We start from the raw sequence: 72,089 nt of genomic DNA, 5'->3' as shown, positions 1-72,089 counted from the left end.
GTATTGGCTAATATGCATATGCAGCTGTTTTTTCTAGCATAAATGACACACCTTTCCATCTACAGTACATGCTTTTTAGGTTTCTATGCTAACACGGAACCCAAAATGGCTGCGTGCGTGCGTGCATACATTTATTTTGTCCCCCTACACCAAACGCGATCACGAAACGCAGGTTAAAATATCAAATCAAACTCAGAACCAATGACATTAATTTGGGTACAGGTCAAAAAGAATTAAACATGTATGGCAATTTAGCTAGTTATCTTGTACTTGCTAGCTAATTTGTCCTATTTAGCTAGCTTGCTGTTGCTAGCTAATTTGTCCTGGGATATAATCATTGAGTTGTTATTTTACCTGAAATGCACAAGGTCCTCTACTCCGACAATTAATTCACACATAAACCAGTCAACCAAATCGTTTCTAGTCATCTCTCCTCCCAGCCTTTTTCATCTTTGAACTTATATGGTGATTGTCATCTACACTTTCATAGTATTACCATGACAACTGGCAAAAAAGTTTGTCTTTCAATCACCCACGTGGGTATAACCAATGAGGAGATGGCAGGTGGGTACCTGCTTCTATAAACCAATGAGATGGGAGAGGCAGGACTTGCAGTGTGATCTGCGTCAGAAATAGGAATGACTTCTATTTCAGCCCTTGGCAACGCAGATGCTCGTTGGCGCAATAATTGAATAACATTTCTAAATGTATTTTGTAACGCTCGCGCACGTGACCGGTCTGGTCAGCATTTAAGTATATGATTTAATGTTTCTTTAAACCTGCAGCTAGTTACTTTAAATTAGATATATTCATGCCAAAACATGATTTCACTGACAGATAACTAATGAAACACTGGCATTTACAGTAGCTGGCTAGGTTAGTCAAACTGTAACAGGGCTGCCAACTTTTGACAAAAGCTTGGAGTGAGATTTGCCATGAGAATTTCATTGTCCCCTGGCACAACCCCTAGATAGCAAATTGTATTGTTGGAAAGCTAATTTCCTACAATTCTATATGTATTTTGACATGGCTTAGTTAGGTGTATGACCAGGGTCAAAAATGATAAAATATAAACCACAGGTTAAATTTAAGTCTCAAAATTCGACGACTTTGTAACTTTTCGATTTTTGGGGGATGACATTTTAAAGGGGAGACTGTGTTCCAAATCGTCCAGGTTTGGCCGTCATTGTAAATAAGGATTTGTTCTTAACTGACTTGCCTTAGTTATAAAGGTTAAATAAAAACAGAAACCTACTTTTGTTGACCACATTGTACACGCTACTGTGCTGCTCATTGAGTTGTATAAACTCAGCAGAAAACGTGCTCTCTCTCCATTCAGCGCCAATATAATCTTGAGGAGTTTAAAACATGCTTCCAATACCCTTGATCCTTTACATAACTAGACCAATCAAATACTTCAAATGTGCCGCTGTTCACAGTGCCGTGGCAAGGCAGGCCAATGACGGGTTCAACTCGTGATGTTAAATTCCAGGCGCAGACGCTCTGATTTTAAACGATTTGAAGCACAGTTGAAAGTTAACGCGCTGACTATACAATGGACTAATTAGACAAATGAAAAAAAGTCATTTTCAATGCGTGAAATGGAAGGTGTCCCGTGAGAGCAGAGGATCAAATCCGTGTGACTCACGGCCAATGCGTGAGTTGCCAGCTCTGCTGTAACATTGGCTAGTTTTCAATAAATTGGCTAAATGGTCAAACGGAATTACCTCTTCATACGATCAAGACTGTTCGTAATTGCATGCTGCATATTTCAAGTGCGCACTCGAACCCATATGTATCTTATTTCAGTTTTAAGAAATTATAAGCCAAATCTATTCCCCTCCATCAGACAGCAGGTCACGTTTTCACAAGAGGCAGTTTTACATTGTAGATAGAAACAGCCCATTGGCTGCCTTCATCACGAGGGGTATGTACGGGAGTTTTGATTGGTTCCAAGTTGCCTGTGCAGAGTGTTCAAATATACTATTTATGAGAAAATGTGCAATAATTGAAGGTGGCAAGAAATGATATAGTCATCATACGGATGTTTTACTGTCGCATACAACAAATATGGTCCTCCATCGACGGGAATAGATAAACTTCGCCCCCACTATGGATTATCCCTCTCGAATCGAGAAGGGGGGTATCTGCGTTCCAATATGGCGAGTGGGTGTATAGGAAAGCAAAACAGCTCATTGGGACGATTTTTAGCCCCCCAAGCCAAGGCCATTTTGCGTGGCAGATTGGGCTACACCACGAGTCGATAAGGCGGTGATGAGTGCTCACTACTCCGGTGTTCTGCCAACCAACTTGAAGTGCTTCCAACTTGGGTATCATGGTCATGTCGCCGGTGGTATCTATGACCATTTTCTCACATGATTTTATTTAAAGTATGATAACAGTCTACATAACTAACTCATATTATTACCCATCTAGGTGTCACTAATTCATATTATAAACTGGGTGGTTCCATCCCTGAATTCTGATTGGCTGACAGCCGTGGTATATGAGACTATATTATGGGTATGACAAAACATTTTTTTTTTTTACATCTCTAATTACTTTAGTAACCAGTTTATAATAGCAATAAAGCACCTCGTGGGTTTGTGGTATATGCCCACGAACAGCCCTTAGTCGTGGTATATTGGCCATATACCACACCCCCTCAAGCCTTATTGCTTAATTAAACCAACTACGGCAACAATCGGGACACAGTGCCCTTCACTCCTGCTTGACAAACACGTTATAACTACATAGGAAGTAGATAACTAGCCAATATCAGGGTGACAGTAAACACACGCATACAACCTATGACGCAACATTAGCCTGCACCTATCATCAATACTTTTAATCAAAAATAAACAATCAGCAGTTTTATAGCTGAAATGTACAATTATTTGTGTAAAAGTATAAGTGAAATACGACTCATCCTATGTTTTAAAAACGGAAGAAGAAAAAAAAACAGCTCAATCAAAAACCGTCTTCCTATAGCAGAGCGCTTTGGTTGCCATATTGGGCTGCAGCTTTTGGCTCTTCCTCGCTCTGTTGAGCAACACACCCATCTTGAGATTCGAGTTCTTATTGGCTGCCACTCCCGGTGGCTGTGAGAGCCTATGGGTTTCCTCTCATACGGGGCAGGAACATTTTCAGCCAATTGGAACCGCAAGGTGGAAGATTGGCATGGGACCTCATGAATATTACAATAGGGCAAATGACGGCTACTTAAATTCAAGTTCACACCTATCGTTCCCTTCTTTTCTGTCCAAAGCCAGGCAGTAACAACCATACAGCGATCACGACTGAACGATCCAAAAGAAGACAACCATGTCCGAGAAACTGCCCTTCAAAGTTGGTCAGTATGAATTTAGATTTATTTATATTCTTTATCATACACGCGAGCTTCAAATCCTTCATTGATTGTGGATTACCGGGTGGCTAGCCGGCTAATGCTGTCGCGTAGCATTGATTTCAGCCTTAATTTGGCTAGCTAGTGGGTAATTTGTCTGACTCTAAAATAACTTTGTTAACTAAATGTCCCAAAGATAAGATGTTTACTAACCAAACATTTGCACTGGTATTTATAAACGTGTATAATCAGGTTGAGGTGGGACACATGGCCAATCTTCCTGCTGCCTTGTGTTATTATTTTATATTTTCTTTTTACAACGCTTTACCCATGCATAACCACTAACAGAAATTGCAGCATGTAAATCACATAATTTGGCAAAATGCAAGTTTTGTTACATTTGGTTACAAAACGAATAGAGTCGGCATAACGAACATAACACTGGCCCGCAAGCATGGTTTCATTCCGAATACTTATTTCTAAGTTATTGGTAGTTGTAGTCCGTTTAGTCGAGCTTGGTGCTTTCGTTCGTATTCGGAACTTTGTAGTAAGACTACATTACCTAAATGTCTTTGGAGCCGCCAGTTTTCATTGATTGACAGGCAGTCTGGCACAGCAGGCAAAGCAGGGCACTATAACAGTGTGCTATTGTTTCTGCACTAAATCCATACAGTTTTTTTTTTAATGTTTCAACTTTGGAGGGAGTTGGGCACAAGTTAAGATTTGTTGAGATAAAAAATGCCCGTCATTGTAAATAAGAATGTGTTCTTAACTGACTTTCCTAATTAAAGGTAAAATAAAACAAATATAAGCTTCTGACTTTGGTGACAATGACTAAATTTGTTTGAAAGTACCCATGTATGAAGAGATCTTCACACTTGCTTGGAAGGGTTCGATAACCGTTTAGTATTTCACCTTTCTACCACTCTGTCTTACTTGGTTATACATAACATTTTAAAATGCCTCACCTAGTATTTTTCAGTCCTCACTTGTCTTTTTTTTTCATATTTTTTTTTTTTTTTAGGAATAGATGAGGGATAGTTAATCAATGGCTTGATGGTTAGTGCTCTAACCATAACCCCTGCATGACCACTTTAAATTGGGTGGGGGGTTCAAGGTAGCAAGGTAAATGGCAAGGTAAACTTTGTTCCACAAGCTTCTGGGTCAGAGCTGCCCAAACAATACTTTTAGCATTGTATCATTCACTCAATGTGTTGGGGTGAACTAGGCCTATTTTTTTTGTATTCCACTTTTTTTTTAAACTCAAACATCCTGGAATAATATCCATGGCTACTTTTGAGCAGTCTGTTTTGCCTCAGTCTTGATAGTTTTGCAGGTTGTGGACATATTTTGGACACTTGACGCAAGCTGGACTGCTCCAGTTCAGGGTGGTTGTTTGCAGTTGGCACAAATTCTGGCTCACCGCATCTGACTGGCGTACAGGAGGAGTAAGGTTCAGTGTAACTCTCAAACCTAGTGGTGTATAGCCAGTTTACAGCTGGCACCCCATGGATTCTCAGTTGATTGTACTGATCACAGCTGGCTCCCCGTGAACAATAAATCCAGATTCTTTGTTTAATCCCAGCGCTTTGTCTTGCGATACGGTTTTGGAAACCTTTAGAACATAACTTTAATAAGCGAGAATCTTTCAAATACAAAATATACATTCGTTGTGCAGTTTAGATACACTTACTATGTGACATCTTATTAGCTAGCGCTAAAATTTATATTGGACCATTAATTTCCTCTTTCTCAAAATACAGCCAGGTGCAACATTTCTAATCTGGGTACAGTAAGTGTCTTGTATTTGAACAATTATTTCTTGCTTAAATGAAAGTTAAATTCCAAATGTTTCCAACTCATGTGCGAGGCATATTTGCGTTTTTATACAGAGCGTTTAGGCAGAGACGGAGAGTCTATTAATCCCTTGTGGCGGCTCAGTGCTTTGTGAATATACAGTAATGTTTAGTAACATTTACCGTCCATTTGAATGGGCTTTGTTCCGTTAGGAGACCTCTGAAGAGCGCAGTGTTGGCTTGCAGCTGTTAAGACCCAGTAGTCGGTGGAAGCTGCAACTGATGTTGACTCCCAAGCAAGTTCAGCCAGTGCAAGGCAGCTGCCAATGTCTAACTTTAAGACCAACTACTCTCACTGCCAGCCTGCTCTCCTAAACCACAGCTTGATCTCAATAGATCATGAGATGACCACTCGCAATGAAAGTTTTGGACAAATTGCAAATTCTTTCAAATCAATGGCCACGAAGTGAAGGAGATGCAAAGGGATGGAGATTATCATGGACGGTTTAGACTTCATCAACCTACACTGAAAAAAATTAGTTGCAACAATTTCAAAGATTTGGCTGAGTTAGTTCATATAAGGAAATCAGTCCAATGAAAGAAAGAAAGAAATTAGAACCTAATGTATGGATTTCACATGACTGGGCAGGGGTGCAGTCATATCCCCGATCCTCTTACGATCCTACAAGTGAAGAAGCCAGATGTGGAAGTCCTGGGCTGGTGTTACATGTGCTCTGCGGTTGGGAGGCCGGTTAGACTACTGCCAAATTCTCTAAAACTGTTGGAGGCGGCTTATGGTAGAGAAATTAACATTAAGTTCTCTGGCAACAGCTCTAGTGGACTTTACTTGCCAATTGCATGCTCCCCAAACTTGACATGTGGCATTGTTGTGACAACTGCACATTTTAGTGGCCTTTTGTCCCCAGCACAAGGTGCTCCTATGTAATGAGCATGCTGTTTAATCATCTACTTGATATGTCACACCTGTCAGGTGAATAGATTATCTTGACAAAGGGTAAAATGTTTACTAACAGGGATGTAAACAGATCTGTGCACAACATTTGAGAGAAATTAGCCTTTTGTGAGTATGGGACATTTCTGTGATCTTCTTTCAGCTCATGAAACATGGGACCAGCACTTTACATTTTGCATTTAGATTTTTGTTCAGTATACATAACCTAATTTATTTAGAAGTAGTGTAACTTGGACTTAAAGTGATAGTTTACTCAAATAAAAGTTCAGAACCCCAAATAATTGAGAAGGTTAAACTCTGGCTAATTTGAGCACTTTAGAAGGTCCATACCCTTTTCGAACTAACATTTTGAGATCTGTGAACCTCTGACACTTTGAACTATTACTTACTCAACATGTAGAACCGGTTTATTAAGTAGCAGTTTATTTGTCTTTTTTTTCCCTTCCATAGCTGACATCAGCCTGGCGGAGTGGGGCCGCAAAGCTATTGACATTGCAGAGAATGAGATGCCCGGCCTGATGAAGATGAGGGAGATGTACGGCCAGTCCAAGCCCCTGAAGGGCGCCCGCATTGCAGGCTGCCTCCACATGACCCTGCAGACCGCCGTGCTGATTGAGACCCTCACTGCCCTCGGAGCCGAGGTGAGAGACACACTTCCATGCAGTCTTCCTCTAAGGTTTGACTAGGTACTTTCCTGCACACTGCATGTAGCATCAAGTGTCACTTGTGTACTTTAAATGCTAACATCTTGGTCTGTTGACCTTAATCACATTATCTGACAAAGGACTGTTCTATTTCAAATAAAAGTTCAACTTTGTGATTGAGCACTGTGCTGGGATGTCTTGTATTGGTGTTGGCTGGGCTCCCTGCCTGTGCCATTAAACCCCTACAACTCATCCAGAACGCCGCAGCCCGTCTGGTGTTCAACCTTCCCAAGTTCTCTCACGTCACCCCGCTCCTCCGCTCTCTCCACTGGCTTCCAGTTGAAGCTCGCATCCGCTACAAGACCATGGTGCTTGCCTACGGAGCTGTGAGGGGAACGGCACCTCAGTACCTCCAGGCTCTGATCAGGCCCTACACCCAAACAAGGGCACTGCGTTCATCCACCTCTGACCTGCTCGCCTCCCTACCACTGAGGAAGTACAGTTCCCGCTCAGCCCAGTCAAAACTGTTCGCTGCTCTGGCCCCCCAATGGTGGAACAAACTCCCTCACGACGCCAGGACAGCGGAGTCAATCACCACCTTCCGGAGACACCTGAAACCCCACCTCTTTAAGGAATACCTAGGATAAAGTAATCCTTCTCACCCCCCTTAAAAGATTTAGATGCACTATTGTAAAGTGGCTGTTCCACTGGATGTCATAAGGTGAATGCACCAATTTATAAGTCGCTCTGGATAAGAGCGTCTGCTAAATGACTTAAATGTGAAATGTAAATGTATTGGGTCAGGACTCTGGTCAGGTGTAATTAGTTCATCCTGGGTTCTGAGTTGTCTCAAACAGATTATTTGCGTTGGTCATATTAGAATTGGAAAGCAGGTCTCAATCTTGCAGGTTTGAAAACCACTGCAAGAAGGACAATGAAAAACATATTTGAATAAGACCTTTTGGCGTAGATCAGGCTAAACCTTAGTAAAAACAAGCTATGGCATCATGACCGTGGGAATGGAGAAGTCCACAAGGGTTTCGGTTGACCGTGTACTCTAAATGTAAGTCACTGTTGATTTGCCCCTGTGGTAGCCATCCACCACAACATTGGTCAGCCCAAACTCCAACTCATTCACTTGTATTAAGCAGATGCTAATTTGATCTCAATAAATGTGAATTGTTAGTTGAACCTTGGTGTACATTACATTTCCATTTCTTTTTTTATTGCCGAAACTGTCAAGTGTCATCGATTTGAGTGACGTATGAAAATGTCCAGGCCTACAGTGCATTCGGAAAGTATTCAGACCCCTATTCCACATTTTTTTTATCTTACAGCCTTATTCTAAAATGGATTAAATAGTTTTCCTCAATCTGCACACAATAACCCATTTTTGCTTTGTCATTACAGGGTAAGACATTTCTTAATTTAGCCTCAAATAAATAATGAAACATGTTCAATTTGGTTTAAATAATGCAAAAACAGTGTTGGAGGAGAAAGTAAAAGTTCCATGTAAAAAAAGCTAACGTTTAAGTTCCTTGCCCAGAACATGAGAACATATGACAGCTGGCGGTTCCTTTTAATACGAGTCTTCGATATTCTCAGGTAAGAAGTGTTAGGTTGTGGTTATTATAGGACTATTTCTCTCTATACCATTTGGATTTCATATACCTTTTGACTATTGGATGTTCTTATAGGCACTTCAGTATTGCCAGTGTACCCGTATAGCTTCCGTCCCTCTCCTCGCCCCTACCTGGGTTCGAAACAGGAACCGAATCGAAAACAGCCACCCTTGAAGCATCGTTATCCATTGCTCTGCAAATGGCGCGGCCCTTGCAGAGCAAGGGGAACAACCACTCCAAGTCTCAAAGCGAGTGCCGTCACCAATTGAAACACTATTAGCGCGGACCCCCACTAACTAGCTTGCCATTCCACATCGGTTACACCAGCCTAATCTCGGGAGTTGATAGGCTTGAAGTCATAAACAGCCCAATGCATCTTTGTTAGGAAGAAATGGTCTTCTTCACACAGTTGGCAATGAGCCAGGCGAGCCAAACTGCTGCGTATACCCTGACTGCTTGCACGGAACGCAAGAAGTGACACAATTTCCCTAGTTAACAGAAAGTAATGTTAGCAGGCAATATTAACTAAATATGCAGGTTTAAAAATATATACTTGTGTATTGATTTTAAAGAAAGGCATTGATGTTTATGGTTAGGTGCAACGACGGTGCTTTCTTCGCGAATGCGCTCGTTAAATCATCACCTGTTTGGCGAAGTAGGCTGGGATTCAATGATAAATTAACAGGTACCGCATCGATTATATGCAACGCAGGACACACTAGATAAACTAGAAATAACATCTACCATGTGGTGTTAACTAGTGATTATGTTGAGATTGCTTGTATTTTATAAGGTAAGTTTAACACAGAGGAACTCTAGTGCTCTTGTCAGTGACCATTTGGGTTCTTGGTCATCTCCCTGACCAAGGCCCTTCTCCACCGATTGTTCAGTTTCTCTGGGTGGCCAGCTCTGGGAATGGTTCCAAACTTCTTCCATTTAAGAATGATAGTGGCCACTGTTATTGGGGACGTTCAATGCTGCATACACACTTTTTTTTTTTTTGTACCCTTCCCCCAGATCTGTTCCCCGACACAATCCTCTCTCGGAGGTCTACTGACAATTCCTTTGACCGCATGGCTTCGTTTCCGCTTTGACATGCACTGTCAACTGTGGGACCTTTAAATAGACAGGTGTGCCTTTCCAAATCATGTCCGGTCAATTGCATTTACCACAAGTGGACTGCAAGTTGTGGAAACATCTCAAGGATGGTCAATGGAAACAAGATTCACCTGAGCTTTTTTTTTATATAAATCTGCAAAAATGTCAACCTGTATTCTTTGTCCTTGTGTGTAGTTTGAGGACAAAGTACTTAATTTTATAATAAAGCTATAATGGGGACCGGGTCTGATTTTTAATTTCCAAATGCACTACATGCATGCACTTCCTACCGGTCAAATGTTTTAGAACACATACTCATTCGAGGGTTATTTATTTATTTGTACTATTTTCTACATTGAAGAATAATAGTGAAGACTATGAAATAACACATGGAATCCTGTAGTAACCAAAAGTGTTAAACAAATCAAAATATATTTTAGATTCTTCAAAGTAGCCAAACGTTGCCTTGACAGCTTTGCGCTCTTTTGGCATTCTCTCAACCAGTTTCATCAGGTAGTTACTTGGAATGCATTTCAATTAACTGGTGTGCGTTAAGTTAATTTTTGTGTTGTGACAAGATGGTCAATCTTCTGTATTACCCCCCCCCCCTTTCTATTTGGACCAAAAGACCAAGTCCACATTAAAAGGATGAGAACAGCTCAAATACTTTAAGACATTAAGGTTTCAAGAACTTTAACAGTTTCTTCAAGTGCAGTCGCAAAAACCATCAGGCGCTATGATAACTCTCATGAGGATTGGAAGACTCAGTTACCTCTGCTGCAAAGGAAAAGTTCATTAGTTACCAGCCTCAGAATTGCAGCCCAAATAAATTCTTCAGTGTTCAAGTAAGACTTCTCAACATCAACTGTTCAGAGGAGACTGCATGGAACAGGCCTCTTTCTGCAAAGAAACCACTACTAAAGGACATCAATAAGAGACTTGCTTGGGCCAAGAAACACATGCAATGAACATGAGACCATTGGAATTTTGTCCTTTGGTCTGGAGTCCAAATTCTAGTTTTTCGGTCCCAACTGTTGTCTTTGTGAGACGTGGTCTGGGTGAACTGATCTCTGCATGTGTATTTCCCACCATAAAGCATGGAGGTTTTATGGTGTGTGGGTGATTTGCTGGTGAAACAGTCTTTGATTCTAACCAGCATGGGTACCGCAGCATTCTGCAGCGACACGCCATCACATCTGGTTTAGGCTTAGTCCCACTATCATTTGTTTTTAGCAGGATAATGACCCAACACCCCTCTAGGCGGTGTAAGGGCTATTTTACCAAAAAGGAGAGTGGAGTGCTGCATTAGATTACCTGGCCTCCACAATCCCCTGACCTAAACCAAATTGAGATGGTTTGGGATGAGTTGGGCAGCAGAGTGAAGGAAAAGCAGTCAATGACTGCTCAGCATATGTGGGAACTGTTGGAAAAGCATTCCAGGTGAAGCTGGTTGAGAGAATGCCTTGACAGCATTCCACAATCTTGGCAAAGGTTGGCTATTTTGAAGTGTCTCAAATATAAAATATATTGATTTAACACTGTTTTGGTTACTACATGATTCCATGTGTTTCTTATCTTTGTCTTCACTATTCTACAATGTAGAATATAGTACAAATTAAATGAACAAACCCTTGAATGTGTATATGTTCTAAAACTTTTGACCGTGTATGTATATCTAACAGACGTCTAGCCTGTGTTAACAGTAGCAACCTCCTCCCCCACTCACTGCACCAAGTGAGCACAATTTAAATGGACCCGTTATCTGTCAGTAAGCAATGTTCTGAGAATTACAAAAGGACTTGTTTGTGTACTGAGTGAGAGTGTCCTAGTCAACCTGTGACCGTTTTTCTCGTTTGTAGGTTCAATGGTCCAGCTGCAATATCTTCTCCACTCAGGACCACGCCGCTTCAGCCATTGCCAAAACTGGGGTTCCAGGTACACACAACTGTTTGTTTATATGCCTCAAGACCTGCTCTGTGTTTAGCACTGGTTCCTGCCAGCTCTCACTTGGCCCTTGTGCAACAGTAAGAGATAAGGCAGACCAGATGTACACAAGGGTCCTCAATTGATCTTTTAAGGCCTAAGGGGCAGTGTTCTGCTAAATAAGCCTGTTGTTCACCTTCTATAGCCTGGTATCATGTGATATGTCAATATATAGAACTGTCATTCTCGATAAACTAGAACATACATTTTTCCTATATTCCTTGCCTAACATTCATCCTAGGATGTCTCTGAGATGTCACCATTGCTTAGCGCAACATTACCCTTGCAGTATCATGAGGATATTTTCTGTGTGGTTTTCCTCGTGTAATGACAACACTTGAGTGGTGTTCTGGGTGAGAAGTTACGAGGCAGAGAAGTATCAGTGTCTGCATCAGTGGGGTGCTTAATTGGTTTGAGCTATAGGCAGGCTTCAGCCACTTGCTGTTCAAAGCCTCGAATGGCATAGGTTGACGTGATTCCTGAGTAACACTTTTCCGGGTGTGATCCGTAGCCCGGTTTGACTGTGGGGGGTGGGACCTGGAATGCAGCCATTATGTGTCAAATAATGACACACTTAATGACAGTTGAATTTGATCATAAGCCAAGAATGTATTACTTTTTTCACAAAAAATAACAAATGTTAGATGAAAATGAATGATCCAATTGGTCGTGCCTTTTTAAAAAGTATTCTTCTGCTTCATGCTTATAGACCACAAACCTTGTCTCTGCCATTGCAAAGCAGTCTCTCCTCAATCCTGATTCTCAAGCTTCTTTCATTGCAGTGTATGCCTGGAAGGGCATGACCGATGAGGAGTATGTGTGGTGCATTGAGCAGACCATCTACTGGAAGGATGGCCAGCCCCTCAACATGATCCTGGACGATGGCGGTGACCTCACCAACATGGTCCACAAGAAGTACCCCAAGCTGCTGTCAGGTACGGGAGCTAGCTACCTCTGACAACCGTCAGGGCCTCACAGATGGGACAGCTTAATTAAACAAGGCACTGTATTGTTACTCCTTACAGATCTCTAAACATTGAAAGTATAGGGAGGAACATAGGATTTACTGCTCCCAATTTGTTCCACCAGATCAGGGTAGGTTTAATAAAGTAGTGTAGTGGTTCAGTGCCCATTTTGCTTTCAGCGTAATTGAGTCCACAGACTCACTAGTCCGGCATCCCATTGTGACATAGCTAGGCTTGCTCTGAGACCACCGTCCATGGGATGCACATCCCAAAATCCCCAACCAACAGGCTTCCACGTCTATTCATTTGAATGTGGTGACTGTTGGAGAAGTGGCCCGAGCAGTGCTGAGAATACCAGAAGAATGACAACCAACAGGTCCAATATTCTAGGACACTGCTGTGCATACATGTTTTGGACTCTGATGTTTACAGGTCTGTAATGTGTCTGGGGGTTAGTTGGGACTTGCCTTGGCTTATGGGTGGGGCCAGGAATTCAGGCACTGTGCTTTCACTGGTATTTCCTGCGTTGTCCACTAGTTTTGCTGCAGGTAGGAACTATCAAAGATCTATTATATTGACAAGGTAGTAGTGACTGCTCTACCAATGGAAATGCATGTCCTCAAAGATGAAAGGTGAGATCAGATGAGACCCTTCTAGCCAATGAGAGGTCAGATACGAGCAAGTGAGCATGATACCCTACGAGCAAGTGAACAGGTACAACAACTAGTTTTTTGTCTGAAGTTGCTGGAAAGCGATGTGCAATTCTTCGTTGCTGCGACTTGCTTGTTGAGATTTCTGCTCTTCTCTCCGTTGTCAGTTTAGCCTACATTTCACTGATCTTAGTAGCAGAAAGCATGTTTTATTTGTGTCCCTCCTCAGCCTGGCTTAAGCTGGAAGCCACTATGGAACACCACACACTTTCCCCCTTCTCACTTTTTTAATACAGTGGATTAAAAGGGGTATCCCAGGTCTACTCTGCCTGAAAGAGATCAATTGTGCCAACAAAGGGTATCATGCTCAGCTGGCACACATACATGGATGGATGGATGGATGGATGGATGGATAGATATATATTATATGTCCATAAGCAGAAAGTGTAAATAAACACTCCATGTATATATACATACATGCTCGGAGAGTGTTTATTTTTCCACACATGTAGCCTTGTGCACGTCAACAATAGAATGCCTGTTTCACTTGAATGTTTTTTTCACAAGTGCAATATTTAGGCGTTTGGTCACAAGCGTTCTATTATAAGGGCTATCACGGCTAACTGCGATATTAGTGTATTATTCTCAAGACTTGAGTGTCGTTTGCGGTAAAGTCTAGGCAACAAATAACATTGCTGTCTTTAAATTATTTTTTACTGTGAGTTAGGTTCACATAAACCACTTTATTTTACACAGACTGATCATGTAGATGGTATTTGTTTAATTAGTTAAAACCTGCATTTCCCCCTAGCACCTTTGTCCCTCACCAGTTTTGATCTTTTTAAAACATTCTCACAAAGCAACAGTCTCTGAGTTTGATTCTGCTCACTACAAGTCTTTGTCACAGTCCTGAGCGAAACACTAGAGCCTACATTAACATAACACTGGCTGCCCACTAATGTGGGTTGTCTTAATGGAAATGAACTGTAAGATCAGTGATTTTTACACCTTGATTTTCTCAAGCTGATCCCTTCCAAAGGACTTAAAGTGTAGCTCAAAATAAGTAAATTAGGGGAGAGTCAATTAAATCAATCGTAAAAATATATTGTAGTGAATTTGGGGAATTATCTGGTTGGAAGTGAGCTGGCAACCAGTGGGTTGTTGGGATCAAATCCTAGATGCCGTTGCCTGCCGGTGTCCCCTTGACCATGAGACTTAACCCCCCCCCATAACAACAGCTCCCTGGGCACCCAGTGTGGCAGCCCCTGCACCTCTCAAACTTGTACATTGTATTTGGAAAGCATTCTCCTTCACTCTTTCTACATTTTGTTACTTTATTCTAAAATGGATTAAATCTCTTTTTTCCCCCCCTCAATCTACACACAATACCCCGAAATGACAAAGCAAAAGCAGGTTTGTATAAAATAAAAAGACATTTGCATAAATATTCAGACCTTTTATTCAGTATTTGGTTGAAGCACCTTTGGCTGCGATTACGGCTTCGAGTCTTCTTGGGTATGACGCTACAAGCTTGGCACACCCGTATTTGCGGGGCGTCCCATTTATTTTCTGCAGATCCTCACACGCTTTGTCATGTTGGATGGGGAATGTCGCTGCACAGCTATTTTCAGATCTCTCCAGGGATGTTCGATCAGGTTCAAGACCGGGCTCTGGCTTGGCCCCTCAAAGACTTGTCCCAAAACCACTCCTGCTCTGTCTTTGCTATGTGCTTAGGGTCGTTGTCCTGTTGGAAGGTGAACCTTCGCCCCCAGTCTGAGGTCCTGCTCTGGAGCGGGTTTTCATCAAGGAGCACTCTGTACTTTGCTCCTTTCATCTTTCCCTCGACCCCGACTAGTCTCTCAGTCCCCGTCACTGAAAAACATCCCCACAGCATGATGCTGCCACCCCCATGCTTCACCGTAGGGATGGTGCCAGGGTTCCTTCAGACGTGTTGCTTGGCATTCAGCTCAGAGATCAACCTTGGTTTCATCAGACCAGAGAATCTTGTTCCTCATGGTCTGAGTCCTTTAGGTATGTTTTGGCAAACTCCAAGTGGGCTGTCATGTGCCTTTTTTACTGAGGAATGGCTTCCATCTGACCACTCTACCATAAATGCCTGATTGGTGGAGTGATGCAGAGATGGGAGAACCTTCCAGAAGGAAGATTATTTCCACAGGGGAGCTCTAGAGCTGTCAGTGAACTTTGGGTACTTGGGACTTGGTCAGGGAGGTGACATTCTCCCCTGATTGCTCAGTTTGTCTGGATGGCCAGCTCTAGGGGGAGTCTTGGTGGTTCCAAACGTCTTCCATTTAAGAATGGAGGCCACTGTTCTTGGACCTTCAATGTTGCAAATATTTTTTGGTACTCTTCCCAAATCGTTGGCTCGACACATTCCTTTTCTGAGCTCTACGGACCATTCCTTTGGATTTTTGGGCATGTTTTTTTTTGCTCTGAAATGCACTGCCAACTGCCTTTCCAAATAATGTCCAAGCAATTATATTTACCACAGGTGGACCCCAAGTTGAAAAAAAAAAACATCTAGGATGATCAATGCACCCGAGCTTAATTTGAGTCTGGATACTTTTGTATTAAAGGTATTTCTGATTTTAAAAAATAAATAACAATTAGTTTGAATTAATTTGCAAACATTTCTAAACTTGTTTTTTTTCTCTTTGTCATTATGTGGTATTTTGTGTAGATTGAGAAATACTTGAATCCGTTTTAGAATAAGGCTAATTTAACAAAATGTGGAAAGCTAAGAGGTCTAAATATTTTCCTACTGTACTTTGTCTTTCGGGGGGGTTTGGGAAAAAGCGCAAATCAAATTGCGGTTGGTCCTCTTCATTTTAATCTTGTTCTGTGATACCCCCCCCCCCCTCCCCATGAATTCGCAACATTTGGGGTCAAAAGTGGGTTGTTGGGGGGGTACTCTCTCCCGAACAACGGGGGTGGTGTAGCAACCTCGAGCCAACGTCTGATGAGCCTGTCAAGAGGTTCAACCCTCTTGGTTTAACCGTTAAGGTGTTGTCAAGACAGTTGCTGGGCCTGGGTTTGTATCCTGGTCGAGGCTGTCCCCCGAAATTGCTACAATATACTGTACTTCCATGATTGGTTTCATTGACTCTACCCTTTAACTGCCCCTAATTTAACTATTTTCAGCTACAACTTCCAAGTCTGTTGGCAAGGATCCGCTCGAGCATATTAAGGTGTAAAATCCCTGATCTTCAAGTGGGATCCCAATTTCGAGTCAAGTTTTGCAACGTATTTTTGCAAGGGTGGTACTGCTATACTTGTCTCCAGGGCTGTTGGTTTGAGGCTTGTACACTAGGTGGCAGCATTACTCCACAAATCCAATACTGAGAACCTCATAACTAAAGGGATTTGGCAAGCAACATTCAGCAGGCACTCGAACAGTGACCATTAACTTAAATGCAGTCCCTGGGGGAATGTTACTTTGGATTGAAGACTGTGTTGCTGTTTGGAATGTTAACCTGCCATTCATAGTAGTTAACTCAGAGGAGATATACGGCCATCGTCCTGATAATTTTCCGCCCTTATTTTTGGTGCCACCTACCAGATGTGGATGCCATGAAAAATGGTCTTAATTTAACATTGTCAAACATGGCCAAAACAATTTTAATTGTCTCCCCTCAGGAATCAAGGGGGTGTCTGAGGAGACCACCACCGGGGTGCACAACCTGTACAAGATGTTGAAGAATGGCGACCTCAAGATCCCAGCCATCAACGTCAACGACTCAGTCACCAAGGTAGACCCACTCGTCCTCTCATAGTAGAGCCATGCATACGTCCTCCGCTCTTAATGGTGCCGTTAAAATATGTATTAAATGGGTCATTAATAGAACTGATACAACCATCGTTGGTTGGTATAAAATACATTTATACTTGCGCATTTTGTAATGTTGCATCCTCTTGAGTAGGCAGCAGTACTATGTTCTAATACAGTAACTCCCTCTTAATACCATCGCTCTCTCGCCCCCCCCTAGAGCAAGTTTGACAACCTGTACGGCTGCAGAGAGTCTCTGATTGATGGGATCAAACGGGCCACAGACGTGATGATCGCCGGGAAGGTGGCGGTTGTTGCCGGTTACGGTGATGTTGGCAAGGGCTGCGTTCAGGCCCTCCGTGGGTTTGGTGCCCGTGTCATCGTCACAGAGGTTGACCCCATCAATGCCCTGCAGGCTGCCATGGAAGGTCTGTACCCTTTCTTAAGTTTGGTTATATGACAACGCTATTGTTTTGATTGAATTTACATTATCCCAGAACGTTCTTGGAGATTCAACAGGTTATAGGTTTCTTCTTTTTATCTCTGGTGCCTAGCAAATATAATTGAGAACTGTTGACGTGCCAACAATTTCTCATTTGTTCACTGCAGCAGCGAGCTCACCTTTTACATTTGAGCTTAAGTTATTGATACTACATTATTGTGTAGTATTGCTACAGTACATACTAGTTATTGTGTGGGTTTTTCACCCCTTTCTCCCCAATTTCGTGGTATCCAATTGGTGGCGGTGGTTTCTCATCGCTGCAACTCCCGTACGGACTCGGGAGAGGCGAAGGTCGAGAGCCATATGCGTCCTCGAAACACAACCCAACCAAGCCTCACTGCTTCTTCACACCATGCCCATCCAACCCGGAAGCCAGCTACACCAATGTGTTGGAGGGTACACCTGGCGACCGTGTCTGTGTGCACTGCGCCCGGCCCGTCACAGGAGTTGCTAGTGCGCGATGAGACGAGGATATCCCTGCCGGCCAAACCCTCCCTAACCCGGGTGATGCTGGGTCAATTGTCCGCCTCCCGGTCACGGCCGGCTGCGACAGGCTCTAGTGATGCAGTGCCTTTAGACCATTGCACCACTCGGGAGGCCTTATTGTGTAGTATTTAATTGTATTTTGTGATAATGTTGTAGGATACGAAGTCACCACCATGGAGGAGGCTTGCAAGGAGGGAAACATCTTTGTGACCACCACTGGTTGTGAGGACATTCTTTTGGGCAAGTAGGTATCATTTTGGAGACCTGTAGAGCACCATGCAACTTGTGTTCAGCACTGTCTGATCAGAAGAACAGTTAAATCCTACCTCGTTATTATTCCTCAATTCAGTGACACTATTCAACACGCATGCATTGAGTAGAAGTTACCTCGGTACAGATCTCGGATTGGCTTATTCTCGCCCAATCCTTCTTGGAGATTCGCCACTAGCCTATGACCCTTCCCATTAGTGGAGGAAACTTAAAGCTGACCTGATGCTGCATTCACGTGCCGTCAAACTGGGAATCTGAGTTTTAACATGATGTTATTTAAGTAGATTCCTATTGGTTGATTTTGATTCTTTCAAGTGGGGAAACTCAGTATCATTCTATAACCAGTAGACATTTCTGAGTTTAGGGGCAACAGCATCCTCTGAAATGCAACTGCTGCGGTGTCTACAACGGGCCATTAATGTGTACACTGGTGTGTTCCCCAGACACTTTGAGCACATGAAAGACGACTCCATCGTTTGCAACATCGGCCACTTCGACTGTGAGATAGACATGAACTGGCTCAATGCCAACGCAGCCGAGAAGATAAACATCAAGCCACAGGTAAGACATAACATACGGAGCACATTTAGTGTGTGTGTGGTTAGTCTACAGTAATTTGGCTCTTGCGTTTCGGCCATTGTCCTATACCAACATTCTCCTCCCGCCAGGTGGACCGTTACCGCATGAAGAATGGCCGCCACATCATCGTGCTGGCTGAGGGCAGATTGGTTAATCTGGGCTGTGCCATGGGTCACCCCAGCTTTGTCATGAGCAACTCCTTCACCAACCAGGTGTTGGCCCAGATTGAGCTGTGGAAGAACACCAGCAAGTACCCCCTGGGAGTTTACTTCCTGCCCAAGAAGGTGAGCCACTGAGCGAAGAAACAACGTTTCCAATTTCCACAAGATTGATGTGTATTATGCCGTTGCGGGTACTAAAGTTGGCTTGCACTGTGAATTTTGCAGAACAAATGCTGCAATGCGTGAGCAATATGGTGCTCTCGTCTCGCAACTTATAGCGATAGTTTGTCACAACCTGTATATGGGGCAGGGTTTTAGAAAGGGTTCAATATTTTCAGTGCCTGCAGCTGTATACAGTTTATTTGGAAGAAATTGGATATCATTCTCTAAAAAGCAAGCATTGTATCCTAAGTTGACCCTGCTGTAACCCTTGGTTGAAATGAACTGGTTTCAGACTGGAAAGATACCAGGTGGACACAAGTAGATTTTTCCAGTTCTCGGCATTAGACATGCATTTTCGCAGTTAGTAGTATGTAATCAAATATGCTCCATTAACATTAGTTGCCTGTATTCAGTTTGCAGAACTGTGTAATGCATATTTTATTGATCTCTACTTGAGTGAATGTTCTTAAATGCCAATTCTGCCACTTTCAACCTATTCATTATCTCAGCAATATACCAGTGTCTCTATACAGTATCGGAAAATAGTGTGTTTTGTTGATCTTGTGTGACTGTCCTAAAAATGCTTCTGTCATCACCGGGTAGGATCCAAATGAAGAAAAACTAATTTTTTCCCCCCAAAAACTGCAATGAGTTTCCTTGCTCCGCATGTCTCCACGAATCTTAGTGTTTGAAAATGATTGGGTTGAACTTTTAAATTTTCTTTTCTACAAAATGTAGGTGTGCCCTGTCACATATGTAAACACTGATATTGTGCTGGAAATTATGAAAATTGGGTTGAAAAGTAGTGGAATTGCTTTAATGCTCGACTATTGACAGTCCTACCATCTGACTGGGACTTGGCAATTTCACTATCAAATTGTGTCCTTTTAAGGCAGAATTGTGAATAGCCAATATTGGATTTGGGCATTATTGCTTTCACTGTACATTTAGAATTTTGGGCTTAGTTTTTCCATGTGTATATTATGTCTTGTGACTTTTCAAAGAAATGGAAATTAGGCTAAATGTGCATAATGGATTAATGATTAACCCTGAAATGGGTAGCCAAATGAGGCTCTCTGTACTTGGGGCAGAAATGTTGCATTGCATTGTCATTTTGCACTGTGTGACACATGGGTTGTGGTGAACATCTTAAGGCCTTTAACTGAAGCCATATGCTCAGAGCTGAGCGCAAGAGATATCCTCATGAGAAGTTGGGAACTAGGCCAGGGAAGGTTCTCTTGAGTGTCTGCCGACTAGCAGGAATTCTGTCCATAGCATCACGAACCGTACCCTATGTGATGATAAAAAACATTCCAGCTGCTAACTTAACCCATCCCTAAGAGGTCAACCTATTGCCATAAGATAATATGTTTTTATTTATTTGGTTGAAGAGTCCATGGTCTGTCAAATAGAAGAACCACCCCTGTGATATATCATTCTTCTGTTGCTAAAAACCTCATGTTCAGCCTTGTCTTGACGGCCTTGTTTTGACAGCTCCATTGGATTCTGTCTGCGCTTGGCATTGCAGCCAGTTTTGACATTTTTCCTGTGATTTTGACCCAACTGCTTGGGAGCAACAAAGCATGTTTATTTTTTGTTTGGTGGGGTAAATGTGGTTTGAGTGATTGAACCCCGTAACTAATCGACGTGTTTTGTCCCAGTGTAAGGAAACTTTTATTCAGAATTTGACTTGTGAAATCCTTTTCTCTTGTCTGCAGCTGGATGAGGAGGTGGCTGCTGCCCATCTTGACAAGCTCGGCGTCAAGCTGACCAAGCTTTCAGATAAGCAGGCCAAATACCTGGGACTGCCCCGCGAAGGACCCTTCAAGCCTGACCATTACCGTTATTGAGATGTCAGGAAGGTGGCCAAGCAGCGGCCCAGACTCATGGTGGGGGTCTGATGGTGGTATGGTGGCGCATGGACACGTGGGTTTGGGTAGGCCAAGAGTCTTTTGGAGGTTAGGATATTTTGCTTCAACTACCCTTTAAACTGTCTTGCCCATTCTACATACCTTTTAGATTCCAACCAGAGCTCCTTTGCCTTTACAGCAACAAGTGCTAAGTGGCTTCTAAAGGCACTATTCTTGTTATAAATTGCATTCCCTCTTTGATCATGGAAAAAAAACGTGATGCTTTTAGTTGAAAATCCCCATACTATTCAAGTTTACATATACACCATAGCTAATATGGCAATAAGTGCTGGTTTCATATCATTGTCTTACGGAGAAACTCTGACGTACCACCAAAGCCTGGCTTAAAGAACACACTCAGTTTCCCCATTTGCTTATTTTGTAAGTCTAGGATTCTGTCTGAAGGGACAGACTCCTGTTTTCTTAGCTGAGCTGTGACGGAATGGGCTGTGGTCTGGTCGAACATATACTGCCATGTTTAACGGTTACATTGTTAATCCCAAGTGTTGCATTTCCTACAGTACTTGCACTGTTGTGAAATGTGATGCAATAAAGATACAATTTTACTGGGTTGTAAAGTCTCTTATTTTCAAAAAGAATGAACTTGTTCCATTTTATGTTAAACGCAAGAGTTGAAATAATGCAGAGAACAAAGGAGGGCAACTCAACCTGTCGGACTCCTCAATTGGAAACAATTGCCAACACACCATTGCCGCAGTTAATCTGCACGTGGCAAACTGGGAGCCGTGCAAAGCTATGCATGTGAACGGTATCAATTAAGCTAAATTTGCTCGGCAATATCAACATTTTGATTTAACTTGACTAATTGAATACCAGTTTCTTTCAGTTATTCCGTGTCCCCACCAACACTCATTGAACAACTCTACAGTATACGTTTGAAACTGACCTGTTCTCAGTCAGGAAAAAGTTGATAAATAAATGCCCATTTCAAGGCTTACACTACAATCTGCTTACGGTCTGGAATTCTTCAACTACATTGATCCAAGGTAAACACACTACCTTCGGAAAGTATTCAGTATTTTTTTTAACACTTTTGTTAGGTTACAGCTTTCATTGTTTTCTCCCCTCAATCTACACATAATGCCCCATAATGACAAAGCAAAAACAGGTTTTTAGACATTGTACATTTTACAAAGGAATACTTGTGTAAATGTGAGACTTCATTCAGTACATTGTTGAAGAACCTTTGGCAGCAATTAACGGCCTTGCGTTAAATTTGGCACATCTTTATATTGGGGGTTTCTCCCATTTAATTTTCTGCAGATCCTCAAGCTCTGTCAGGTTGGATGGGGAGCATTGCTGCACAGCTGTTTTCAGGTCTCCAGAGATGCTCAAGGACATTCAGACTTGTCCCGAAGCCACTCCTGCGTTGTCTTGGCTGTGTGCTTAGGGTCGTTGTCTTGTTGGCAAGTGACCGTTCGCCCCAGTCTGAGGTCCTGAGTGCCCTGGAGCAGGTTTTCATCAAGGTTCTCTACTTTTCTCTGTTTAATATTTGACTCAATCCAGACTGGTCTACCAGTCCCTGCTGCTGGAACAGGCCACCACCATGCTTCACTGTAGGGATGGTGCCAGGTTTCTTCCAGATGTGATGCTTGGCATTCAGGCAGAAGAGTTCAATCTTGGTTTTATCAGACCAGAGTCTTTAGGTGCCTTTTGCAAACTCCAAGCATGCTTTAAAATCAAATGTATTTATATAGCCCTTCGTACATCAGCTAATATCTCAAAGTGCTGTACAGAAACCCAGCCTAAAACCCCAAACAGCAAGCAATGCAGGTGTAGGACAGTGGCTAGCAAACTCCCTAGAAAGGCCAAAACCTAGGCAGAAACCTAGAGAGGAACCAGGTTATGTGGGGTGCTGGGTGGAGATTATAACAGACCATGGCCAAGATGTTCATAAATGACCAGCATGGTCCAATAATAAGGCAGAACAGTTGAAACTGGAGCAGCAGCATAGCCAGGTGGACTGGGGACAATTAGAGAGAGCACACTTAAACTCACACAGGACACCGGACAGGAGAAATACTCCAGATATAACAAACTGACCCTAGCCCCCCGACACAAACTGTAGCATAAATACTGGAGGTTGAGACAGGAGGGGTCAGGAGACACTGTGGCCCCATCCGAGGACACCCCCGGACAGGGCCAAACGGGTAGGATATAACCCCACCCACTTTGCCTAAGCGCAGCCCCCACACCACTAGAGGGATATCTTCAACCAATTTACCATCCTGAGACAAGGCTGAGTATAGCCCACAAAGATCTCCGCCACGGCACAACCCAAGGGGGGGCGCCAACCTAGACAGGAAGATCACATCAGTGACTCAACCCACTCAAGTGACGCACACCTCCCAGGGACGGTATGAGAGAGCCCCAGTAAGCCAGTGACTCAGCCCCGGTAATAGGGTTAGAGGCAGAGAATCCCAGTGGAAAGAGGGGAACCGGCCAGGTAGAGACAGCAAGGGCGGTTCGTTGCTCCAGAGCCTTTCCGTTCACCTTCCCACTCCTGGGCCAGACTACACTCAATCATATGACCCACTGAAGAGATGAGTCTTCAGTAAAGACTTAAAGGTTGAGACAGAGTTTGTGTCTCTTACATGGGTAGGCAGACCATTCCATAAAAATTGAGCTCTATAGGAGAAAGCCCTGCCTCCAGCTGTTCGCTTCGAGATTCTAGGGACAATTAGGAGGCCTGCGTCTTGTGACCGTAGCGTACGTACATGTAGGTATGTACGGCAGGACCAAATCAGAGATAGGTAGGAGCAAGCCCATGTAATGCTTTGTAAGTTAGCAGTAAAACCTTGCAATCAGCCCTTGCCTTGACAGGAAGCCAGTGTAGGGAGGCTAGCACTGGAGTAATATGATCAAATTTTTTTGTTCTAGTCAGGATTCTAGCAGCCGTATTTAACACTAACTGAAGTTTATTTAGTGCTTTATCCGGGTAGCCGGAAAGTAGAGCATTGCAGTAGTCTAACCTAGAAGTGACAAAAGCATTCATTCATTTTTCGGCATCATTTTTGGACAAAGTTTCTGATTTTTGCAATGTTACATAGATGAAAAAAAAGAAGCCTTTTACTAAGGAGTGGCTTCTGTCTGGCCACTCTACCATGAAGGACAGATTGGTGGGAGTGCCACTGAAATGATGTCCTTCTGGAAGGTTCTCCCATCTCCACAAAGGAACTCTAGAGCTCTGTCAGTGAGTCCATCGGGTTCTTTGTCACCTCCCTGACCAAGGCCCTTCTCCCCGATTGCTCAGTTTGGCTAGGTGGCCAGCTCTAGGAAGAGTCTTGGTGGTTCCAAACTTATTCCATTTAAGAATGATGGAGGCCACTGATCTTCAGTACTGCAGAAATGTCTTTACCATTCCCCAGATCTGAGCCTCAACACAATCCTGTTTTGGGCTCTACAGACAATTCATTTGATCTCCATGGCTCCTCTCTGACATGCACTGTCAGCTGTGGGACCTTATATAGACAGGTGCCTTCAATTGAAGTTACCACAGGTGAACTCAATCATGTTGTAACAGCTCAAGGATGATCAATGGAAACAGGATGCATCAGCTCAATTTCGAGTCTCATAGCAAAGGGTCTGAATACTTAGGTAAATAAGGTTCTAACTTTGCATACATCCCAACCTGTTTTCGTTTTGTCATTATGGGGTATTGTATGTAGATTGCTGAGGATTTTTAATTAATCCATTTTAAAATAAGGCTGTAACGTGGGAAAAGGGATCGGAATACTGTTCGAAGGCACAGTAAATGTGGCTACTCTGAGCATAATACGCCATGGGAGTGCTCAGAACAACATCAGCCATCTCCCCACAATAATTGCTGCAAATGAAAAGGTTAGGGCGGTATACCGAATTTGACTAATATACCGGTATTGATGCACGGATCGGTTTGGGTTTTTACTTTACCTCCTATAACGGCATTTGAATGTTTGGTTTGTTATGTGCAACGTCCATTTTTATAGTTAACCCCGCTACTTGAGTCATAACGCTCTCGCTCCACACAGACCTAGTCCCACAACCTGTCACTCAAGGAGCGCATTTGTCGCTTGACCACGATACGCTTTCGGTCAGTCTTCATGGTCAATGCAGCACATGCAACAATGTTGATGACGACAATGTTTCCACTTTGATCTTAATATAACTCCACAAGCGTTCTATAATTATAATATTAGTTTGTTTATTACATTTGCAAACAGCTAGTTTTGTATTTTCTTAGCGAGTTAAGCTAAATTGTTTTTAGCCACTAATGCTAATCGCTGGCTAGCTAATAAACGTACTGAGTCAGAGCAAACGTAGGTAGCTAATACAGCCTGATACCAGCGCAAGTGGAGGCCTAAATCAGCATGGTGTTTCTGTAACAGTATCTTCTAAATCCAAGAGGAATAGGCAAAGCATGAGAATTTTAATTATATGAATAAAGATTTTAATGTAGCCAAAGGTTTATAGGGTCCCCTAGGAAACACGGAACATCACTGTGGTTCCTACCCTGTCACAATAACTCGTCAATGGCATTTTCATTCGTTGTCATGTCAAACAACACTATTCAAAGTGGCCACTATGATTTATATTATTTTTCCATTATTCTAAAAGTTCACCCAAGTGTTTTGATCTAATTCGCAATTGCAACATTTAGTTAATCAGGCCTAGTGTTTTCACACGAGTGCAGAAATGGATGGAAAAGCAGGAATTTATTTTAGGTTGATGTTGAACTGGTTTAAACTGTTCAATCTGAAAGGAGAAAGACCCTTTGAAAAAAAATAGAATATGTGTTGCCACCCTAGGGTCACGCACTACTCATAAAGCAAATGTAGAACTTTTTTTTAATCAAAAACATAAAATACTGTCAAATTTGAAAAATACCATCATATGATGTTTTGGCCAAATCGCCCAGCCCCAGTTGAGCTCTTAAATATATTCATTAGATGTGGGGGGGAAAGTATGCATTTGATGCAAGCACACTAGGTTTGCACCGACAATCTTACTGTCAAACTGATTGAGCCCTGAGTTTTTCTGAATTATGCAGCTTTGTCAGTCATTCTGTACGTCGAGTTAAAACTTTATTTTTTTTATGGACATAGGATGAATATGCATTGTATTTTTCTCCAGGCCCTAACATTTCAAATCAATGTGCACCCCCATAATCTAAAATGGTTTGGATAAGTGCTGCTTGCCATGTTTACTTTAAAGCCTTAAAAGGCTTTAAAGGAAAACCTGCACAAAAAGCCTATTTGCTGAACTAGAGTGGGGTGGGGGGGAATACTACATTTACATTTACATTACATTTAAGTCATTTAGCAGACGCTCTTATCCAGAGCGACTTACAAATTGGTGCATTCACCTTATGACATCCAGTAGAATAGTCATGGACATAGTGAGAAGAGAAATCACCCTGCAAGCATTGTGTAATTGTCTTTTTGCGTACTCCTTGGGCTGTTTTGTGGACCGAAGTCACTTCGAAGTCTTCACATTCAATGTTGACCTAGCTTTCTCTTGCTGTGTTCAGTAGCACACATTAAGCGATCACCACAGCTCATGTTATAATCATTTGTCACTGCGTTTATTTAATATTGGTTCACTTTGCCAGGCACTGAACAGCTACAGTGCCTTCAGAATGTTTTCACCTCTTTTTCCACATTTTGTTACAGCCTGAATTTAAAATGAATTAAATGGAGATTTTGTCATTGGCAGACACACATTACATTTACATTACATTCAAGTCATTTAGCAGACGCTCTTATCCAGGGGGTGCATTCACCTTATGACATGTGGAACAGCCAACAATAGTGCATTAAATCTTTATCTTTATCTATCCTAGGTATTCCTTAAAGAGGTGGGGTTTCAGGTGTCTCCGGAAGGTGGTGATTGACTCCGCTGTCCTGGTGTCGTGAGGGAGTTTGTTCCACCATTGGGGGGCCAGAGCAGCGAACAGTTTTGACTGGGCTGAGCGGGAACTGTACTTCCTCAGTGGTAGGGAGGCGAGCAGGCCAGAGGTGGATGAACGCAGTGCCCTTGTTTGGGTGTAGGGCCTGATCAGAGCCTGGAGGTACTGAGGTGCCGTTCCCCTCACAGTTCCGTAGGCAAGCACCATGGTCTTGTAGCGGATGCGAGCTTCAACTGGAAGCCAGTGGAGAGAGCGGAGGAGCGGGGTGACGTGAGAGAACTTGGGAAGGTTGAACACCAGACGGGCTGCGGCGTTCTGGATGAGTTGTAGGGGTTTAATGGCACAGGCAGGGAGCCCAGCCAACAGCGAGTTGCAGTAATCCAGACGGGAGATGACAAGTGCCTGGATTAGGACCTGCGCCGCTTCCTGTGTGAGGCAGGGTCGTACTCTGCGGATGTTGTAGAGCATGAACCTACAGGAACGGGCCACCGCCTTGATGTTAGTTGAGAACGACAGGGTGTTGTCCAGGATCACGCCAAGGTTCTTAGCGCTCTGGGAGGAGGACACAATGGAGTTGTCAACCGTGATGGCGAGATCATGGAACGGGCAGTCCTTCCCTGGGAGGAAGAGCAGCTCCGTCTTGCCGAGGTTCAGCTTGAGGTGGTGATCCGTCATCCACACTGATATGTCTGCCAGACATGCAGAGATGCGATTCGCCACCTGGTCATCAGAAGGGGAAAGGAGAAGATTAATTGTGTGTCGTCTGCATAGCAATGATAGGAGAGACCATGTGAGGTTATGACAGAGCCAAGTGACTTGGTGTATAGCGAGAATAGGAGAGGGCCTAGAACAGAGCCCTGGGGGACACCAGTGGTGAGAGCGCGTGGTGAGGAGACAGATTCTCGCCACGCCACCTGGTAGGAGCGACCTGTCAGGTAGGACGCAATCCAAGCGTGGGCCGTGCCGGAGATGCCCAACTCGGAGAGGGTGGAGAGGAGGATCTGATGGTTCACAGTATCGAAGGCAGCCGATAGGTCTAGAAGGATGAGAGCAGAGGAGAGAGAGTTAGCTTTAGCAGTGCGGAGCGCCTCCGTGATACAGAGAAGAGCAGTCTCAGTTGAATGACTACAATGCCCCATAATGTCAGTTAACAAAATAATACATGAAAAGCTGAAACAATTAATCAACCCCTCTTTGTTATGGCAATCCTGAAGTTCTGGAGTAAAAATGTTCTTACGTCACAAGTTGCATGGACTCACTGTGTGCAATAATGGTGTTTTAATATGACTTTGGAACACATCTGTAAGGTCCCTCAGTCGAGCAGTGGATTTCTAACATAGATTCAACCACAAAGACTAGGGAGGGTTTCCAATGCCTCGCAAAGAAGGGCACATATTGGTAGATGGGAGGGGAGAAATATTCACCTTTAACCAGGACAATAACTCTAAACACAAGGCCAAATGAGTTGCTTACCAAGACGACATTGAATGTTCCTGAGTGGCCGAGTCAGTTTAGACTTAAATCGGCTTAAATCTGTCAAGACTTGAAAAAGTCTGTCTAGCAATGATCAACAACCAACTTGAAAGAGCTTGATGAATTTTAAAAAGAATGTGCAAATATTGTACTTTTTCGGTGTATAAAGCTCTTATAGACTTACCCAGAAAGACTCACAGCTGTAATCGCTGCCAAAGGTAATTCTAATATGTATTCACTCAGGGATGTGAGTACTTGTGTAAATGTGTATATATTTCATTTTCTAAAAATGTAAAAACATGTTTTCACTTTGTCCTTATGGAATATTGTGTGTAAAATTGATTAAATACATTTTGTATTCAGGCTTTAACACAAAATGTGAATTAAGTCCAGGGGTATGCAAAATCTCAGAATGCACTGTATCGCACCAATGCTTTAACTTTTTATTAATAAATTCATTAACATCAATTACCTTATTATATACCCTTTTATAAAGACTACTTTAAAGGTATAGTTCACAAATGACATGTTTCCACATGCTAACGTTTTAGCATTTGTGGCTCAAAACCCATTTAAGTCATGGGACTGATTTAACATTTTTGGGGCATTATGTTCAAAACATCTCTAATTGACTTTGTTGAGCTTCACAAACAATTGTAGATGATTTGGACATGATGTGCAAACTTATAATATTGGTCCATATATATTAATGGATGCCAAGGTAAGCCAGGCTTCCCCAAAATACTACAGAGAAAAATAATTTAAATGCATGTAAAATTTATTTCGTCTTTCCGTTTCATAATTTTCCTACGATTCGTAAGTGCTGAATGCATCTCACTGGAGAAAAGTATCCGAACGAGTGAAACAGCGCCCCTCTGATGCTGTCTGGTCTAAACAAGTATGACATTGTTGCTGCCCGTAGCATTGAATGCAAAGGAAGCCAGTGATTATTTGGCCTCCCTTGATCAGTGTTGAGCTAAACTGAGTGAACTCAACTGAATGGTCCAAGCGCACCATAATAAAGTGTCAATGGAAGCCAGCTTGGATTTGGCGTCACTTCAATCAAATCTTATTGAGAGCATACATCATTGACAGAAACAACTTGAATTGTTGCACCTCGTTGTGTTGTCCTCTGGTTGCAAGCTAGCTAAAATTGGCCCTTTCCTAAATTAACCATTGATGGAGATAGAGGTTTGAAATTGTGGTTTTACTTAATTTTTTGTGCGACTGATCCAACCATTAATTCATCCATTGTTGTGCCCCTGGCCTGAGAGGATGGACGTTTAATTTGTAGTTAGATGTAGAAGGATAATTTATACTAGCTAATGTTGCACATGAATGGAAGTTAGTCTAGCAAGCAAGTGTTTTAGCCAGGTAGCCTAGGACAAAAAAAAACAATAGCGTGTACTGTATAACAGAGTGATAGACCATTTTGTCAACATTAGAGCGTGGCATTGGCATTTCTCTACAAGTAGGGTGAGTCAACATGTTTTTTCTACTTGCACAAATGCACGCACACACACACACACACACACACACACACACACACACACACACACACACACACACACACACACACACACATCAGAACCATGGACAGCCACATTTCAGGGGTGTATTGATGGGAATGCATGGGGTAACTCAGGGCCGGCTACATGCATTTTAAAAATATTTTTGGGAAACTCAATTGAGGTGTCAACTTACTGTTTAAAAGTTAGAATAGTAAAATACACAAGGTGCAAGTTCAAAATTTAATTGTGCACCTGCATTTTTTCTATTGTTTTTGTCAGTCACTGGTAGTTAATCTAGCCAGTTATGGCAAGTTATAGCAAAATGTGTGGAACTGCAAAAAACTTGCTTTAAAACTGCAATCTGCCCCATTGCAAAATGAGGATGGCCTTCTGTTTTATAAAATTGCAACAGTTTCTCTGTGCCCTATTGCAAAATTAGTAGAATTGCATTTAAGATTTTTTTTCTTCTTCCTGTGAATGGGAAACAGCTGCTGCCTGTGGTACCCAAGTGTCACTGCCTCCCATTGATGTGTTTTGGCTCCTCATTTTTATGACTTGTACTGTCTGGGTCTGGTCAATGTTTACAGCCCAGCTCATTACACTACTCTGAGCTGCTCAGTCCTCTATCATGAGGGCCACTGGCCTAACTTTGATCTTTGCAACCCAGTTTCCACATGGTTTTGTCGCTCGAAAGTGGCTTTCAGAGTCCAATGTGTCCACGTCCGCATAGCAGTGTTAGAATATTGAACTGTTGGCTTTTATACTTTATTGAATCGTGAGACTGGTATAAGACATTAGGTCACACATATTCTCCAGTAGTAATTTTGCAGACGCTTCAGTATTGGTTCTAATACAGCGTATCAAAACAGTTACCAATTAAAAGGTACAAATACCATAACTACTCTTCAGGGAAGTGGGTATCACTACCTTGGAAAATTGATAATATTGGCATATATTAAAACCTTGAGAGGAAATCTGAAGTCTGCACACCATTTGAGAGCGGTGCAGAAATAACCATCATAGAAGAGGTAAACTAGAGCAAAACCATAGAGGAATTAAAAGAATCGCTAGGGTATTCTACCAATTCGGCTCGAATATAGGAAAAAATCTAATCATGGATAAAATAGGCTCTATGCATTATTCCGCCTCCAACATTCTAATTTACTTCCGACCGGGTTGATGACTTCCGGAGCGAGTTCTGCTATTGTTTTTATCATTAGCTAACTAGCTATCATCGATGCATTTCTGACTGAAATATTTCGCAATGACTACGTTTAAATTACAGCCCCGCGAAGGAGGTGCTAATGAACATTGTTCAGTGCCTCTGTTCAGTTTCTTCCAAATGTCATGGTATTGTGAGCTTCCATCGTTTCCCAGTCGATGTAGAGCTCAGAAAAAGGTGGTTAGTGGCAGTACGTCGTGACAACTTTACTGTCACCAAAGACACAAAGGTGTGTAGTACACATTTCGTCGAAAGTGACTTTGTTGAGGGAAGAATTGGGGGCGACAATAGCTAAAAAGAGATGTTGTTCCTACTGTATTCGTGTGGAACCGGCAAATTCAAAAGAGACCTGGTGTTCGGGAAAGAAGACTGAAACCTCCTGCTCCGACTGAGGGGGATGAAGAACACGGTGCGCTGCCTGTGGACTGTGCCATCTCTGATCCGGTCCAGAGCATGGGCCAATCCAGTGTAAATGTACATGTGTTTATTTGCTAGCAGCAAAATAATATGTTTATCTACGACATGTATCAATCATTTGTGTTGTCGTGAATATCAGTTTGTGTGGAGCTTGTATTGGCTTTAATTAGGCAGTGAGTGACAGGGGTGGGGGAAAGAAATCAAGTAAACGCAGAATGCAAGATTGAATACAATGTTAGATGTGTAATTGATTAACTGAACTGTTGAACATTTGCTGAAATACATTTTTTTAAACAAATCTGTTCTACTGTAGATTTCTTCACAAGAACATCAATACTTATTTTTCATAAAACCACTAAACTTGCCACCCATGCAGGGGATCCATTCAGGTGCGAGAGACACTTCTGAAAGTACTGGTAAAAATAAAAGTGGTCAACCTTCTCTCTTATAGTTTTTGAAACCTGTAGACTAGGATGTCCTCCTGTGCACAGCTGACAAAGTCACATCAGCTACAACCTGTGAGAATGATTTCACCTTGCACCTGCCAGTAGTAAGCATGAGATCTCTTCAACTTCAGCTCTCCATTCTGTATCTTCAGGTAAGGACATCAGCTCTCCATTCTGTATCTTCAGGTAAGAGCAGTCAACATAACTTGGTACATTTGGGCACTTCACCTCTAAGAGTCCAAAGTGTGGTCTAACACTGGAATCAAATATGATGCCATCTGGAGAGGATCCTAACCACGGAGCATCTTGGTGCACTATGAAGCCACACGGAAAGAAGTTAACAATCTTCAGTGTGCAGTACTCCTGTACAGCCACTGGCTCCATGGCTAGCCCCCTCTTCATCTCCATGGTCTGTATACCAGATCCCTTGAACATCTGCTCAGCTAGGTGGTCAGCTGAGGTCTCTCCTAGGACATGGCAAACCTTTCGGAAAAGAGAGGATGTTATTCTAATTTTCCTGAGCTGATGTTCAACCTTGACTTTGTGTGATATCTTGTAGGTTGTCTCTAATGCATTGAGGTGGAACTGCTCCTGATGGCTAAGGACATAAGCACACTGGGAAGCCTGAAGCCTGTAGCCATCTAATGGAAGTATTGGTGGAGAAGGGGCATCGGCAATCTTCACAATTTCACAGGTCTTTGGCTGTGGAAGCTGATAGGACAGAACACTGCCGCATTGCACTGGCCCAAAGGTGGACTCAACCAGGGGCACATCAGGTGGCAATGGAAATGTCAGAAGAGGGGCAGTAAGTGGAGAAAAGTTGGCATACGTTTCTGAGATGCAGAGAAGGTCCATATCAGGCATGTATCCACTGGTGGTGCAACAGGAATGTTTAGTTGAGAGTAGTGCACTCTCTGGTAAAGAAGGGCCACCAGATGATTGCACAGAGCACTTCCTGCAACACAGGAGCAGTGGCTTTGGACCACTATCACTGGTACGGAGTGCTTTATTAACACCACCTATGAAGATAAGTGTGATGAAAGACTGAAGTGAGAAACAAGAATTTCCAAACTCTGCATCAACAGATCTTTACCAAATAACCTGTTAAGTGGGCAATTCGAAATTGGGATTGGGACCCATCATTAATATCTATCACTGATAAGATTAAACGTTGATACTGTCTCCAACACACCATAATGACAGTGTCCCACAGGAGATGTTTAAACTTCTTATGGCTGAGGGGCAGTATTGAGTAGCTTGGATGAATAAGTTGCCCAAAGTAAACTGCCTACTCCTCAGTCTCAGTTGCTAATATGTATATTATTATTAGTATTGGATAGAAAACACTCTAAAGTTTCTAAAACTGTTTGAAAGGATGTCTGTGAGTATAACAGAACTCATATGGCAAGCAATATCCTGAGGAGAAATCAAAACAGGAAGTGAGAAATCTGAGTTTTGAATGTATTCACCAGAGTCCAATGAAATCCCCTTGAGATATTAATGACATTGCACTGCCTAAGGGTTCCACTAGATGTCAACCATCAATAGAAATTATAATGAGATTTCTATAGTGTTGTGATTTCAGAGCACTTTCGACTGAGTGTACCAGAGCACAGAATAACTGTTGAATTTATGGAACGCTCAACACCCTGGTGTCAGTGAACGTTGGGGGGAAAAGAGCGTAATTCAATTGTTGCCAGCAACACAGTTAGTCACTAATGCTCTGGATAACATGAAAACTGCCTAACCAGCTCTGCTGTAAAGTGGTCAGAGGGAGGTGTTCTCCTATTTGTGTCTGGAAGCAGCTAGCAAGCTAGCCAGTTAGCTTGGGTGCTTGACTACCTTTGAGACCCACCCTGCTACTTGGACAGAGTGGGCAGTGTGCGCTCTGATTGGTCTGACTTTACCAACACAGCTGCAAAAACACTGGCTACGCGAGTACATTGATAGAATGTGTATGTCTGCTTTGATGGCAGGTTTGAAACGTGTTATACCGAAGCGTAGTGTGTGGGGGGCATTGGTCATTGATGGGGCGATAGAGCTTGAAATTGGCAAAATGTACGAAAGGAAAAGTGTTATATTTAGTGGGGACAGAATCAAAAGCGATATGACTACTACCCATATCTTTGAAAATGGGACCAGTAACAATTCCCGGTTATTTTACATAGGGATTGGTGTGGAACTGATTTTGACGAGAGCATGAACAACGTTGACAAATAGTCCAACTTTGTGTCATGCTTCGTTGAAACAATCGCTAAGGATGTAAATTTGAGGGTTCAGTGTTGGTAAAGTATGTAGGAAATGTGTTATTTGCATAAAAAAACAAACTCATATGCCAGACATCACCACATATGTAAAGTATTTGGCAGAGCAGGGTCACAAAGCATCATATTGGAATGTACAATCAGCGAAGCAAGAGAACATATTTGGGGATTTCGATTTCGGAAGTCACGAAGCACATTAAACATGATCGAGTAGGAACAATGCGTTCTTTGGCACGACCAAACACTCCTCGCAGACTCAGGAAAACCCTAGGGGGTTTAATCCCGTGAGACATTTTATTTAGATGTATAGAATTTACGAAAGGGAGGAGGGGTTACAAGAAGACAAAAACGGTTCATTATTGAAAGGAGCACAGTGGCCTCCCTGTGAACAGAAGTTATTATGTTTGTTTTGACTGTAATTTAAAACTTTTTATTCACCTGGTGAAGTAAGTTAATAGGAAAGTAAGAATTTTTAATTGTTTGGACTGATTAGCGAAGTGAAAACGAACTAAATGTTTATTTTCTCTCCCTTTCAAATGTTTCCCGAGGTTGTTGCCTGGGAGAGCAGTTAATGAAATTATGTTGTTTTATAAAGGTGTACTGACCTGGCCGTATAGGGAGCTCCCAGATAAGTAAGTCCTGGCCATTTCTTTGTTTGTTTTTGCCCTACGTTTTACCACACACACCAGCACCATGTTATCAATATGTGTTAAGTGGTGTTAATACTGTTTTGATTTATTTACTTGTAAACTGGGTACGCAGAATGATGGAAATGTTTGAAATGGTTTCTGAGATACAGGGGAAGAAAAGGGGGAAAAAACACTTAATGCGGTTGAATGACCTTTGTTGTGACTTCCTGGTGAAGCCTGATCACCCTCACTAGAAAGACTGCAGACATCGGGTGAGATTTAAAATGGGCTATGTAAACACTAATAATTATGAAGAAGCTTATAATTTAGCAATTGTCCTGTGTGAGATTTGGAACATGAGAAGGAGAGAGAGAATGAGGTACACCTGTCTCTAGTCTTTTTTACCATTACCTTATGGGATACAATTATTTCCTTATGGACTATCAAGAGTTGTAATTCTAAATTAAATTGTTGTTCTAATTAGATTTTTTATTTTATTTACCCGGCAGTCTTCTTTATAATTACCGGGGCCCTTTGGTAAATATGCCAATTTGTTTCTTCTCATGTCAGCCTATAAAAGGAAGAAAAGATTTTCCCACCTAATTTATAGTATATTGTTGTTTTATTTGTCTTGTTTGACAAATCTCACCAGATTGGATCTGCTGCACGGTTGGGATTTCTCCTTAAGGGGTAACTCTGCGAGGTTGCCAGTACGATGAGGGAGTATAAGCAGAATGGTTTCAACAAGTGTGTTGTTATGCTCTTTGACATTTGTCTTAGACATTTTGGTAGTAAACAATTGGGAATGTCATAATTTAAAGGAGTGAATAGCTGGTCTGGATTTCCAGAATCAGAAATGTCTTAAACTGTTATTTTGGTCTGTCTCTCTCTCAAGTTAGGTGATAGTGACTACAGATGGTATTTTGATGCATGGAAGGAATAAATCGACGAACACAGTGTGAACCCCCCCCCCCAACTGGCTGAAGAAATGGTGACACGTGTTCACTACGACCTTGTCCTGCACCACTTCTACCGTGAGACCTGAGTCCGAGCTAGCAACCTGTACACAGCATCCAGTCAAAGTTTTCAACTGCCTTCTTCTCTCATGCCATTTTCTCTCAGGAGTGCGACATGAGTCCACGTGGAGTGAGCTCCTGTCCAAACTCCTATCATGCCGCTGGTGTACTGGTAGACAAATGACAGCGGCACCACTGTAAATGACAGTGGCGGCTCAGGTGAGAGACATTATCAAGGGCCATCCACTTTGGGCATGTGCCATTGGAGGACAAACTGACGCTATCTGAAGAAGAACATGAAGACACGCCAGAAGGATGAGTGCCCGTAATTAATTTAGGCTTATCCAAAATTGTTTATTTGGTATATCAGGTTGATTGTGGATGTCTAGACACTGCAAAATGTATAGTAATTTAGACTAAGAATGCATTGAGATACCAATCTGTCATTACCACAAGTGTTGAGAATAGTTCATGCTGGGAATATGAAATGAATATACTGTTTTTATCTGCTGACTGCCGCAAATTCAAAAAGGATGTACTCCTCTATAAAAGCTGAGACCCAACATTTTTCGTTGGGCCTTAACTGCGCAACTGTTGAAGTGAATAGTTAACTTCTCCATTTTTGCCAATCTTATAATAAAGAATACAGTCTCTCTCCTTTTGGTTAGAAATGACCACAATATCTCAAAGCTCAAGCCAACTAAAAGGTGGCATAATGTCAGGCGAATCCTCTTACTATAAACTTAGTCCCACCTACCTGAGGATCTTCTTTTTTTGCCATCTATTTCCTGTGTTTTGAGGGGTGCAAAATCCACTTGTCACTTTAATCTTGCTGAATTGATTGCTTTCATTTTACTCCTGCCACTCTTTCATACTCTTGCTTGTTGTAACGATCATCTTCGGGAGAAAGCGAGGAGGACCAAAGCGCAGCGTGGTAAGTGTTCATCATGATTTTAATTAAAGAAAGCACTGAACACTGAATCAAAACAATAAACGATGACGTGAATTTACAAAACCGAAACAGTACCGTGTGGCCCAAACACTCACACGGAAACAAATACCCACAAACCAAAAGTGAAACCCAGGCTACCTAAAGTATGATTCTCAATCGGGGACAGCAATTGACAGCTGCCTCTGATTGAGAACCATACTAGGCCGAACTCAAAAACCAACATAGAAAAGCAAACGAAGACTGCCCACCCCAACTCACGCCCTGACCGTACTAAAACAAAGAATAAAATAACAGAACTATGGTCAGAACGTTACACTTGTGCCTGTCTTTTTCCCCCGTTATGTTATGACCCTGGTAATGGCTGAAATGGGTTCAATGGAATGCAATGTCTTTCCTTTGCATCTATAAGAACGCTAAAGATTTGTCAGGGATTTAACCTATCGTCTCGACTCTTACATCACAAGAAAAATAAAGATGTATTAACTTTATTTTGATGTGTGTGCATTTTTTGTGGAATTTTAAAAAGTAATAATTTAATACAGTCAAAAATTTTACAAATTAGATGTGCTGAAATGAAAACAACGTGACAACAGTAATTAATGAGGCAGTCTAGACGGTGTAGTTGAGGGCAGGTAGGCCTACACAGAGCAAGTTTTTGTGGTTGCAGCCCTGTCCCACACGGTTATGTTAATTTATGAATATATGCAAATATACCAATTGTATTTATGCAAATTATGAATATATTTTTATTTATTTAAACAAAATATATTTTAAAATAAATACCTGATACCATTACAAAGTTCTAAGAAAAGAAATGTGAAATTTGACAATTGGGTAACTTGACACCCAGCGTCATAACACGTTATGACATGGTCATAAGCATTTCATATGTCATAACAGCTGACATGACTTGTCATAACGTTTTATAATACGTTCATAACAGTGTCATGAAACATATATTTAGACCTGTTGTGACTTATATTGTGTTATTTTATGGCTGGTTATGACACCTACATAAGAGTGTCAAAACACACAACCTACCACAGTAGTTATTCATGGCTGGTTATGACACACAAGGCAAAACATTCCATTACACCATAGCCTACATGTCAACAGTATGTTTATGTGATATATTTTGTACATTTACAATATTAAATTAGCATTGTAATTGTGCACACATTGATTTCAGACATGCACCCACCTCAATGCTCTGTTGCTGATGATGGATGAATGCCGGAGCAGATATCAAGAGCAGGACAATACACCCTCTTTCTGACTGATGACTGTGATGAATGCAAGAGCAGATTTCAGGAGCAGGACAAGACACCCTCTTTCTGGCTGATGACTGTGATGAATGCAGATTTCAGGAGCAGGACAAGACACCCTCTTTTGACTGATGACTGGGAGGAATGCCGGAGCAGATTTCAGGAGCAGGACAAGAAGCCCTCTTTTTGACTGATGACTGGGATGAATGCAGGAGCAGATTTCAGGAGCAGGACAAGACACCCTCTTTTGTGACTGATGACTGATATAAGGGAATGCATGTGATAGGCCTGTCTGTCTTATATCAATATGATGGTCATAATGCTTCTTGACAGTGTTATTTAAAATATGATGAAAAAAACATGACTAAAGAATTCGTTACAACGACAACAAAGGATTTAAGAAACAAACTTTAAAATGAAAGGAAACTTCTTGGCAGGGAAAACAATTATTTGAATAAATGTGGGTTTTAACACACTTATGTAGGTGTCATAGCCAGCTGTAAAATAACACAATATACTGTATGTCACAACAGGGTAAATGTATTGGTCTATCAATAAATGGTTCTGACAAGTTATGTAAGCTGTTATGACATATTATAAAATGGTTATGGCCGTGTTATAACGTGTTATGACACTGGGTGTCAATTAATGTGTTACCGATAATTGAATTCCCACCAAAATCCCTGAAAAACATTTATTGAAAGATTCTTTCTCACCCATCTACACACAATACACCATGATGACAAAGTAAAAACAGGTTTTTAGAAATGTTAGCGCATTTATTGAAAATTAAATGCATAAATATCTCATTTACATAAGTATTCATACCCAGGTCAATACTTTGTAGAAGCATATTCTACAAAGTATTCTTTTTAAAATTCTTCAAGTTAAATTGGTTGTGGATCAATGCTAGACAACCATTTTCAGGTCTTGCCATAGATTTTTCAAGTAGATTTAAGTCAAAACTGTACTGTAACCCGGCCACTCAGGAACATTCGCAGTCTTCTTGGGAAGCAACCCCCAGTGTCGATTTGGCCTTGTGTTTTAGGTTGTTTTCCTATTGAAAGGTCTCCCAGTGTCTGGCGGGATAGCAGACTGAACCAGAATTTAATCTATGATTTTCCCTGTGCTGAGTTCCATTATTTATTTATTTGAATAAAAAATATACATGTTTTACTCACTTTTTCGTGGTATCCAATTGGTAGTAGTTACTGTCTCATTGTTGCAACTCCCGTATGGACTCGGGAGAGGCAAAGGTCGAGAGCCATGCGTCCTCTGAAACACAACCCAACCAAGCCACACTGCTTCTTGAAGCAATGCACATCCAACCCAGAAGCCAGCCGCACCAATGTGTCAGAGGAAACACTGTACACCTGGCTACCGATTAGACAAGGATATCCCTGCCGGCCAAACCCTCCCTAACCCGGACGACACTGGGCCAATTGTGCGCCGCCCCATGGGCCTCCAGGTCACGGCCAGCTGCGATAGACCCTGGGCCCGAACCCAGAATCTTTGGTGGAACAGCTAGCACTGCGAGGCAGTGCCTCAGACCACTGAACCAGACCCTCATTCAGTTGATTTTTTTATCCGGAAAAACTCCCCAGTCCATAACGATTACAAGCATACCCATCACATGACACAGCCACCACTATGCTTGAAAGTATGGAGAGTGGTCCTCAGTGATGGGTTTTGTTGGATTTGCCTAAAAGGGATATTCAATGTCTTCTTTTTTTCCCCCACCCATCTAGCAATTGGTGCCCTTCTTTGCGGTGCATTGGAAAACCTACCTGGTCTTTGTGGTTTAATCTGTGGTTGAAATTCACTGCTCAGCTGAGGGACTTCACATATAATTGTCCAGTATGTTTGGGGTACAGAGATGAGGTAGTCATTAAAAATCATGTTAAATGTTATTGCACACAGATTCCATGCAACTTATTATGTGACTTGTAAGCAAATGTTTATTACTAAACTTATTTAAGCTTGCCATAACAAAGGGGTTGAATACTTATTGACTGAAGACATTTCAGCTTTTCATTTTTTATAAATTTGTTTTAAAAAATCTACCATAATTCCACATTTACATTTAAATTTAAATGAAATCAAGTTGTAGTCTTAGGGATGATCAAAGGAAATTTGATGCACCTGAGCTCAATTTGGAGTGTGATTGCAAAGGGGTGTGAATACTTATGTCAACAAAATATTTCAGTGTTTCATTTTCAGAAAATGTACACATGTTTCGAAAAACATGTATTTACTTTGTCTTTATGGGGTGTTGTGTGTAGATTGGTGAGATTTTTTTTTCATCCATTTTGAATTCAGGCAGTAACACAACATTTGAAATAAGTCAAGGAGTATGAATACTATATATTTATACCTGTTGTGACATATATTACACTATTTTATGGCTGGTTATGACACCTACATAAGTGTCAAAACCTACCACAATAGGCAAACCTTTCAAATACACCATAGCCACAGGTGGACTCCAATCAAGTTGTAGTTACAGCTCAAGTATGATCAAAGGAAATTGGATACACCTGAGCTCAATTTGGAGTGTCACAGCAAAGGGGTGTGAATACTTATTGTATGTAAATGAGATATTTCAGTATTTCATTTTCCAAAAATGTACAGAAATGTCTAAAACATGTTTGTCCTTATGGGGTATTGTGTGTAGATGGGTGAGACAATTTAAAAAAAATCAATTTTGAAATCAGGCTGTAACACAACATTTGGAATAAGTCAAGGGGTATGAATACTGGCACACCCTGATCTGTTTCACCTGTCTTTGTGCTTGTCTCCACCCACCTCCAGGTGTCGCCCATCTTCCCTATTATCCCCTGTGTATTTGGTCTGTGTTCTCAGTTTGCCTGTTGCCAGTTCGTCATGTTTTTCCAAGTCAACCAGCATGTTTTTCCCTAGCTCTGTTTTCCCGAGTCCTCCCAGTTCTGACATTTTCTTACCCTGACACTGAGCCCGCCTGCCTGACCATTCTGCCTGCCCTAAACTAGAGCCTGCCTAACACCCTGTACCATCTGGATTCTGACCTGGTTATGAACGTTTGCCTGTCCTCGACCTGCCTCTTGCCTGCCCCTTGTTTTATAATATATATCATACTCAAACCATCTGCCTCTTATGTCTGCATCCGGGTCTCGCCTTGTGTCATTATAGAATACTATATATTTAGACCTGTTGTGACATACAGTGGTGCAAAAAAGTATTTAGTCAGCCACCAATTGTGCATGTTCTCCCACTTAAAAAGATGAAAGAGGCCTGTAATTTTCATCATAGGTACACTTCAACTATGACAGACAAAATGAGAAAAAAAATCCAGAAAATTACATTGTAGGATTTATTATGAATTTATTTGCAAATTATGGTGATTTTCTGGATTTCTTTTCTCATTTTGTCTGTCGTAGTTGAAGTGTACCTATGATGAACATTCCAGGCCTCTCTCATCTTTTTAAGTGGGAGAACTTGCACAATTGGTGGCTGACTAAATACTTTTTTGCCCCACTGTAAGGGTAATAATCTAAGCCAGATAGGCCTATCACGTACATGACCATATGTCAGTCATAAAAGAGGGTGTTTTGTCCTGCTCCTGCATTCATCACAGTGTTATATAACATACTATTTACAATTAGAATGGAATGATTTGCCTTGTTTGGTAGGAATTGTTGGCTTTGACAGTCTTATTTACGTAGGTGTCATTACCAGCCATAAAATATTGCAATATACTCTATGCCATAACACGTCTAAATACTGTATATGTGTTATGACAATGTTATGACAGGTTACATGGCCATATGTCAGTCATAAAGGAGGGTATTTTGTCCTGCTCCTGCATTCAACCCAGTAATCAGCAACGGAGCATTGGGCTTGGCACGTTTGACATCAATGTGTGTTCAATTACAATTGTAATAAAATGGCCAATTTTAGGAAATGTTATATAACATACATACTTATGTAGGTTTCATAACCAGCCATAAAATATTGCAATATATGTCACAACACGTCTAAATATATGTGTCATTACAGTGTTATGACAGGTTATGACAGGTTATGTCAGCTGTTATGACATATTATGAAATAATTATGACTATGTCAAAACACGTCTTGGATGAGCCCCATTCTGTATGTGAGATCAGCGTGGCTGCTTTGTAGTTACTATGTAGCCAAGCTGTGTCTGTATGTGCCAAATGAAAAAGCACAATATATTTATAAACACCTCTGCTTGGATTGGTAAGTAATATCTACAAAATAAACTATTTCTACCATCTTTCAAATATGTATGCTGCCCTACAAAGGCAAAACGCAGTACCTACATTTTTGGTCAACAATGATGTTCTGTTTCAGAGATAATGACATGTGAAATTTGCAGTAACCACAACATCCAAGTAAAAGCCAAGGCAAACAGCAGTAAGTGAAGTTACGGCACTTTGGGTTGTTCCACCATTGTTTTGACTGCAGTTTCCCGCTCTGCCATACAAAGAGCAGTAACTACACAAACAGTGAAACTGAGACAAATGTGTTGTAGGTAGATCAATTATAATGCATTGATGTATTTCCTTACTATGAAGTTCTTTTTTTTGCATATAAACCATGACCACTGAGTTGACCTATGACCCCAAAGAATAATACATTATCATACTAGTTCAAGGAGAATAACAAGTTGGATTAACACATTTAGATAATAAATACTGTACTTTGCCTTTGCATTACACATGTAATTGTTTAAGTTCATACAAAGGCACTGTGCAGTATTTGCATATAAGTGGTCAGAGGTCAAATCAGTGGTCAGGGTTGATATGTATATAAATGACATGATAATAAGCTGATTCATCAGTGCATTATCACTTATCTACCTACAACATATCTGGCTGGCTAGCAAAAATACTTTAAAGACACTTTTCTCAGTTTCACTGTTAGCGTAGTAACTGCGTTTGCTTGTGTAGGGCAGTATGCTGCTGATACAAATTCATTAAAAACAAAATGTATTGTGACAGCTCTTCAAACTACTGAGGGAAAAATAGAAAAAGCGAAACGGTCATTTAATGTGCATGCTGACACTTCACTTTTGTTATTCCTCATACTTTTCATGATTATTCTGTTCCTTCATGATTTGCTGTCAAATAGGTAGCCAACTCACTTTGGTTGTTGTTCAAAAGGCCACTAATAAACAGAGTTACTAACAAAAAATTATTGGAAAATAATTTATAGTAGCCTAGTTCAGCAGGCTACAGATTTGTTCAAATGTAAAACCCTTCTATTTTCTCTCATCTTAAAAAGACAAGATTCTCAAAGTGGCCTTCAGTAGAATAATGTTTGTTCAAAATGTGTGGTTTTAAGATCCAAAACTCAATTATGTATGCAGTGCTGTTCTTCGTTTCTAGTCATCAAATTATTCCTACAAAATAACAAAATATGCAGGCTGCGTACAAGTAGCTCGCAATTATTATTATTTTTTGTATGAAGGGGCCTTTATGAAAGAAAAGGTTGGAGACCGCTGCTCAAGCTCAAAATGTTCAAATATGACCCATATTATCGGAGCTACTTAAAAAATGTTCTATTGCAGATTCGGGCTGCAATTTATGGATACAGTGCCTTTGGAAAGTTACAGCCTTATTCTAACATTGATTAAATTATTTTTTCCCCCACTAATATATCTACACACAAAACCCCCATAATGACAAAGAAAAAACAGGTTTTCAGAAATGTTTGCTAATTTATAAAAATACAAATATATATATTTTTTAAATATTGCATTTACATAAGTATTCAAACCCTTTACTCAGTACTTTTTTGGCAGCCATTTCAGCATTGAGTCTTCTTGGGTGACGCTACAAGCTTGCACACCTGTATTTGGGGAGTTTCTCCCATTCTTCTCTGTAGATCCTCTCAAGCTCTGTCAGGTTGGATGGGGAGCGTCACGGAACAGCTATTTTCAGGTCTCTCCAGAGATGTTCGATCGGGTTCTAGTCCGGGCTCTGGCTGGGCCACTCAAAGACATTCCGAGACTTGTCCCGAAGCCACTCCTGCATTGTTTTGGCTATGTGCTTAGGGTCATTGTGAACCTTTGCCCCAGTCTGAGGTCCTGAGCGCTCTGGAGCAGTTTTTCATCAAGGATCCCTGTGTACTTTGCTCCGTTCATCTTTCCCTCGATCCTGACTAGTCTCCCAGTCCCTGCCGATGAAAAACATCCCCACAGCATGATGCTGCCACCACAATGCTTCACTGTAGGGATGGTGCCAGGTTTCCTCCAGGAATTTCAACCTTGGTTTCATCAGACCATAGAATCTTGTTTCTCATGGTCTGAGGGTCTTTAGGTGCCTTTTGGCAAACTCCAAGTGGGCAGTCATGTGCCTTTTACTGAGGAGTAGTTTCTGTCTTGCCACTCTACCATAAAGGCCTGATTGGTGGAGCGCTGTAGAGATGGTGGTTCTGGAAGGTTCTCCCATCTCCACAGAGGAACTGTAGAGCTCTGTCAAACTGACCATCGGGTTCTTGGTCACCTCCCTGAACAAGACCCTTCTCCCCCAATTGCTCAGTTTGTCCGGGTGGCCAGCTCTAAGAAGAGTCTTGGTGGTTCCAAACTTCTTCCATTTAAGAATGATGGAGGCCACTGTGTTCTTGGGGATCTTCAATGCTGCAGAAATGTTTTGGTATCCTTCCCCAGATTTGTGCCTCGACATAATCCAGTCTCATAGCAAAGTGTCTGAATACTTATGGAAGTAAGGTATTTTTTTTTTTTTTTTTTTAATATACATTTGCAAACATTTCTAAAAACCTGTTTTAGATTAAGGCTGTAACGTAACAAAATGTGGGAAAAGTCAAGAGATCTGAATAAATTCCAAAGGCACTGTGTACAGTGCCTTGCGAAAGTATTCGGCCCCCTTGAACTTTGCGACCTTTTGCCACATTTCAGGCTTCAAACATAAAGATATAAACCTTTTTTAACAAATCAAAAACTGAAAAATTGGGCGTGCAAAATTATTCAGCCCCCTTAAGTAATACTTTGTAGCGCCACCTTTTGCTATGATTACAGCTGTAAGTCGCTTGGGGTACGTCTCTATCAGTTTTGCACATCGAGAGACTGAAATTTTTTCCCATTCCTCCTTGCAAAACAACTCGAGCTCAGTGAGGTTGGATGGAGAGCATTTGTGAAGAGCCGTTTTCAGTTCTTTCCACAGATTCTCGATTGGATTCAGGTCTGGACTTTGACTTGGCCATTCTAACACCTGGATATGTTTATTTTCGAACCATTCCATTGTAGATTTTGCTTTATATTTTGGATCATTGTCTTGTTGGAAGACAAATCTCCGTCCCAGTCTCAGGTCTTTTGCAGACTCCATCAGGTTTTCTTCCAGAATGGTCCTGTATTTGGCTCCATCCATCTTCCCATCAATTTTAACCATCTTCCCTGTCCCTGCTGAAGAAAAGCAGGCCCAAACCATGATGCTGCCACCACCATGTTTGACAGTGGGGATGGTGTGTTCAGGGTGATGAGCTGTGTTGCTTTTACGCCAAACATAACCTTTTGCATTGTTGCCAAAAAGTTCAATTTTGGTTTCATCTGACCAGAGCACCTTCTTCCACATGTTTGGTGTGTCTCCCAGGTGGCTTGTGGCAAACTTTAAACAACACTTTTTATGGATATCTTTAAGAAATGGCTTTCTTCTTGCCACTCTTCCATAAAGGCCAGATTTGTGCAATATACGACTGATTGTTGTCCTATGGACAGAGTCTCCCACCTCAGCTGTAGATCTCTGCAGTTCATCCAGAGTGATCATGGGCCTCTTGGCTGCATCTCTGATCAGTCTTCTCCTTGTATGAGCTGAAAGTTTAGAGGGACGGCCAGGTCTTGGTAGATTTGCAGTGGTCTGATACTCCTTCCATTTCAATATTATCGCTTGCTCAGTGCTCCTTGGGATGTTTAAAGCTTGGGAAATCTTTTTGTATCCAAATCCGGCTTTAAACTTCTTCACAACAGTATCTCGGACCTGCCTGGTGTGTTCCTTGTTCTTCATGATGCTCTCTGCGCTTTTAACGGACCTCTGAGACTATCACAGTGCAGGTGCATTTATACGGAGACTTGATTACACACAGGTGGATTGTATTTATCATCATTAGTCATTTAGGTCAACATTGGATCATTCAGAGATCCTCACTGAACTTCTGGAGAGAGTTTGCTGCACTGAAAGTAAAGGGGCTGAATAATTTTGCACGCCCAATTTTTCAGTTTTTGATTTGTTAAAAAAGTTTGAAATATCCAATAAATGTCGTTCCACTTCATGATTGTGTCCCACTTGTTGTTGATTCTTCACAAAAAAATACAGTTTTATATCTTTATGTTTGAAGCCTGAAATGTGGCAAAAGGTCGCAAAGTTCAAGGGCCGAATACTTTCGCATGGCACTATAGTTCCCCAAAAAATGTAATTTGATAATGATAAATTCATAATACGTTTGAAATATTTGTTTTTATGTGAACATAATCAATGCCCAAACTTCAGTGCATAACTCCAGTTAGCATTTTCAAGTTGACACTTCTTGAGTTCAATTCCCCACCAGATAACACCACCATTTTGAGAAAGTTAACCGTTCTTGTTCAATGCCCTAACATATTACACTGCCTCTGCTTTATTGAGAAAGATAAATCAAAGTTCACAAGTTCACAATTGTACCACATTGTTGTGATCACTTTATTTGTGACCAAAAGACAATACAAATGTAATGCTTTTTCTTAATCTACCAAGTACAACATTCAAATCCTTATTGTGTAAAACCATATTATTCCTCTCATTTTTATGCGTTATCCTGCACACATTCTTAACAATTTGTCCTATCAATCTATAACTGTGAGTGGGCTTGTCAGAGGAGGAGCAATATATTTGCGAGAGTCACAGAGTTGATAGGGTTTCAGACCTGTCAATAAATTATTTTGGGTTGTATTTTCAGGGAAGGAAGTAGATTAGTAACTAGTCATTAAAACACTTTATAGATATGGATTCCCCCTTGTTAAGAAACAATGTAGAATTGCATGTAAATTGTTAAAAATATCCAAACATTTTCTGGGGGAGCTCACCCAGAACCCCCCCACTCCCAAAGATTTTGCACCCCCCAAAGTCAAGGACCCATACCGATACCTTAAAGAGGCTATACATAAATGTGCCTTTGGTAACCAAGACCTTGCAGGGTCAAAGAAGCAAGCAAGTGTTCTGCAATTGTCCTTATACAATTAATCCGAGGTGACATCCAGAACAATATCAAACAAACATGATGAACTGATGAGAAGTGAAAAATTGTTGTAGCGTGTGGACTTAGTGGGCGCAACACAAGTGCAATAGAAACCAGGCGTCCCGTACTGCTGCAGGATTACGATTCACAGCCATGATCTTAACAAGCTCAAGAGTTCAAATGTGTTTAAATGTGAAGATAACTACAATTAACATACATCAAGTTACCAAACATGCAGATAGAAATTTATTAAAAAATCTGTTTAGATTTTTCATTACATCGTTAAAATAATAGTGTTAATACAAGCCATTTTGCCATAGAAAACTAAATACTGTTGGCCAACAGAAAATACCTCGCTGTAAATATTGTACAGTTAAAATAAATAAAATAAAACAGACATTTTGGCTCCTGGAGTGCCTTTGGCAGATTGTATTTCTGTAAATCACATGCCATACTAATATAGAGCTATAAAACATTTGTATTTCTCCAGTGGTAATTTAATTGTTTGTGCTGTAGGTAAAACCATCAGATGCATGCAATACTAAACTGCTGATCATTCTGAGCTTGTGAACACTAGCAGCATCAATATATGAAAACCAGGTAGGGGAACACAATTTGTACCTCTTTTAAAGTGCTTGCCACATTTTATCAAAGAACCAGACAATTGGGCCCCTGGACTTGAAAACTATTCAAGACTGTAAATCCTACACACTGCCACATGTACAGCACTGTCATGATGTGGTTCGTTGCACAAATTAGGTGCCTTTTGAGTATTGTAACTTGGTGAAATAACATTTTATTTAACCTAATTTGAACATTCTTCCATAAAGAGGACATGCTCAACTTAATGAAAATACATTCCCATCTCAAGAGGTTACATTTTTAAAAAGGGCCATAGTAAGTGCCAAATAAAGTAACAGGGTTGACCATAACAGGGTTACACCTACCAAGGTTGACAACGTAATCTTAAATCAAACATAAATCCTCTTGTGGCAGGATTGTGTGCTACGAGGGGCAATTGAATGCAAGCTTCACAAAAATGTTGAAATCGTTCAAACATTTCTAGCCTGTCTATCTTTACCCCTACCTACATGTATAAATTACCTCGACTAACCTGTACCCCGGCACATTGACTCGGTACCGGTACCCCCTGCATATAGCCTCATTGTTGTTATTTTACTGTGTTATTTTTTACTCTAGTTTATTTAGTAACTATTTTCTTAGCACTATTTTCTTAACTGCATTGTTGGTTAAGGGGTTGTAAGTAAGCATTTCACGGTAAGGTCTACCTGTTGTATTCGGCGCAAAATCTGATTTGATCTATGGGTAACATAGTTGACGTGTTATGCTCAACCCGTTCGGTTTTCCACCACAAAACACCAGATAATGGCCAAAAAGAGTCGAACCAGCTCCTTTGCCTTTGCACTGTGATTTAAATATTAGATGGTTAATGTCTCTTTAGATGATTATTTTTTTTCAATAGGAATAGTTTCACCATATTAAAACAAGAGTTCAGTTCACCTAACTTGGTTGACCTTAAAATGAGGGACAGGTTTTTTTTCTCTCCTTAAAATTAATAATTAATAACATGAAATTAATAATAATCTTCAGAAATGACTTTGTAATTGTAAAGCCTTTGTTGCTTTGACAAGGGCTTTACCATGATGGTGAACACTTGGAGAAAATGGCGTTGAGTGGGTTAAAATCTCCCTAGAATTCACAGAGGATGCACAGAGGGACATATCAAAATGCTGACGTTTGGCACTTTAGCAAGTCTTTATTTATATAAAAAAGTTGATTAATTAAATGTTCCATGTTCTCTATGAAATGGCACATCATTTAATATAACAGGCTTTTAAAATGCAATATTTTTGCACAATTCCTACTTAAAATAAGCAAAAAGCACTCATTTCATGAAAAGACTTGCGTGCTGCTTCATGTACACACACTCCCTTATGTATTTATTTGGACAGTGAAGCCAAATCTTTTAACTTGGGTCTATACACCAGCATTTTGGATTTGAGATCAAATGTTTCATATGAGGCGACAGTACAGAATATTACCTTTTTTTATGGTTATTTTCATAGATATCTGTTTTACCATTTAGAAATGAAAGCACTTCATGCATCTAGTCCCCCCATTTGAAGGTGTCATTGTATAAGTATTTGGACAAATTCACTTATAGTGTTTTAAAGTAGTCAAAAGTTTAGTATTTAGTCCCAAATTCCAACACACAATGACTACATCACGCTTGTGACCCTAGAAACTTGTTTTGGATTATGTTGTGCCCAATAAAAATGAATGGTAAATAATGTAATGTGCCATTTTGGAGTCACTTTTATTGTAAATAAGAATATAATATTTTTCTCATTGCTTCAACATTATTGTGAATCCTACCATGATTACGGATAATCATGAATGAATCGTGATCAATGATGAGTGAGAAAGTAACAGAGGCAGAAAGATCATATCCCCAAAACATGCTAACCTCTCACTATTACCAATAACAGAGGTTAGCATTTTTTGGCGTGTATGATACTTATGCCTCTGAAACTTTCACACTCCCCATTATTCATGTTTCATTCACGATTATCCATAATCATAATTATCCATAATCATGGTAGCATCCATATGAATATAGAAGTGTTCAGAAACATATTATATTCTTATTTATAACAAAAGTGACATTTTCTCTCCTTGTGAATATGCCAATATCCTCTGTTATGTCTTCAACACTGCGGGTTACCCATTCGACAATAGCACACAGTCTTGAAGAGGCGGCAGTGGCAGAAAGCGCAGTGCTCACAGCACACATTATCGTGGGTTTTGCAGCTTCCCCACAATGGCACGCAGTTGGGGGGAGGAGGTGGACGCTTGTTTTTGATGCTGAATTTGTTCTGCGGAAGAAGGTTGACGATTTAGCCTCGGCCTGCACACTATGGATACACCAATTAACATGAATAAATGCTATAGTTAACTAATTATGAATGACATACAGCACTTTATAAAGCCTTACTAAGGGTACTCCTTAGAAAAGGGAGAAAAGTTGCCAACAAAACAAGCCATTTCACCTCTTTATATGTGTCATCATGAATATGTCTTTAGTAATAGTCTTGTCAATATAAGAATATAAATTGCTTTGTAAATGCATTAATTAATGATGCATGCATTCATGTTAACTCCTGCATTTACTCATGTTAATTAATGTACCCTAGTACCCACATGTTAATAAAAGTGTTACTACTTCACTCTCATACTTATCATCATGGTGCCTGCATATGCGCTGAAATGTTTTTTTTTCATTCAATATGTCTCAATAAACCTTTTTACACTATTGGCTATGTGTATTTTAGACTTTAAATATGTCCACTAACTTAACAATATGATACAAACATGAATAATGTAGGCTAGACACTTATTTTCACAGCATAGTTTACCTTTCTTGGTTTCTTGTTTTTTTTTTTCTTTGCGGTTTTGGGTAACTCTGAAAAATAAATAGATTAGACATGTGTTTAAGGTATATAAATATGTCTATTACATATATTTTTTATTTGGTATATAATGTAGCAGCTTATCAAGATTGGTGTTACAGTCATATTGTCGGTTTGGGTTTTGAAGTCAACCTTGGAATACTTCAATATACCTGAGCAAAATGTATCCTGTAATAACAACAACAAAATGACACAATATAGCAGCGCATATCAAGGAATGCAGTGGTAGTTTTTCTAGAAAACATCGAGCAACCCTTTTTTAAATTCCAAATACTGATTATATGCCAAACCTAAGGATTAACTGACCTACAATGACGATGGGTGGTGTATCTGACAGGCTCCCATGCAGTAGAACCGAGGAAGAAGACGTATTGGTGTAGAGCTTTTCCTCCAGTATCATGTGTGAGTACACTATAAGAAACCAGGTGGAGCTTAGACAGCTCAGGAGAAACAGGGAATTCATCACAGTGCTTTTCTGTCAGCAAGGTGGGCCTGAGGACTGTAGTGAGGACAGAGTGTTAGAAGACTATAAGAGCCCATTGTGACCGTATTGTGGCTGCATACATAGTCATAAATAGATATGGAATTTGAATGTCACATAATTTACACAGCAGTTCAAGATTGTTATTGTATAGAAACGGAACTATACTTGGCACAAAACTGACTACACTAGCGCATGCACAGCAAATCCATGCAATAAGATTCACATCTAATAATATCCAGTACAAACATTTATAAAAAATAATCAAATAATTTATAAGGAGATTTGATTTATTTAACCTTTATTTAACTAGGCAAGTCAGTTAAGAACAAATTATTATTTACAATGACGGCCTACCAAACGGAAAAAGGCCTGCAGGGAAGGGGGCTGGGATTAAAAATAAAATATAAATATAGGACAAAAGACAAGAGAGGCAACACAACACTACATAAAGAGAGACCTAAAGACAACAACATAGCAAGGCAGCAGCACATGACAACACAGCATGGTAGCAACACAACATAACAACATGGTAGCAACACAACATGGTAGCAGCACAAAACATGCTACAAACATTATTGGGCACAGACAACAGCACAAGGGGCAAGAAAGGTAGAAACAACAATACATCACACAAAGCAGCCAAAAATGGTCAATAAGTGTGAATATAGCCTACAAACAAATATCATGGTCAAACCAACTTAGTTTTCTTGCTATTATTCCACTCAGCACATATCCACTTCTTATATAAAGCTTTACATTGATGTTTAAAGATAGATATCTAGACCTACTCTGTAATTGTATCCAACATGCAGTTGCTAAAACAGTGCAACAACGGGAACATTTTGAAAACAATCTCAGGTCTTTGATTGTTTTGACTGTACAGCATGTCCTCAGCATAACTTCACTGTACGGTTTCTTTCAGATTGGATGAAGCTTTCTGTGGGAGCCTCTGCCTCGTCAAGCAGAGCTGCTTCTTATTTATAAAATTAGATGAAAACTGTACGCATGGAAGTCGTCTCCATAATAGTCTTCAAATAGACATCTAGGGGCTGTTTCCTGGACATAGACTAAGCCTAGTCCTGGACTGAAAATACAACTCAATGAAGAATCTGTCCGGGAAACCACCCCTTATAGTGTCTCTAAAAATGTGTAAAGCTAGAATAAATTATTTAATGATTGAAAATCTGTATGAATTCCTCTAAATGTCTCTAGTTTAGTTTATTATATATATAAAAAAAATATATATATATAAATGTGAAATCGTAATACCTCGTTATAATGAAATTTACAACAAGAATGTGGGGTTAACCATTACAGGAAATGTATGGAAATACATTTAATACTGGCAGCTTGTTTGCAAATACAATAACTATAACCACATTTTTGTTAGGATGACATGGGGGATTTTCACCCTGTGTGGGTAGGATTTTCAGTCCAATATTATGGAGGGAATATTCAAAGTATATTCCAAAATGTAATACTTATACATAAATCAAAACAAAGCTGACTATCTAACATAAATTAATCTAAAAGGGAGGTACTTTTTAAATACCTTCTATGAATTGTATTTCCATTAACTTTAAGAAAATATAGCATTGACACAATACGTTAACTTACTATATGTCCAAGTGTAAGTAATGTGCTCAATTTAAGATGTTTAAGATGTCTGTTGGTTGATATTATCTTTACTCGACAAATTATTTGAATTGTTTGCCCATATTCTTTTCTTTCTTTAATTCTTAATTGAACCTTTATTTAACTTGGCATATGATGGGTTACTGAGACGGATCTTTAAAAATATGCTAAACAAAACTATGTTAATCAGGATTTAATTGAATGTAATGTTATTGCTACTGTTATAATGCATGTATTGATTTGGGTAACTTTTGAAAGAAAGTAACACATGCAGCGCCTTTTGCTTCGTATAAGCGTAATAATCCAATGCGTAGATGGCGTCCACCCTACAAAAAAAACAACTTTTAATCCATTCATAATGTGTTGAAAACTTTTGAAGAGATGTCTTTATTTCAGAGATATATTAGCATTATTTATGGAGCAGTATTAACCTGACAAAAGTGCTGGATTGGTTCGGTGTCACATGTCAATGCAACATTTACTAATTTCGCAGTCAGTATCCACTCTAGTTTTATTCGTCCCATTAGAAATGAACGTTTTTACTTTTGTATGTCCACCTAAATTAAAGTCAATTCTCTCTCAGAAACTAATCTTCAGCCTCTAAAAAAAAGTAGAGACACTGTGCAGTTTCAGTTTTCACCAAAATGTTTTGCTGGTTGATTTGTCTTCCACAGCCTTCAAAGATGGAAAAGCTATTAAAGCTTCCAGACTTACTTACCCTCTGTAGTTTCTGATTGTCAGGATCAACGTTTATCTCCCCCTTTTTCCTGCAAGCTTCAAAGCTGCTCCTCACTTGTTGCCTGCTAATCGACAGAGAAATATCAACCAGATCATGTGGTCGGGCAATGTTTAAGATATGGAATCAGGCAGGGGCGGATCCACATCTTTAGAAAAAAGCCTAAAAGAAGTCCACCAAGCAGGCCAGCCCTTTTGGGACGATGCATGGCTGGCTACGCGCTGAAGAGCAGTGAAAATCCATTGTCCTCATTCGAAGGAACCTTTGGGAATACTGGGCCAAGCCATGCATGCCAACACCATGATTTTACATATGTGCCGGAGGAGTTGCAGGATCTGACGTTTACAACTGAAGGTTATGACCTTATGGGGACGCCTGGGCTTCATTATGTAAAACCTTGTGAGGAGTCACATAATGAACATAATGAGCGGTCACACAAGGCTAATCCTATGTTTTCCTGTGAAATAATAATATAATCAAACTGTATTTACCCACCAAACGTAACCCCAGAGGTACAAATGGTAAAGTTGTATTTACCCACCAAATGTACCGCCAGAGGTACAAATGGTAAAGTTACTGATAGGCCTCAAAATCATACTATTTCCATTGAACATGCATCATATTCTGCATCCTATTCTACAGTACATGGAAAAAACCTTGCATTTGGTTTTCATTTACAGCAATTTGAATTGTTTTATGTTGCTTGTACCCTGCAGATGATGCAAAAAAGGTGGTGCCAAGAGCCTTTGCTAAAGAAAGACATTTGCTATACTGTACCTAAAATAATCAACATTGGTAAAAAGCACCATAGAAAACTGTTAAATGAGTTCTGGACATCCTCACAATGCTAAGCCAAGTAAAGTGTGCAACAGAGTATCACACAATCCAGTCAATTATTTGTACCAGCCTATTTAATAGGCCATAAATCCTGGTTGAAAGAGTTACAGAGGGTATTTTGGCATCAGGAGGTCTTTAACCCAAGGGTGTCAAACATACGGCCCACAAAATCCAGCCCACGTGTGGTTTGAGTAAACCTCAATATATTTTAAAATGACTAAAACCAAATCGAAACTGTGTAGAAATGATAATGGACCTACAACATTTATACAGTTTATTGACTGTGTCCAACTTGCTAATGATCACCGAAATTTAAGCTAGACAGTCAGAGACAAGGCCGGCTTACCAAACGGGTACGCAGGGCACAAGTCCCCGACCTCCATGAGGCCACCACACCCCCCAAATATTATATGATAGCATATGATAGCAATATCTGTAGAATCGCAGGAAATTAACTGAACAACAATATAAATAAACGCTACATGCAAGAATTTCAATGATTTTACTGAGTTTCAGTTTATATATGGAAATCAGTCAATTTAAATAAATGAATTAGACCCTAATCTATAGATTTCACATGACCTGGCAGTATCGCAGCACAGCACCCACTTGGGAGCCAGGTCCAGCCAATCAGAATGAGTTTTTCCCCACAACAGGGCTTAATTACAGACAGAAATACTCCTCAGTTTCATCAGCTGTCTCGGTGGCTCGTCTCAGACGATCCTACAGGTAAAGAAGCCGAATGTAGAAGTTCTGGGCTGGTGTCGTTACACGTGGTCTGAGGTTGTGAGGCCGGTTGGACGTACTGCCGAATTCTCTAAATTTTGGAGGCGGCTTATGGTAGAGAAATTAACATTCAAATTATCTGGCAACAGTTCTGGTGTACATTCCTGCAGTCAGCATGCCAATTGCACACTCCCTCAAAACCTGAGACATATGTGGCGTTGTGTTGTGTGACAAAACTGCAAATTTTAGAGTGGCTTTTTATTGTCCCCAGGACAAGGTGCAACTGTGAAATGATCATGCTGTTTAATCAGCTTGATATGCCACGCCTGTAAGGTGGATGGATGATCTTGATTTAGGATAAATATTCACAACAGGGATGTAAACAAATTTGTGCAATAAAGTTGAGAGAAATATGCTTTTTGTGCGTATGGAACCTTTCTGGGATATTTTATTTCAACTCATGAAACATGGGACCAACACTTTACATGTTATTTTATATTTTTGTTCAGTACAGCTTTAAAACAGCAACATTTCCCCTCAGTCTCATGGCAAAATGTGAACAAAATCTTGAGATTAGCAAAAAAACAGCAAAAGCCTCATGGCAAAAAGTGTACACTTGCAGGAAATTAGCTTCAAAATTACAACATTTTATCTAAGCCGTATGACAAAGTGTAAATAGAAATATAAAACTCACTGGGCCCCAGTGGTAGTCCGGCCCCGGTCAGGGCGTAACGATGGATAGAGAAGTACTGTACATTCTGCAAATTTTGACTGCAAGGAAATATCAGTGCAGCCCTCCGGACCTCGTTGAATACCGAATGCGGCCCCCGAATACTCAATGAGGGGCAAAATGAGTTTCACCCCTGCTTTAACCTCAGAGAAACCTAATAACTTTACGGATCCAAGCCCACAACTAAGCTAAGTTAGCTATAGTTTTACACAATGTCAATTGAATGGCCATCCAGTGTCCTAACTAACACAGCTGAGTGGTACAGGTAAATCAATGGAGATAAATGCCTCTTCTCTCCACTGATGGAAAAAGGAGAGTTTCATGCTCAAACAACTGGCGTAGAGGTATCATGTTGAGTAATTGAATGATGCATCAGAAGTAGAGGTGTGACACTCTCCATTATATAAAAATATGTCAATATATAAAAATAAAAAAGCCATATAGTGATAAATGATCATGTATTGAACATTGTCCGAGAGACGATTGTAAGTAAAAATCCAATACTCTGTAAACATGCTCACTGAGGTGTAAACAACATGATATCACTTTGAGGTTGGACCCCACACACTCCAAGGGCAGCAAGCCATGAAAAATTGTTTTATGCTGATATAAAGTCATGAGGGAAATTGCCAATGAGGCATTGATTGATTCCCATCTCTTTTCCACCGGTTTAGCCTCCTCGTCAATAACAACTTATGTGAAAGTATTGAATTTAACCGAGGAAATAAGCAACACTTTTCTGTTGCAGTTGTGTCAAGGCTTGCCATGGTCGAACATGACTGACTTGAGCTGTCTCGAGCAATCAAGGAGACCCACGTGCTCTGCATCGGCATCATAGTGGACAAGAATGAATAGCAGAGTTGCCAGCAGTAGGACAATGTACAATGGCACCAAGGCTTGTTATGTAAACATACAAGTGTTCTTAAGTTTCTTTTGCACAGATGCCAAATGCTGTTCTTCACAGACCATCACAAACTCTGCTCTGAGCATCATGGCCAGCAGCTGCAATTTGGTTAATGTGAAATTGACCTAAATCCATTCCAGAACCGGCAGTAAATTTAAAAGCCCAATTAAGTTGCCTTTGACTTCTTCGATGCTTTCAAAATCAAAATAAATCTGTGAGTGTATTCTGTGCATGCCTTTGTCCTGGCGAATGTGTGTGTGTGTGTGTGTGTGTGTGTGTGTGTGTGTGTGTGTGTGTGTGTGTGTGTGTGTGTGTGTGTGTGTGTGTGTGTGTGTGTGTGTGTGTGTGTGTGTGCGCGTGCGCGTGCGCGTGCGCGTGCGCGTGCGTGCGTGCGTGCGTGCGTGCGTGTGTGTGTGTGTTTCAGTGAAATAATATATGCAGTAGTTAAAAGAAAATACCATTTGAACATTAAAGACCTTACTAATAGGCTTACTCCAGGGGCATATTTTCTTAGCTCTCAAAAGTCACCCTGCACTGCCTTTTCTACTAATCTGCAGTATGTAACTTTTTGTGCAACCTGACCAAATTCACAAAGAAGTGTGATTTATCAATCTTTCATTCTCATTGAACGCTATTCAAGGAGGCATTAGATATGTTCTATGTGCTTCCTGTTCTAAAATTTAGTTTTTGCATTTTTTACTTTCAGTTTTGTACACCACCTTCATACAGCTGAAAATACAATATATTTGGTTATGGAAAATTTAGAGGTTTAGAGGTTTAGATGGTACAATGATTCTCTACACTATACTTCCTTGTTTTGTCACATCATCTGAATTTACGAACTATTCGAATTTTAGCAATCTGGAGCAATTTCTGCATAGAGATTTCTGCATAGTGCGTCTTTATATGTATATGCAATTGTTTGAACTCAAAAAACCATTGCTCTCTGGGCTGGATTATTTTCTTCCACAAAAAATGTGCTTCTTGGAAAGCTAATGATCCATTTAGAAGAATGACAATTGACTCTACTATAGCCTGGAAATATAGACAATAGCAACACATAATCCTTGATAATTGTCAGATTAATTGAGGGGATCAAATTAAGGAATAGTTTTGAAATATTTCCATAAATTCCCTGCCGGTTTCTCTGTTTTTGAACAATCAATGTAGGACGGAGTGTTGATTTCATGTTGTTTGTTTCTTGCCGTGTTTATGTAGGCCTTGTAGGCCGAACGAACTACAAACATCTCTGAAACTGGAAACACTTATATCCCTCACTAGCTTTAAGCACCAGCTGTCAGAGCAGTTTACAGATTACTGCACCTGTACATAGCCAATCTATAATTTAGCCCAAACAACTACCTCTTTCCCTACTTTATTTATTTATTTTGCTCCTTTGCACCCCATTATTTACATCTCTACTTTGCACATTCTTCCACTGCAAATCTACCATTTCAGTGTTTTACTTGCTATATTGTATTTACTTCGCCACCATGGCCTTTTTTTGCCTTTACCTCCCTTATCTCACCTCATTTGCTCAGATTGTCTATAGACTTACTTCTCTACTCTATTATTGACTGTTTTGTTTTACTCCATGTGTAACTCTGTGTTGTTGTATGTGTCAAACTGCTTTATCTTGGCCAGGTCGCAATTGTAAATGAGAACTCGTTCTCAACTTGCCTACCTGGTTAAATAAACGTGAAATAAATCAAATAAAAAATAAATAACTTGTGAGCTATGGAAAGAATTTACTCTTGAAGGACCAATCAACATAATCAATCAATCCCCAGGTTGTTGCTGTAAAGGAGAATGTGTTCTCAGTCAACTTACCTGGTAAAATAAGGGTTAAAAGTAACAACGACAACAAAAAACAATCAACAAATCAGTTAATAAAAACATATAATGAAAGTTAGAGCTGCATAGAACTGTCTTTATCTACCGTTAACCCAACTATTGCCCAACTCTTGCAGTATAAATTCCATAATTTATAGCTTAAATATGAGATGGCTCCTTACTCTGAATGTAGTCTATTCACCAGGAGAAACTGTAAACCAGGGTTTAGATTGCTTTAAACAAATACTACAAACTTCACCTAACTTGAGCTACCGCGAGCTAAAAAGCAATGGGAGTAACTGTGCAGATTTGAACATGTCACATCAACTTAAATCAACTCAACAACTGGCTTTGACATTACCTAAAGGAACGTGATTTGGTCAAACAGTTTGAACATGTCAAATCAACTCAACAACTGGCTTTGACATTACCTAAAGGAACGTGATTTGGTCAAACAGTTTGAACATGTCAAATCAACTCAACAACTGGCTTTGACATTACCTATAGGAACGTGATTTGGTCAAACAGTTTGAACATTGCACAGTTGCACCATCAGTCCCATTGATTTGTAGTTAACATTGGCTAAAACTGAATTTTGTATCTTAGTGGCCGTTTAACAAACCATGGATTAAAGTTTATCTTGGCTCATAGATGGTAAGAAACCATCTATCTGCAAAATACCAAACTTACCCTTTAAGTCTTGCACTTACAGAATTGCATTGAAACAGAGACACCTATTGCATAAAGTGTGTATTATTTCAGTGAGCCTTTTCTTAATTGATCAAATATAAGCTCCATATTTTATCCAGTTGTCTAATGGTACTGCTAACATCTTAACATTGATGGTGTCATTAATGACATGGTGGTGTTGACACACTATAATTCACTATATGGCAGTCCGCAGTGACAATCAGTCGTCTAGCAAACTAAAGGTCGTCTCACAGTCAAATTATTTCCTCATGACACTTCCACCTCTGTTCTTTGATGATGATCCTCAGATAAGATAGAAATATTGCCCGGTGACAGCAAAGCTGGTTCCAGTTTTCTTTATAATGATCCACAGCTTAAAGAAATTCTATAAAGCACATGGAACTTTATGTATGTGTTTTTGAAAGACACCACCACATTTTGCCAGATAGTTTACTTGTCCGAACGCATACTAGCAGTTGAGGTTGAAATATACATGTGTTCTCTCAAGGGATTGCAAATATCTGCTGCCTTAAATTAACTGACAAAAAACTTTCATACATGTTGCATATGTCTCCATTTTAAGGTAATAGGTGATGGCCATTATGTAGTTTTGTAGATAAAGGGAGGAAAATGTAGTCCAAAGTTTTGGAAATATTGATTTCAAACCTACTTTGGAGATACTGTAAGCAAGAAAGATTATATTCATCGCAATGGATCGCTCCTTTCAATGTTACTCTTATGTGCTTCTATTACTTATTTGTTTCTTTTGCGTATTTGTCCTTGACAAATAGAACAACAGTACACAAAACATCAATCATTGGAGCAAATCAGAGTTGGTTATCTTGGTTCAAGGACATTCCCACAGACATCCATGTCTTACTTTGAGACAAGGCACAAACAATTCAAAGTCTGTATGCCGATGCATGTTTGTGTACCGTAAGTAGAAACAGATGAGCAGCTTGACAGCTCACTGTGGTCGACAGATAAATTGGCGGAAGTATTGTCACTTGAAGCACGTCACATAGTAGGAACGGTAGATATGGCTACATTTGGCTGTGTCTACACAGGCAGCCCAATTGTGATCTTTTTTTATGATGGAGCGTTTTTAGGGATGCATCTAGACGAAGGTCAATGTAGCAGAATCCCGAGTGGCACAGCGGTCTAAGACACTACATCTCAGTGCTAGAGGCATCAATACAGACACCCTGGTTTGAATCCAGGCTGAATCACAACTGGCCGTGATTGTGCGCCGCCCTATGGGACACCCAATCGGCCCAGCGTCTGGTGTAGGCCTTCGTTGTAAATAAGAATTTGTTTTTAACTGACTTGCCTAGTTAAATAAAGGTTAAATAAATAAGAAAAATATCAAACTATGTTTCTACAATGTGCAAGCCAATTTTATAACATAGAGAGCATGTCTGATACTGTCATGTTCTGACCTTAGTTCCTTTATTATGTCTTTGTGTTAGTTTGGTCAGGGCGTGAGTTGGGGTGGGTAGTCTATGTTCTTTTTTCTATGTTGTGTTTATGTGTTTGGCCTGGTATGTTTCTCAGTCAGAGGCAGGTGTCGTTCGTTGTCTCTGATTGAGAACCATACTTAGGCAGCCTGTTTTTCCTACTTGAGTTGTGGGTGATTGTTTTCTGTTTTCTGTGTCTTCACCATACAGAACTGTTTCGTTTTCGTTTCGTTATTTCACATTGTTATTTTTGTATTTTCGTGTTCTTTTCATAAAAAATTACGAACACTTACCGCGCTGCACATTGGTCTGATCTGTCATACTCCTCGTCAGAGCAAGACAAATTTCATTACAGAATCACCCACCACCAAAGGACCAAGCAGTGTGGTGAGGAGCAGCAGAGCTATCTGGAGAAATGGACATGGGAGGAGATACTGGAAGGCAAGGGATCCTAGGCACAGGCTGGGGAGTATCTCCGTCCACAGGAGGAACTGGAGGCAGCTAAGGCTGAGCGGTACGGCTGGCAAGGAAGCCCGAGAGGCAGCCCCCAAAATGTATTGGGTGGAGGCACACTGGGAGTGTGGCAGAGTCAGGAGTCAGACATGAGCCAACTCTCCGTGCTTATCGTAAGGAGCCAAGGATGGAACCAGAGCCGGTCAGGGCGAAATTGGAGGTGAGCGACGGAAGCGAAGCAGAGACAGTGAAGGAGTTAATGGGGAGATTGGAGGAGAGAGTAATGAGGGAGTTTCTGTGTTGGTGCATGAGGCACGACATCCGCCCGACGGAGCGTGTCTGGGATTTGATGTCACCTGAGTCAGCTCTCCATACTCGTCCTGAGGTGCGTGCTAACCGTCTGGTGAAGACTGTGCCAGCCCCATTCACCAGGCCTCCTGTGCGCCTCCCTAGCCCTGCACGTCCGGTGCCAGCTCGACGCTACAGTTCTCCAAGACGTGCTTACCATGGCGGGAATCGTACTGGTCAGGCACCGTGTTATGCGGTGGAGCGCACGGTGTCTCCAGTACGTGTTCTTAGCCTGGTGCGCTACATCCCAGCTCCCCGCAACTGCTGGGCTAGGGTGAGGATCCAGCCAGGACAGATGGTGCCAGCCCTGCTCTCCAGACCTCCAGTGCGCCTCCTCGAGCCAGGATATCCTGCCCGAGGATATCCTGTGTCTCCCATGTGTCTGCACAGCCCAGTGCGTCCTGTACCTACGTGCCGGGTGAAAATCGCCATCCAGCCAGGACGGGTTGTGCAGGCCCTTAGTTCGAGACCTCCAGTGCGCCTCCACGGCCCGGTTTATCCTGTGCCTCCTCCAAGGACCAGGCTGTCTCTCCGTCTCCTTCCTCCAGACTCCCCCTCCAGCCCGGAGCTACCAGAGTCTCCCTCCAGCCCAGAGCTGCCAGAGTCTCCCTCCAGCCCGGAGCTGCCAGAGTCTCCCTCCAGCCCGGAGCTGCCAGAGTCTCCCTCCAGCCCGGAGCTGCCAGAGTCTCCCTCCAGCCCGGAGCTGCCAGAGTCTCCCTCCAGCCCGGAGCTGCCAGAGTCTCCCTCCAGCCCGGAGCTGCCAGAGTTCTATGTTTTTGTATTTCTTTGTTTTTGGCCGGGTATGATTCTCAATCAGGGACAGCTGTCTGTCGTTGTCTTTGATTGAGAACCATACTTAGGTAGCTCTTGCCCACATGGGTTTTGTGGGTAGTTATTTTCTGTTTAGTGTGTTTTGCACCTGACGAAGCTGTTTCGGTTGTTTATTTTGTTCCTTGTTGTATTTAGTGTTCAGTTTATTAAAATAATCATGAGCACTTACCACGCTGCATCTTGGTCCTCACCTTCTTCCACCAACGGTCGTTACAGATACCATGGAAGTTATTACATTTCCTTTTAGTACTTATTCACTATGTACTAATAGTATCTCTGGGAAGCTTTAACTTTTTACTGCAGTGGGCTAAATCACGGTCACAGTGATTCTTGGTAGTCTTAAACAAATCTGCTTTGAAACAAAAGTATATATCTCACACATGTGGTTATGGGCTTTTAAAAAAGAAGACAACTGTACCATATGTGGTCCTTGTGGTCCTTCTGTGGCTCAGTTGGTAGAGCATGGCGCTTGTAACGCCAGGGTAGTGGGTTCGATTCCCGGGACCACCCATACGTAGAATGTATGCACACATGACTGTAAGTCGCTTTGGATAAAAGCGTCAGCTAAATGGCATATATTATTATTATTATATTATTATTATATCAGATATAGAGTTGAAATGTATTCAATTTTGAGTTTGCATCCCGATATTGCATTTTATATACAGTACCAGTCAAAAGTTGACATACCTACTCATTTAAGGTTTTCTTTATTTTTACTATTTTCTACATCGTAGAATAATAGCAGACATCAACTTTGAAATAACACACATGGAGTCATGTCGTAACCAGAAAAAGTGTTAAGCAAATCAAAATGTATTTTAGATGTTAGATTCTTCAAAGTAGCCGCCCTTTGCCTTGAAGACAGTTTTGCACAATCTTGGCATTCTCTCAACAAGTTTCATGAGGAATGCTTTTCCAACAGTCTTGAAGGAGTTCCCATATATGCTGAGCAGTTGTTGGCTGCTTTTCCTACACTCTGCGGTCCAACTCATCCCAATTGGGTTGAGGACGGGTGATTGTGGCCAGGTTATCTGAAGCAGCACACCATCTCTCTCCTTATCACTCAAGATATGACCAAGATGCAGACACAGGAGGTGGATAGTAAGCAGAATATTTATTATACAAAAGGGGCAAGCAAAGGTTTGTAATCCTAGGCAGGGTCAAACATGGGCAGAATGGCAGGCAGGCTCAGGGTCAGGACAGGCACAAAGGTCAAATCCGGGAGAGTAGAAAAACAAACTCAAGAGCAGGAGAAACACGCTGGTAAGACAAGACGAACTGGCAAAAAACAAACAGAAAACGCAGGTATAAATATACAATGGATAATGGGGAAAAATAGGAGACACCTGGTGGGGTGGTGGAGACAAGCACAAGACAGGTGAAACAGATCAGGGTGTGACAATACCCCCATTCTAGGAGGGCCGCCTGGTGTCCTACCCAGGCACATACCTGGTTGACTGGGGTGTCTGCGCCGGAACTCAGCTATGAGGGCTGGGTCCAGGATGTTCCTAGCGGGGACCCAGCACCTCTTCCCCCGGGCCATAACCCTCCCAGTCAACCAGGTACTGGAATCCCCAAACACTCAGGAGGCGCTTCACCGTGTTCCCCGGATGGCTGTCGATAAGACGGGGGAGAGGTGTGGGCCTGCAAACAGGAAACAAAGGGCTGTGAGACAGAGGTTTAATCCTAGACACATGGAAAGTGGGATGTATACAGAGGGTGCGGGGCAACAGAAGACGAACAGCAGTGGGGCTAAGGACTTTAGAGATGGGGAAAGGGCTGATAAAATGGGAGGAACGTTTATGGAACTCCACCCGGAGGGGCAGATCCAAGTGGAGAGCAAGACCCTCTGCCCAAATGATAGCGGGGAGTCAGGTTCGGTGGCAGTCCGCTTGTCGACGATACCTGGAGGTGGTCTTAAGAAGAGCGGACCGGGCTCTCTTCCAGATACACGGATTAACATCTGGGCCAAGGGTAGGTTGGCCTCTTGCTCAGGGAAGAGCGGGGGTTGATAAACCACAGAGCACTCGAAGGGCAAGAGACCAGTGGCCGAGCAGGGAAGGGTGTTCCTACACGAGTTGCTGGCTACCGATGGGGGTTGGCTGAGACGAGGCAATGAAGAGTCGTCTCCAGGTCCTGATTGGAATGCTCCGACTGGCCATTAGATTGAGGATGAAACCAGGAGAACAGGCTGGCCGACGACCCAATGACGGTGCAGAACACCTTCCAGAATCGCCCGGAAGTCCATGCATTCAGAAGATGTTCTGTACCATGAGTTGGGCCATACCCTTGGCTTAGGATAACGTGGCAAGGCGGGTAAAATGGGTGGCTTTGGAAAACCGACCCACCACCGTAAGGATGGTGGTGTTGCCATCAGACGGAGGGAGACCAGTGACAAAGTCCAGGGATATATGGGACCAGGGGTGATGAGGAACAGGCAGTGGTTGTAAGAGGCCGGCCAGAGCTTGCCTCTGAGTCTTATTCTGAGCACACTGCGTGCATGCGGCGGCGAATGTGGAGACATCAGAAACCATAGTGGACTACCAAAACATTGTCGGAGGAAGGCCTGGCCTTTGTCGGGAGGGCAGGTTAGATTAGAGGAATGAGCTCATTCCAGGACCATGGACAAACAACCGGTTAGCCGCCGCCCCCTGCGCCTTGTGGACCAGGCTCTCGATACCCCACATGAGTGTCTCTGCAAGACAGGAGTTAGGGAAGCAACAGAGCTAGGCAAGTGAGAGAGGGCGTCAGACGTCACATTCTATGACCCAGAGCGGTAGGAGATGGTGAAATTGAAACAAGCGAACAACAGAGCCCAACGAGCCTGCCTGAGTTGAGGCGCTTGGCGATGCAGAGATATTCCAGAATGCCCCTTATAGTCAGTGTCTCCATTCCTCCAGCTCCATCTTGACCGCAAGACGTTCCCGGTTACCAACGTAATAGTTCTTCTCCATGGGACTAAGATGATGGGATAGGAAAGTGCAGGGATGAAGCTTTTGGTCCTGGGCAGAACGCTGGGACAGGACGGCCCCCACTCCAATGTCCGAGGCATCTACCTCCACCACGAACTGACAGGACGGGTCCGGATGGATTAAGATGGGCGATGTAGTGAACCGATGCTTGAGATCCGAAAACACCTGGTCAGTAGCTGGGACCACATGAACGAAGGGGAGTGCAGAGAGGGGGGAAGCCAGCGTGCTGTAGCCACGAATGAAGTGGCGGTAGAAATGAGCAAATCCCAGGAAACGTTGCAGCTGCAGTCTGGATGGGGGTTGGGGCCACTCAACCTTTGCTGTTTCCTTCTCCGGATCCATCTGAATGTTCCTGGCAGTGATGATATATCCCAGAAAGGACATAGTGGAGCGATGAAATTCACACTTCTCCGCCTTGACGAACAACTGGTTCTCCAGGAGGCACTGGAGGACTTGTCAGAGTTGGAGAACATACTCCTGAACCGAATGGGAAAAGACAAGGATGTCGTCGAGGTAGACGAATATGAACCGGTTCAACATGTCATGGAGCACATTACTGACCAGAGCCTGGAACACTGCGGGAGCGTTGGTCAGTTCGAATGGCATAACCAGATACTCATACTGTCCACTAGCTGTGTTAAAGGCTGTCTTCCATTCGTCTACTTCCCGTATCCAAACCAGATGGTAGGCATTCCGAATACAGTCGCCCCCTGGAGAGGCTCGAAAGCCAAGGAGAGGAGTGGTAGTGGGTAACGGTTCTTTACCGTGATGTCATTAAGGCCCTGGTAGTCGATACCCGGGCGCAGGGTTTTGTCCTTCCTCTCCCCAAAGAAGGACCCTGAACCGGCAGGGGAGGAAGAAGAACAAATGAACCCTGCCCCCAGAGAGTCCTCAATGTACCCTTCCATGGTCTTTGTTTCCTGACCAGACAGGGAATAGCGCTGCCCCTGAGGCAGTGTAATACCAGGGAGGAGATCAATGGCGCAGTTATACGGTCGATGAGGAGGAAGAGATGTGGCGTGGGCCTTGTTGAAACCACCCAGGAGTCCTGATACTCTGTGGGAACGTCGGAGAGATCCAACGCTTTAACTAAGCCCGCAGGAGGATGTCCAGGGGGTGGGCTGCGCCACCTGATGCAATGCGCGTGACAGAATGGGCTCTAACCCAGGATGGAACTCGCAGTCCAGTCGATCAGGGGGTTGTGCCTTCGGAGCCATGAAAATCCCAAAATCACAGGTGCATGAGGAGATTCAATGAGCAGGAACAGCATGGACTCACTGTGATTCCCTGACACTCGCAGGTTAATATGAAGCATACTATGAGTGACCCTACCAAGAGAGTGTCCATCCAATGCTCTGGCGTCCATGGGAGAGGAGTTGTGTGGAGATACCCAGCTCCGACACTAGGGTAGTGGCCATAAAGCTGTTGTCAGTCCCAGAGTCCACGAGCATTTAGACCGGTCACAGCACAACAGGATAGCATGGAGAGAAGCACGAGTAATGGGAACTGGGAGACTCCCTGTATGACCCACCAGCGTACTCATACGTACTGATTAGCCTGGGCTTTTTATTGGGCAGGGGATATTAAGTAATGTCCTGAAGTTCCACAATACAGACAGCTTTTAGAGCTCAGTCTGCGTAAACGGTCCTCAGGGGATAATCTAGCCCTGCCCAGTTGCATGAGTGCCGGAGGAGGCGAGTTGACAGTCCTATGATTTCTGAGGGAACTTGTGTGACATTGGATTCTCTTGGGAATGCAGGCATCGCAGATTTCTGGGGTTCTTCGGAGGCAAGAAGAAAACCGTGGATGGGCGTGTGTGCCCGGGATCAGACCTCCTCTCCCTACTGCGTTCCCGTAGTCGCCCATCGATCCTTATGGTCAAGGCTACGAGAGAGTCGAGGTCCAAGGGAAACACCCGTCTCAATGTCAACAGTGAAGAGTTGACTCAAGGATGCTGGCCTTCGAGGCAGAGTTCCTCTGTCCAGTGTCTGTGTTCTTTTGACCATCTTAATCTTTTCTTTTTATTGGCCAGTCTGAGATGTATTTTTCTTTGTAACTCTGCCTAGAAGGCCAGCATCCCGGAGTCGCCTCTTCGCTGTTGATGTTGAGACTAGTGTTTTGCGGGTGCTATTTAATGAAGCTGTCAATTGAGGACTTGTGAGGTGTCTGTTTCTCAAACTACACTCTGATGTACTTGTCCTCTTGCTCAGTTGTGCACCGGCACCCCACTCCACTTCTATTTTGGTTAAAGCCAGTTTGTGCTCTTCTGTGAAGGGAGTAGTACACAGCATTATACGAGATCTTCAGTTTCTTGGCAATTTCTCGCATGCAATAGCCTTAATGTCTTAGAACAAGAATAGACCGACGAGTTTCAGAAGAAAGTTCTTTGTTTGTGGCCATTTTGAGCCTGTAATCAAACCCACAAATGCTGATCCTCCAGATACTCAACTAGTCTAAAGAAGGCCAGTTTTATTGCTTCTTTAATCAGGACAACAGTTTTCAGCTGTACTAACATAATTGCAAATGGTGTTCTAATGATCAATTAGCCTTTTAAAATTATAATCTTGGATTAGCTAACACAACCTGCCATTGGAACACGGAGTAATGGTTGCTGATAATGGGCCTCTGTACACCTATGTAGATATTCCATAAAAAATCTGCAGTTTCCAGCTACAATAGTCATTTATAACATGAACAATGTCGACACTGTATTTCTGATCAATTTTATGTTATTTTAATGGACAAAAAAAAGTGCTTTTCTTTCAAAAACAAGGACATTTCTAAGTGACCTAACTTTTGAACGGTAGTGTATATACACAAACAAATCTCAATCTCACTCAGTTTTGTTTTGAATACATTCATATTCACATGTATTCATATACATACAGTATATATACACTACGCAGATTGTTATCTGAAACATTTTGACAATGACTTCATACATGTTCTGTAAGAATGTTGAAAGATTCATCAAAATTTTTTAACTCAATTCAATAAAGATAGTGGCTTAACCAAAAAGAGGCTTAACAAATGAAATGGAGATACGTAAGAATTGCGACACTGCTTTTGTGAAAGATGTTGAGGAAACTGCAATGACTACTGCAAAGTCTATAAACAACTGAGGACGGGTGGAAAAGGAAGTTTCACAGACTTACTTTATAACTACAGTATGTGTCTGAGAATGTGTAGTCCCTCAGCTATTTTGAGTAGATTAATGACTGAACAGGGCCCTTCAGCAGCGCAATGATAAACACAGACATATTCTTGATGAGCATGCATATATTACATATATTACAACTGTTTTCTTTTAGATTCAGCCTTACACTTGATACTTTGACAAAAGGATTATAGATATTCTATAAGGACATCATTTTATGTTAAAAATGGGCATGAAAGACAATATCAAATCAAATTCAAATCAAATTTATTTATATAGCCCTTCGTACATCAGCTGATATCTCAAAGTGCTGTACAGAAACCCAGCCTAAAACCCCAAACAGCAAACAATGCAGGTGTAAAAGCACGGTGGCTAGGAAAAACTCCCTAGAAAGGCCAAAACCTAGGAAGAAACCTAGAGAGGAACCGGGCTATGTGGGGTGGCCAGTCCTCTTCTGGCTGTGCCGGGTAGAGATTATAACAGAACATGACCAAGATGTTCAAATGTTCATAAATGACCAGCATGGTCGAATAATAATAAGGCAGAACAGTTGAAACTGGAGCAGCAGCACAGTCAGGTGGACTGGGGACAGCAAGGAGCCTTCATGTCAGGTAGTCCTGGGGCACGGTCCTAGGGCTCAGGTCAGTTGAAACTGGAGCAGGAGCATGGCCAGGTGGACTGGGGACAGCAAGGAGTCCTCATGTCAGGTAGTCCTGGGACATGGTCCTAGGGCTCAGGTCCTCCGAGAGAGAGAAAGAAAGAGAGAAGGAGAGAATTAGAGAACGCACACTTAGATTCACACAGGACACCGAATAGGACAGGAGAAGTACTCCAGATATAACAAACTGACCCTAGCCCCCGACACATAAACTACTGCAGCATAAATACTGGAGGCTGAGACAGGAGGGGTCAGGAGACACTGTGGCCCCATCCGAGGACACCCCGGACAGGGCCAAACAGGAAGGATATAACCCCACCCACTTTGCCAAAGCACATCCCCCACACCACTAGAGGGATATCTTCAACCACCAACTTACCATCCTGAGACAAGGCCGAGTATAGCCCACAAAGATCTCAGCCACGGTACAACCCAAGGGGGGGGGGGCAACCCAGACAGGCCGACCACAACAGTGAATCAACCCACCTAGGTGACGCACCCCCCCCCAGGGACAGCACGAGAGAGCCCCAGCAAGCCAGTGACTCAGCCCCGTAACAGGGTTAGAGGCAGAGAATCCCAGTGGAAAGAGGGGAACCGGCCAGGCAGAGACAGCAAGGGCGGTTCGTTGCTCCAGAGCCTTTCCGTTCACCTTCCCACTCCTGGGCCAGACTACACTCAATCATATGACCCACTGAAGAGATGAGTCTTCAGTAAAGACTTAAAGGTTGAGACCGAGTTTGCGTCTCTGACATGGGTAGGCAGACCGTTCCATAAAAATGGAGCTCTATAGGAGAAAGCCCTGCCTCCAGCTGTTTGCTTAGAAATTCTAGGGACAATTAGGAGGCCTGCGTCTTGTGACCGTAGCGTACGTGTAGGTATGTACGGCAGGACCAAATCAGAGAGGTAGGTAGGAGCAAGCCCATGTAATGCTTTGTAGGTTAGCAGTAAAACCTTGAAATCAGCCCTTGCTTTGACAGGAAGCCAGTGTAGAGAGGCTAGCACTGGAGTAATATGATCAAATTTTTTGGTTCTAGTCAGGATTCTAGCAGCCGTATTTAGCACTAACTGAAGTTTATTTAGTGCTTTATCCGGGTAGCCGGAAAATAGAGCATTGCAGTAGTCTAACCTAGAAGTGACAAAAGCATGGATTAATTTTTCTGCATCATTTTTGGACAGAAAGTTTCTGATTTTTGCAATGTTACGTAGATGGAAAAAAGCTGTCCTCGAAATGGTCTTGATATGTTCTTCAAAAGAGAGATCAGGGTCCAGAGTAACGCCGAGGTCCTTCACAGTTTTATTTGAGACGACTGTACAACCATTAAGATTAATTGTCAGATTCAACAGAAGATCTCTTTGTTTCTTGGGACCTAGAACAAGCATCTCTGTTTTGTCCGAGTTTAATAGTAGAAAGTTTGCAGCCATCCACTTCCTTATGTCTGAAACACATGCTTCTAGCGAGGGCAATTTTGGGGCTTCACCATGTTTCATTGAAATGTACAGCTGTGTGTCATCCGCATAGCAGTGAAAGTTTACATTATGTTTTCGAATAACATCCCCAAGAGGTAAAATATATAGTGAAAACAATAGTGGTCCTAAAACAGAACCTTGAGGAACACCGAAATGTACAGTTGATTTGTCAGAGGACAAACCATTCACAGAGACAAACTGATATCTTTCCGACAGATAAGACCTAAACCAGGCCAGAACATGTCCGTGTAGACCAATTTGGGTTTCCAATCTCTCCAAAAGAATGTGGTGATCGATGGTATCAAAAGCAGCACTAAGGTCTAGGAGCACGAGGACAGATGCAGAGCCTCGGTCCGATGCCATTAAAATGTCATTTACCACCTTCACAAGTGCCGTCTCAGTGCTATGATGGGGTCTAAAACCAGACTGAAGCATTTCGTATACATTGTTTGTCTTCAGGAAGGCAGTGAGTTGCTGCGCAACAGCCTTCTCTAAAATCTTTGAGAGGAATGGAAGATTCGATATAGGCCGATAGTTTTTATATTTTCTGGGTCAAGGTTTGGCTTTTTCAAGAGAGGCTTTATTACTGCCACTTTTAGTGAGTTTGGTACACATCCAGTGGATAGAGAGCCGTTTATTATGTTCAACATAGGAGGGCCAAGCACAGGAAGCAGCTCTTTCAGTAGTTTAGTTGGAATAGGGTCCAGTATACAGCTTGAAGGTTTAGAGGCCATGATTATTTTCATCATTGTGTCAAGAGATATAGTACTAAAACACTTGAGCGTCTCTCTTGATCCTAGGTCCTGGCAGAGTTGTGCAGACTCAGGACAACTGAGGTTTGGAGGAATACGCAGGTTTAAAGAGGAGTCCGTAATTTGCTTTCTAATAATCATAATCTTTTCCTCAAAGAAGTTCATGAATTTATCACTGCTAAAGTGAAAGTCATCCTCTCTTGGGGAATGCTGCTTTTAGTTAGCTTTGCCACAGTATCAAAAAGGAATTTCGGATTGTTCTTATTTTCCTCAATTAAGTTAGAAAAATAGGACGATCGAGCAGCAGTAAGGGCTCTTCGGTACTGCACGGTACCGTCCTTCCAAGCTAGTCGGAAGACTTCCAGTTTGGTGTGGCGCCATTTCCGTTCCAATTTTCTGGAAGCTTGCTTCAGAGCTCGGGTATTTTCTGTGTACCAGGGAGCTAGTTTCTTATGAGACATTTTTTTAGTCAATATATGCCATTCCTACAGGAATGTAATTTTTACAAATTATAATCCCCTTAGTCTCGGATTTGCACATTTTGTTTCCAGATATAATTATTGCTTTCAGACTCCCGATGCCCAAAATCAAGCAAGTGCACAAAGTCCCATGATGATATGCTTTGATAAAATAGGGACAACAATGAGCAAAATATTGTTA

At 41.7% G+C, this 72,089-nt stretch overlaps 2 protein-coding genes across 2 annotated transcripts; one reads left to right on the top strand and one right to left on the bottom strand.

Moving 5' to 3' along the window:
• Positions 1–3,183: 3,183 nt before the first annotated feature.
• LOC118370062 (adenosylhomocysteinase B) lies at positions 3,184–21,497 on the top strand. Its single transcript, XM_035754855.2, has 10 exons — positions 3,184–3,352; positions 6,566–6,756; positions 11,339–11,414; positions 12,245–12,397; positions 16,732–16,844; positions 17,082–17,289; positions 18,006–18,093; positions 18,563–18,680; positions 18,788–18,982; positions 20,740–21,497. The coding sequence occupies exons 1-10, from the start codon at positions 3,325–3,327 to the stop codon at positions 20,869–20,871; spliced, it is 1,302 nt and encodes a 433-aa protein (XP_035610748.1). The 5' UTR covers positions 3,184–3,324; the 3' UTR covers positions 20,872–21,497.
• Positions 21,498–46,648: 25,151 nt separating this feature from the next.
• asip1 (agouti signaling protein 1) lies at positions 46,649–53,844 on the bottom strand. The gene is made up of 4 exons (XM_035754854.2): positions 53,594–53,844; positions 51,063–51,255; positions 50,703–50,749; positions 46,649–50,162 (listed from the first exon to the last, which is right to left on the bottom strand). The coding sequence occupies exons 2-4, from the start codon at positions 51,217–51,219 to the stop codon at positions 49,995–49,997; spliced, it is 372 nt and encodes a 123-aa protein (XP_035610747.1). The 5' UTR covers positions 51,220–51,255; positions 53,594–53,844; the 3' UTR covers positions 46,649–49,994.
• Positions 53,845–72,089: the final 18,245 nt, after the last annotated feature.

The sequence above is a fragment of the Oncorhynchus keta genome, chromosome 37 (assembly GCF_023373465.1).
Source record: "Oncorhynchus keta strain PuntledgeMale-10-30-2019 chromosome 37, Oket_V2, whole genome shotgun sequence".
NCBI classification, from domain to species: domain Eukaryota; kingdom Metazoa; phylum Chordata; class Actinopteri; order Salmoniformes; family Salmonidae; genus Oncorhynchus; species Oncorhynchus keta.
The sequence above is the reverse complement of the archived record's forward strand: the minus strand, read 5'-3'. Positions and strand labels throughout refer to the sequence as shown.

Excerpts from the sequence above, each read along its gene's own strand:
- LOC118370062 (XM_035754855.2), top strand. The coding sequence starts at position 3,325 with ATGTCCGAGAAACTGCCCTTCAAAGTTG. Across the intron at positions 18,094-18,562 it reads GAGGACATTCTTTTGGGCAA|ACACTTTGAGCACATGAAAG; the intron begins GTAGGTATCATT and ends TGTGTTCCCCAG. Across the intron at positions 18,681-18,787 it reads AGATAAACATCAAGCCACAG|GTGGACCGTTACCGCATGAA; the intron begins GTAAGACATAAC and ends TCCTCCCGCCAG.
- asip1 (XM_035754854.2), bottom strand. The coding sequence starts at position 51,219 with ATGAATTCCCTGTTTCTCCTGAGCTGTCTAAGCTCCACCTGGTTTCTT. Across the intron at positions 50,750-51,062 it reads ACCACCCATCGTCATTGTAG|AGTTACCCAAAACCGCAAAG; the intron begins GTCAGTTAATCC and ends TTTATTTTTCAG. Across the intron at positions 50,163-50,702 it reads AAAACAAGAAACCAAGAAAG|AACAAATTCAGCATCAAAAA; the intron begins GTAAACTATGCT and ends CTTCTTCCGCAG.